The following is a 51370-nucleotide window of genomic DNA, read 5'->3' as shown; positions in this document are numbered from 1 at the left end:
AGACTTCTCCTTCCCAAGGAACTGAGGAGCGATACTCCTGCACTCCAGGTGAAGACCTAAACTATCTCTTCTGCAGAGACAATGGTGATATGTAAACTTTTCCTTCTCTCTTTCTTTATTACTATAAACAGATCCACTGAGACTAACTCTTTTCTAATGTGGGCCCAACAATATGCCACTAGGTTACAGAAAGACAATTGCTGGATATGTGGACTATTACCCCTTTCCAGCACTTCTGGACTGCCTTTCAAGGGAATGATTGGATAAATTTACAATCCTTAGTGTTAGAACAAAAGAAAGAAAGACCCTCTTTACAAAATGCCTCTTGTGCTGATGTTAATTTATGGCCTATAAATGAAACTTTATCACAACGTGGTCATGGAAGAATTTTCACTTTAGAACAGACCAACCTTCAGACTTCTACCACTGTCAGATCCCATATAGGCCCATCTAATTCTCGCCTTCCACCATCCACACCATCAACATGTCACAGATATCAAGATGGTTACTATTAAATTTGCAATGGAGATTTATGGCTCACTCCCACTATTGGGCATTTAAACCAAGAAGCCCCCATCGTTGGGAACAACGAAACCATACCTATGACAAGTGGCCTAATGCTACTCGAGAATTAGGATGGACCCAGAGTCACTATGCCAACAAATTATAATTTTACAAGCCATTGATTGGTTTGGAACAGATTGGCTCTCTAGATCTAAAATTATTTGGCCAGCACCCAATGGGACTCAATGGATATGTGGAACTAACTTATGGCCCTGGCTTCCCCCAGGCTGGATAGGGAGATGTACTATTGGGTACCCCTGGATGCAGGGGAAATGGACCCCAAATATAAAACAGCCAGCAAACCTCCTCAATCTCAAACATAGATGGGGACGGTCTGTGTTTCCTTGGTATGATCATCTAGCTTCATTCTTTATTCCACGACTTGGTTTAGAGGATGTAATGCGGCATGTAGAGACTTTAAACAATTATATTCAAACTTCCCTCCATGAGGTTGAGGAAAGTATCTCCTTAACACTGAAGTAACACTTATGAGGAAGGCCATCTTACAAAACCAGATGGCTTGGGTTGGGGCTGTGGCTCAGAGGTAGAGTGCTTCCCTTCCATGCATGAGGCACTGGGTTCATTCCCAGCACCACATACCAATAAAATAAAGATATTGTGTCCACCTATAACTAAAAAATAAATATTAAAAAAAAACGGATGGCTTTAGACATCCTCACTCCAGCTCAAGGCGGTACTTGTGCCATTATTAAAACTGAATGTTGTGTTTACATCCCTGACAATTCTGGCAATGTGACTAATATCCTTCAAGATTTACATGCTCGGATAGAAGCCATGTCCTCGCTAACCTTGTCCTGGGAACAATTTCTTAGCTCCTGGTTCTCTGGTACTTCCTGGTGGAAAACATTGTTAGTCTCTGTCATTGTCTTTATACTCATTGGCATATTCCTATGCTGTGGCATTTATTGTTGCATTAATCTCATTCCAGTACTAATAACTTCTTGTTTCTCTTATAGAACACCCATCACTCAAATGGCCCTCCAGCCTGTTACTTCTCAATCGGACTTCTATCATGGACCACTTGATAGATCTGATTTTTAAAAAAGGGGAATCCAAAACCGCTTGTTCAACACCGCCCCCTTTCAGCTCAAAAAAGCCAGAATGGTCATCGCCCTCTTTCCTTACAGCAGTAAGGAGTTCCCAAAATTAGAGGGGGGGAATGAAGCCATCTTTAAAGATAGGCAGTTAGTGTAGTTAGGTAAATCGGGTCTAATATCGAGTAAGATAAATAAAATGGAGGCCATTGCTGAGAATGGAGTCCAGGAAACCAGAGCAACACTTGGGGAAATTGAAATGTTACTGTTCCCAAGGCCCAGAGCCCATCCTAAGGAAATGGTAATGAAACAGCTCTCAGCAAACAGGGAAGTGTTAAACTGCCCAGACCCTTCCTGCCCATATTACTCCTTCAGCACACCTATCCCCCACCTTTTGGGCCTTCCACCTGCATTCTATCACTGCAAGAGAATGGGAAACAAAGGACAGGAGGATGGGAAAGCTAAAAGAAGACCTTAGCTATAAAAGAGCGAAGACCTCGCCCTTCCATGGATTCCACATTTTGGATTCCCTTCTTCCTCCAGGGAGAAGTCTTTTCTGCTGTCCTTTAATAAAGCTTCTACTTTCCACTCTAAACTTGCCTCAGCATGCTTCTCTGGTGTTATACTTAAGCATTCAGGGAAGCAAGGGATCCTCACCAGTAAACAGCAGTAACAGCCTCTTGGCCCTGTGGGCTCCCTTTGGGAAAACAAAGCCCTGCCCCTTGCCTGGGTCTTTTGGCCCCCCTCAGCCTGGGCCCTGCTCCCAAACTCTGACACCCTGCAGTAGACCTGGGCCTTGAGCCTTCCTCCCCGTGTGCCACTCAAGCCCCTTTCTCCCCTCCTGCCCCACCCCACCCATGTTTCTTTTCATTCACCCAGGCACAGGTGCTAGCACTTAGCTCTCCATTACTAGGCCCTGCTCCTTGTTTGAGCCCCTAGCTGCACTTCTCAAGGAACCTGTCCCTGTCCCTTGGTTTAAGGCTCCGTTTGCCAGCCCGCTCCTGTGCCTCCCCTCTGTTCCCCCATGATGTGGTATCCTGGCGCTGCCAGACCTTCTGCTCCCCCTGCTTCTCCCTAGCCTAGACTCCTTGAATGGGTCCTGGCAGCCCACTGATCTCCCCCACCTCCGCACACCAGGTATCCTCTCACAGTACCCTCTTTGCCCATCCTTTGCTCCAGGTCCCTCTCTGAGGATCTACTCACCTGGAGAAGAGGAGCGAAACTGACTGTCCTCTGGGCCATAAATGATCCCTATTGGAAACACAGCCCTGCAATTCGCCTGAGTCCCCCCCTTCAGAGCCTGAACCTTGAGGCCTGGCAGTTACCACAAAACTTGCTCCAACCCAGCCCTGAGCGATCCCCTCCCTTCCCTCCCCTACCCGAACCCAGCCCTCCCAAACCCTGACCCTTTGCGCTCGAGTTCCCAGGCCTGGGCGCTCACCTGAGCCCCTGACCACGTCCTCATGTCCCTTGGCATAGCATGGAGTCTCTTCGTGTTGGGTCTGACCTGGGGGCCCCTTGCTTGAGCCCGCCAGTGAGCTCCCCTAGGTGCCCCTTTTGTTTCCCTCTGTTATCTGGTCCTCGTGCATCCCTTCCTCCCCTTCCCCTCGCGCTTTCCCCTGGTGCTCCTAGTTCTCTTGCTCCTTGGGTCTCATCACTATTGGACAGGTGAATCTCTTGCCTGGACGCCTGGCGTGGGTCCTGGTTCTTGCCCATCCGTGCAGCCACCCTGACCCCGCACCATGCCCTCCCGTTGCCCTCCTCCTGGCCGCCTTACCTTGCCAGGCCTCCTTTGACAGGTCCCTGGCCTTGGATTCTCTTCTGAGCCAGAGTGCCTTATGGGAAACAGAGCCCTGCCCTTCACCTGGCCCATTGCTCTCCCTGGATGCTTGGTGTGCACCAGGAACCCTGAAACCTAGAGGTGGCCCCTCACTGGGGCTTCTTGCCTGCTCCCTCTGGCTTCCCTGTACTGCAGTACCCTAGTATAGCCCCACCTGACTGCCCCCTGCTGGATCCCCAGCCTTCCTTCCCAAGTCTTGTCCCCTGTCTTGAGCCCCCCTGCCCAGGCTCTGGCACTTGGCTCTCCGTTCCCTGCCTGGCTCCTTTTTTGAGCCTCTGGTGGCCCTTCTTGCTTCATGATATTCTTGGCCTTGTCTTTGGGCTCCTCGCTGGGGCTGCTTGCCTGCTCCCCTTGGCTTCCCTGAACTGCAGTGCCAGAGTGCAGCCCCACCTTCCCGGCCCTGCCCTTCCCTGCTCTCCCCTGGCCTGGGCCCTCCTCTAGGTCCACTGCCTGGGCTCTTTGCTGGGGTCCTGGGCTCCACCGTACCCATACCTATCCTGAGGCCCTTCAGGCTGTGCCCTCCTTCAGCCCTCCTGTCATTTCTGTCTCTGCCAGGCCCCCTTTTCTGATCCCCTTCCCAGGATGCTCACCAGGCCAGGGGACTTGACCTGGCCTCTTGGCCCTGCGGGCTCCATTGAGAAAACATAGCCCTGCCCCCTGCCTGGGCCCTTTGGCCTCCCTCAGCCCGGCCCTGCTCCTGAACCCTGACACCCTACAGTGGACCTGGGCCTTGAGCCTTTCTCCCCCTGTGCCACCTGCTCCCCTTCTCTCCCCCACCCCTCCCCACCCATGTTTCTTTTCATTCACCCAGGCCCAGGTGCTAGCACTTGGCTCTCCATTACTGGGCCTGGCTCCTTGCTTGAGCTCCTGACTGCCCTTCTCAAGGACCCTGTCCCTGTCCCTTGGATTCAGGCTACTTTTACCAGCCTCCTCCTGTGCCTTCCTTCTGTTCCCCTCATGCTGTGGTATCCTGGCACTGCCCAGACCCTCCGTTCCCCCTGCTTCTCCCTAGACTAGGTTCCTTGATTGGGTCCTGGCAACCCACCAATCACCCACCCCCACCTCCGCACTCCAGGTATCCCCTTACAGTACCCTATTTGCCCCTCTTTTGGTCCAGGTCCCTCTCTGAGGATCTACTCACCTGGGGCACAGGAGTGGAATTGAATGGCCTCTGCGCCCTGAATGCTCACTATGGAAAACACACCTGCCACTCACCTGAGTCCCCTTTGCCTCCTGAACCTTGAGGCCTGGCAGTTAACGTGAGATGTGCTCCAACCCAGCCCTGAGCAATCTTCTCCCTTCCCTTCCCTGCCCTCTCGCCTTGCATGCTGCCCCTGGACCTTGAGCCTTCCTCCCCCTGTGCCACCTGCTGCCCTCTCCTCCCTTCTCCTCCCCTCCCTTCTCCTCCCCTTTCCTCCCCTCCCACTCCTCCCCTTTCCCCCCTCCCCTCTCCTCCCCTCCCTTCTCCTCCCCTTTCCTCCCCTCCCTTCTCCTCCCCTTTCCTCCCCTCCCTCCTCTCCCCACTCCTCCCCTCCCCATCCATGTTTCTTTTCATTCACTCAGGCCCAGGTGCTAGCACTCGGCTCTCTATTACTGGGCCTGGCTCCTTGCTTGAGCCCCTGGCCACCCTTCTCCAGGACCCTGTCCCTGTCCCTTGGTTTCAGGCCGCCGTTTCCGGGCCCCCTCCTGTGCCTCCCCTCTGTTCCCCTCATACTGTGGTATCCTGGCACTGCCCAGATCCTCTGCTCCCCCTGCTTCTCCCTAGCCTAGGCTCCTCGATTGGGTCCTGGCAGCCCACCAACCACCCTCCACCTCCACACTCCAGGGTGCCTTATGGGAAACAGAACCTCTCAGTACCCTCTTTTGCCCCTCCTTTGGTTCAGGTTCCCAGGATCTACTCACCTGGGGCACAGGAGTGGAAATGGCTGGCCTCTGCGCCCTGAATGCTCCCTATGGAAAACATAGCCCTGCCACTTGTCTGAGTCCCCTTCACAGCCTGAACCTTGAGGCCTGGCACTTAACGTGGGACTTGCTCCAACCCAGCCTGAGTGGTCCCCTCCCTTCCCTCCCCTGCCCTCTCGCCTTGCATGCTGCTCTTACCCCAACCCAGCTCTCCCTAACCCTAACCCTTTGCACTCCATTCCCTGGGCCTGGGCACTCGCCTAAGCCCCTGACCTGGTTCTTTCTGTCCCTTGGCATAGCATGGAGTCTCTCTGTGTTGGGTCTGACCTGAGAGCCCCTTGCTTGGGACCGCCAGCAGGCTCCCCTAGGTTCCCCTTGCGTTTCCCTCTGTCTCCTGGTCCTCGTGTATCCCTTCCTCCCCTTCCCCTCGCGCTTTCCCCTGGCACTCTGGGGTTTCTTGATCCTTGGGTCCTGGTTATCGCCTTTACGCGCAGCCACCCCGACCCCCTGCTATGCCCTCCTGTCGCCCTCCTCCTGGCCGCCTTCCCTTGCCAGTCCTCCTTTGACAGGACCCTGGCCCTGGATTCTCATCTGAGCCGGGGAGCCTTATGGGAAACAGAGCCCTACCCCTCTCCTGGGCCCATTGCTCTCCCTGGTGCTTGGTCCTGCACCAGGATCCCTGAAACCTGGAGGTGTCCCTGGACCTGGAGCCTGATTGCCCTCTGCTGGATCCTCAGCCTTCCCTCCCAAGTCTTGTCCACTGTCCTGAGCCCCCTGCCCAAGCTCTGGCCCTAGGCTCTCCGTTCCCTGGCCTGGCTCCTTTCTTAAGCCTCTGGTGGCCCTTCTTGCTCCTTGATTTTCTGGGCTTGGTCTGAGGGCCCCTCGCTGGGGCTGCTTGCCTGCTCCCTTTGGCTTCCCTGCACTGCAGTACCCTAGTGCAGCCCCACCCCCGCCCTTCTCAGCTCTTCCCTGGCCTGGGCCCTCCTCTAGGTCCCTTGCCAGGGCTCTTTGCTGGGGTCCTGGGCTCCACCCCTCCCACACCCATTCTGTGGCCCTTCAGGCTGTGCCCTTCTTCGGCCCTCCTGCTGTTTCTGTCTCTGCAAGACCTGCTTTCCTGATCCCCTTCCCAGGATGCTCACCAGGGCCAGGGTACTTGACCTGGCGTCTTGGCCCTGCAGGCTCCCTTGGGAAAAGGTCACTGGTTCCCATGCCTGGGCCCCTTGCTCTCCCTGGGCCCTTGGTCCTGCACCCCGATCCCAGATACCTGGCAATAGACCTGGGCCTCAATCCTGCCTCCCTCTGTTGGTACCAGCCCTCCCTTGTCTCCCCCACCCGGTCTACTGTCCTGAGCCCCCTGCCCTGGCCCTTAGCCCCTGGCTCTGCCTTCCCTGGCCTGGCTCCCGGCTTGAGCCTCTGCTGGCCCTCGTGGCTCAGTGCACCCATGGGCTTTAAGAGCGGGTCCCTTGTTCCCCTGGGCTTGCCTGCACTGCCCTGTACTAGTGCCGCCCACCTGCCTGGCCCGGCCCTTCCCTGCTTTCCTCTTGCAGGTCTCTCCTCTAGGTGCCTAGCCTGGGATCCTTGCTTGGGTCCTCGCCCCACGCACCATGGTCCCCCTTCACCGTCCACCGGGTCCCTGCACTGTTCCCTCCCTTGGCCCTTGTTTGGTCCCTGTCCCTGCCAGGACCCTTGGCCTGATCCCTTTCCCAGGATGCTCCCTTGGGCCAGGGCAGTGGGATTGGCCTCCCGTCCCTGCGGGCTCCCTAGGGGACAAGGTAGCCCTGCCCCTTGCCTGGGCCCTTTACCCTCCCTCAGCTCGAGCCCCATTCCCCAAGCCTGGCCCTCAGCAGTGGACCTGAGCCTTGAGCCTACCTCCCCCTGTGCCATGCCCTTCCCTCCTGTCCCTCCCCAGCCCTGTTCCCTTCCCATGAGCCCTGGTCCGAGTCTCCCTTCCCCCCACCCCCCACATATCTCTTCATTCCAGGGCCCAGCTCCTTGCTTGAGCCCCGGCTGCCCTTCTGGAGGACTCTGTCCCTGTCCCTGTCCCATGATCTCAGTCCCTATTCTTGGGCCCACTCCTGTACCTCCCCTCTGTTCCCCTCGTGCTGCATAGTCTTGCACTGTGCGGACCCTCCCCTCCCCTGCTTGCCCCTAGCCTGGGCTTCTGGATTGGGTCCTAGCTCTCCCCGCACCCCTACTTGTAACCCATTGTATCCCCACACAGTGCCCTCCTTTGGCCCTTGTTTGTTCCCGGTCCCTTTCTGAGGACCTACTCCCTCAGGGCAGCGGAGTGGAATTGGATGGCCTGTGCACCCTACAGGCTCCCTTCAGGAAACAGAGCCCTGCCCCTGGACTGGGCCCTCCTCGGTGCCCGAACCCTGACACCTGGCAGTGGACGTGGACCATTTGCCTACCTTCCCCTGCTCGATGCCCTCCCTACCCTCCCCTGCCCCTTGGCCTTGCATGCTGCCCCTACCGCAACCCAGCCTTCCCTAAGCCCAACCCTTCCCGCTCCAGGCCCCTAGTCCCTGACCTCGTCCCTTGTATCGCATGGCGTGGCGTGGTGTGGTGTCAGAGGCGGGGGGCCCCTTGCTTTTGCCCCCTACCGCGCTCCCCTCAGTGCCCCTTGCGCCGCCCTTCCTCACCCTCCCTGCTCTCCCCTCGTGCAGGCCACCTACTCCTTTGGTCCAACCACTGCTCTCTCGTCGCCCTCCTCCTGGTCCCCATCCCTTCCAGGCCCCCTTTGCCCAGTCCCTGTCCCAAGATTCTCATCTGGGCCGGTACAACTTTCAGGAAACAGAGGCCTGCCCCTCGCATGGGCCCCCTGCTCTCCCTGGGCCCTTGGTCCCGCACCCCTGAACCCCAACACCTGGCAATAGACCTGGGCCTCAATCCTGCCTCCCCCTGCTGGCCCCAGCTCCCCCTTGTCTCCCCCTCCCTGTCTACAGTCCTGAGCCCCCTGCCCCAGCCCTTAGCCCCTGGCTCTGCCTTCCCTGGCCTGGCTCCTGGCTTGAGCCTTTGCTGGCCCTCGTGGCTCAGTGCGCCCATGGGCTTTGACAGCGGGCCCCTTGCCTGGGCTGCCTCCCTGCTCCCCTGGGCTTGCCTGCACTGCCCTGTACTAGTGCCACCTGCCTGCCCGCCCCGGCCCTTCCCTGCTTTCCTCTTGTATGGTCCCTCCTCTAGGTGCCTAGCCTGGGCTCCTTGCTTGGGTCCTGGCCCCACGCCCCACAGCCCCCCTCAATGCCCACTGCATCCCCGCACTGTTCCCTCCCTTGGCCCTTGTTTGGTCCCTATCCCCAACAGGCCCCTTGGCTTGAACCTTTTCCCAGGATGCTCCCTTGAGCCAGGGCAGTGAAATTGGCCTCCCGTCACTGTGGGCTCCCTATGGCACAAGGTAGCCCCGTCCCTTGCCTGGGTCCTTTGCCCTCCCTCAGCGCGAGCCCCATTCACCAATCCTGGCCCCAGCAGTGGACATGGGCCTTGACCCTACCTCCCCTGGTGCCATGCCCTTCCCTCCTGTCCTTCTCCAACCCTGTTTTGTTCCCTTGAGCCCTGGTCTGGGCCCTCCCACCCCCCACATTTCTCTCCATTCCAGGGCCTGGCTCCTTGCTTGAGCCCCTGCTGCCCTTCTAGATCAAAAACCCAAACCATGGCCCTTCCTCAGAGCTTTGCCCCTTTGCTGAGATAGCAGGTACTGAAGGTATCCCTCCATGCACTCACTCCTCTCTTCTCCTGTCAGTGCCATACCTGGTCCAACCAGGCCCTCTTACCAGCTAACCCAAAGCTCAGACGACTAAGGAGAGCCCTTGGACCCCTATCCAAGATCTGGTGAAAATGGCTTTAAAGTATAAAGTTGCTTTGTCATCACTGAAAACAGGTTACTGAGAATTTAAGTCCCTTATAGGCTTTTTGGGATATTGGCTCCTGTCTTCCCCTCTGCTCTACCCGTTCTACTGCTCAAGTTTTCCTTGCTAGGGAAAATCCCAAACCCCTTTCCCATTATTCTATAACATCTACTGCCTCATTCTCAGATCCACCCGAGCTGCTCTCAGCCCCACCTTCCCGTCTTCCCCCTCCCTACCCAGGCCCACAGAAGAGTCTTAACTGACCTTCTCCAGAAGTCTTCACCATGGCTGACTTTAGGATTGTCAGCAAAAGAGTCTCTACAGAAAGTTTAATGTAGATAAAATTCCTCTTTTCATGTTGCCCTGTTTTACTTGGCCACTTTCCAGCGGATAGAAAAAATCAGCACTCCAAATGCTAGGCACTCCTTTACTAGTTTTTCACAAAAATATGTAAACAAGGCCTCTGACCTTGAGCTGGGGCTTCTCAGAGATGGCTACATTTCAAAAATAAGGGAAGTTACCAACTGGGCTCCATGGTAACAGTTGGCAGGGAGAGGAAAAAAAGGGAAAAAGAAGCTCTTCCCTTCTCGGGTGTCCTTGAAGGGTTAACTTGCCCAGAACAGAGAAAAAAAAAAAAAAAAAAAAACCTGCTTTTATGTGAACTTCTGCAGACTGTGAACTTCTGAGCCCCTCCCCTTACATGCTGGATATAAAATTCCAAAACTACCTGAACTCAGGGTTCAGGGGATTAACTGATTGCAGTAAAATCTGTGCCCTTTGAATCTGGCTACAGCCAAATAAAACTATTTCCTGCTATCTTACGTGTCTTGCCTTGACCATCCCTACAATAGTATAATTCTATATACTTAAACATTGTTTATGTTTTCATAAAATGGTAAACAGATGTGATTAGCTGTATATTGTAAATAACAAAATTTTTCTTATCAAAATGGAATAATTTGCCTAAATTTGGAAATTTACAAGGATTGTTTCAAAATGTGAATAAAGAAGTGGTTAATAGATGGGAAAGAGAAATTAGAAGGTTCTAGGTATGGATTTAATAGAAGGGGAAAAAAGGTGATTCTGGAATAAAAAAATCTATATGATTAAGCAAATAAGAGGGTTTAAGTAAGTGATAAAGAAGGTCTGTGTAAGTTGGTTATATATGTGAGTTTTTTGAGCAAGTAATCTTGAAGGAATTAAGGATTATACAACTATGGGTAAACAACAACTGTTATTTTGCAATATTATAATATGTTATTTCTTTAAAAGCTAAATTTGATTAATATAAAAACATCAATGTAATGGTGGTACTATTACTCTTCTTTATATATTAAATGTGTTCATATTTTCCAGGTATATAAGTCTTTTTTTTAAATTAATTTTTATTGTTGGTTGTTCAAAACATTACATAGTTCTTGATATATCATATTTCACACTTTGATTCAAGTGGGATATGAACTCCCATTTTTACCCCGTATACATATTGCAGAATCACATCAGTTGCACAACCATTGATTTACATATTGCCATTCTGGTGTCTGTTGTATTCTGCTGCCTTTCCTATCCTCTACTATCCCCCCTTCCCCCTCCCCTCCCCTCTTCTCTCTCTACCCCCTCTACTGTAATTCATTTCTCCCCCTTATATTTTTCTCCCTTTCCCCTCACTTCCTCTTGTATGTAATTTTGTATACCCCTGAGGTATATAAGTCTTTAAAGTAGAAGCTTTAAAAGAGAATTATATCAAGCTGATGTTCTCCAAAACTTTGCATGGCAATTTTAGGTTTATAAAAATAACATTGGAGATTTATTTATATCATTTAATGTTCTATAACTGGACCTGTTATCAATAATATTAATAAAAGTTCTATACACTGGGGTACAATTTAAACATAATATCATACTGTGTTAGCTAGTATTCATGTGACCTCAAGCAACAATATATGTAAGCTTTATAAAATGATATTTAAGAAGCAAAGATCAGCTTCAATTCTAGAACACTTTACCTAAGATTTATAAAGAGCCCCGCCTTACCTGAGATAAGGGTCTACTTCCTATCTTACTATATGTCAGTATGACTCCAAAGTAGGCCAGACTTTAGGTAAAGCCCAGTATTCTTATTTTAAAACTGATGAGACTTACTTGCTAGATGTTTAAGATCAAGACTTAAAATTAAAGTTAAATTAAAATGGCCAAGAAAACCAATATTTGGCTCTTATCCTCTGAGTCAGTCTGAATCCAGGAAACATGGAAATTCTCTAAAGAGCTTTGCAACTCTGGGCCACATAACCTCCTGCTCAGGGAAATTAATGAGAACACTGGAGAATGAAAAGCCAATCAGTGCACTTGCTGTAAATAGCAGGATCATTAGAAAAAGGAGACATCCCTGATGCTTCCAAGGGAAGCCACATGGTCAAGCAAGACCTGGACCCATCCTAGCACAAATGGCACTAGCAGAACTAAGAAGCTACTCTCAAGTTTCCCCACAAGTGACCTCTATGAGAACTCAGCTGACTCTTAACAATAGATAGAAACAAAGTCAATTTTTACCAGCTTGGTCTTAAACACCTAACAAAAGCAGTTAAATCAAAACACAGTCATTCCTGGGAGAAATGAAGGACAAGATCAAACAATTATAAGAACAGCTAGAAAAGAGGAAACAGCAACTAGGCCAACAATCTCCATGGGAAATGTTCAGTAAAATATGACCTTGGCTCCTCCTCCTCATAGGACCCCTATTAATCCTCTTTATATTTCTCCTAATAGGACCATGTTTATTAAATTGCCTACAAAAGTTCCTACAAGATCAGATACACAAATTCACCAATCAATTAGTCAATCAACTACTTCTTCAAGACTACCAGCCCCTGATACCCAAGACGGAGACCTACGACTCATGACTAACTCCTCCAGCTCCGGACACTCTGCCCCCATCTAAAGCCCTCCCTGACCCCTTTTCCAGTTTTTACAACCCCTCTTTTACTTCCTAGGAATGAGAACTACTCTCCAGCAGGTCCAATCTGCTTGTTCTGTCTGCTCTACAGTATCCCCACAAAGAAGCAACAACGTAAAATTCTCATGCATTAGATGAGGAGCCACCAGCTGCCGGGGTCCTGCCCTAGCGGGGTCCAGGGAGTCCTGAAGGATGAGTGGCGTCGGCGAAAAGATGAGACAGGAGTCATTCCATTCGAGCAATCTCCAGAGAGAGAGCTAATGCAGCTTTCTCTGAGTCATCTTTTATTACAATTTTTCTCATCATTATAGATTCAGAATACGTCATTGATTATATAATTTAAAACTTTGCCAAGACATGACATTTCCTTAACCATGATTGGGGGTACAAAAAATGTAACATTAATTTACATTTTTCCAGGATATGTCCTTCAGTTATATAATTATTAAAAGTACAAAATCATTAATAAAATACGTCACTAATTTACATTTTTCAGATTTTCCCAAGATTTACTATTTTTCCCAAGATATGTTATTTTCTTATTAGCTAATGCCAAACTACGTAACCAGACTCTAAGTCTCCTAACCAATCATTAACCTAAAGTATACTTGTACTTTATTTCTAATCTAAAATTCCCATCTAAAAAAGTCCCTTTAAATCTTATATTTAAAATATCCTAAAGTTTATAAATCATTCTTAAAACATATCAGAAACCTATACAACTAAAAACTTAAGAATTTCTAAACTTCAGGATCTAAATAAAATAATATTTCTAACATTATTCTAAAACTGTGTCTTATAAAGCTATTTTAATTAATTACTAAATTTATTCTCATAAAACTGGTTGAGCTGCTTTCTCAAAGAGTTTCTTTGTTTCTCAGTCAAGGTACACTAGTTCTCATATCTTTATAATCTTTCTCAATAGAAAGTAAGTTCTAAACATCAATCCACTTTCCACCAATATTAACTATGCTCATCATATATCCCTATGTAAAGTAAGAAAGAGTTTATAAAAAGAGAAAAATACATCTTTATATGTTTTAACTTTCCTAAATGTAAAAATGAGACTACATGTGGTGAACTTTGTAAAATAAGCATACTGATTAGGTTTTCTAAGAGGGCGGAAATATGGGCTTGGGTTCTAGTTGATTTAATCAATGTGGTGCCTAAAATTCTCATGACCTTTCAAAGGATGATTGTTGTCCATTATCAGGCTTGTCCACAATGTACTGAGATAGAAGAACAGCCTTCTACTTTGTCCTTGATATGCTGAGGGGTGGGTAGAACGGCCTCCAAGGCATGAACTACCTGTTCTGTTCTAGCCATCTGAAATTTAATTTGTTTGGCATTTGACATACCTATGCCTCCTGTCAGAAACATAAGCATGAAAATGAAAAGTCCCAATTACATAAAAAAGGGTCTCATGGTTTCGGTTACCCACCAACCAGCGTGGCTTTGCCAGCATCCATCCTCACTGTGACCCTGTCAAGACAGTGGGAGAGCGGCTTTGCCAACACTTTTTCTCACTGTGACCCTGTCAGGACAGTGAGTGGGGGATCGCCTTCACCAACCAGCCAGGTGAAGACTGGAAGATCAACTTCACTCACATACCTAGGCACAAAAAGCTTCACTATCTACTTACTTTGGTTGATACTTTTTCAGGTTGGATAGATGATTGCTGACGTCGTCACCTCCATCCTCATCGAGCAGATCATTCCCAGGTTTGGACTTCCCGCCTCCATCTAGTCAGGCAACGGTCCAGCCTTCACTTCTCAGGTCGTTCAACTAGTCTCCAAAAGCCTCAACATCACTTGGAAACTCCACATCCCCTACTGACCCCAATCCTCGGTTAAGGTTGAGAGGGCTAACAGCATTCTTAAGAATCATCTCACTAAACTTGGTACTGAACTCAGGCTCTCCTGGCCCAATCTCCTGCCATTGTCCCTCACCCCAATTCAGGCAGACCTTAGAGCTCCCTCAGGCCTTAGCCCCTTTGAGGAACTCTATGGGTGCCCTTTCTTAACTAACCAAAGCTTTCCAGTTACTCCTCCTCCCCTTGTGTCCTTCCTGCCCAATCTATCACTTCTACACAAACTCCTAAGGGAACATACAGACCAGTGCCTTCCTGCGCCATTCATTGCCTTAATCCCAGCGCAATCACAAACCGAATCAGACCCTCTTCAACTGGGTGACTCAGTATTACTTCAGGAACTGCATCCTCAATCGTTGGAACCTCACTGGACAGGACCTCATACAGTCATACTTACTACCCCAACGGTGGCCAAGCTGTTGGACTACTCCCCCTGGTACCAAGTCTCCTGCCTTAAAAAGCATCTGTTCCAAATGTCCAATACTGAACTTCCACCATGCCCACCAAATTCAAGATTTTTCACCAACCCTCTTCTTCTTTTACTAATCATTAATATCTCTCAAATTTCTATCTCAAACCACAGATGGCACTTCTACATCCAAGCAACATGGCACCAGGATGACACCACCCACTCTCAGTTTATGGGTCAAGACTATTGCCCTTCCACTGGCTACAATCAGGCAGTCACCCTTAACATTACTGGATTAAACCAAGCCACCTCTGATATTTCCTAGAGTCCCTACAACAGGACCAATGACTGATACCCAGGATCTCCACTGCTCAGGAATGATTTGATGCCATATACAACCTATGGCTTCAAGGAACCTTTATGGACTTTTTCCCTTCTGAGATAATTGTCTATAGCCACGGGACGTTATCTCTAGCCACCCTAGTATTCACAAGCCCATTCCCAAACATACCCCAGCTCTCCCAGGTAGGCGCCACACCGCCCCCTCTCAGCAGAAAGTAGCCAAACAAATTTTCACCACCCTCACATCACTTAGAAAAACAAAAAGGGAGAAACATTAGGTGCAGGGCAGGCTTAATGAACGTTAGCTACAGGATAACCCAGGCACTAAACCCCGCCCCCTGTCTGGTCCTTTATTACTTGTTTGCATCAAGTCTGAACACTCAATGCCACTCAAGGCTGAACACTGGACCCCCACCAGTCTGATGCAATGGAAACCCACATCTGACCCTTGCCGCATCTGCCTGAAGGCAGAAGATGACACCTTTAGCAACTACTGTATGATCCAATCACTGCATGCCAGCCAACAAGGCAGCTTGCAGACCCAAAGACCCCATTAGATTTTGGCTATAAAAATTCCCTCCTGATGAGCCCCTCTCTCTTGCTCTTCCTCTCTTTCTTCTCTTGTGCGCAATCGCTGTATCTCTCTCTCTCTCTCTCGCTCTCGCTCTCGCTCTCTCTCCTTTCTCTGTTCTTTTTCTCTCTTTCTCTCTCTCTTATCTCCTCTTTTAAACTGTTGCAATAAACAAATCTTGATGGCTAAAAATGTTGTGGTCACTTTCCTTTCACCCTTGTTTGCCCCTAGCCTGGGCTCCTGGACTGGGACCTGCCCCTAAAAGCACCCTGATTGGGACCCACTGTATCACCACACAGTGCCCTCCTTTGGCCCTTGTTTGTTCCTGGTCCCATTCTAAGGACCTACTTCCTCAGGACAGCAGAGTGGAATTGGCTGGCCTGTGCGCCCTGCAGGCTCCTTACAGGAAATAGAGCCCTGCTCCTGGCCTAGGCCCTCTTTGCTGCCCAACCCTGACACCTGGCAGTGGACACGGGCCTTGTACCGACCCTCCCCTGCCCGCTGGCCTTGCGTGCTGTTCCCCATCCCAACCCAGCCGTCCCTAAGCCCGACCCTTCACACTCCGGTCCCCTGAGCCCCTGACTTCATTCCTCGTGTTGTGGCGTGGTGTGGTGTTGTGTCTTAGCTGGGGGGCCCCTTGCTTGGGCCCCTTACCATGCTCTCCTCGGTGCCCCTTGCACTACCCCCTGTCCCCTCATCCTCATGCCACCCCTTCCTCACCCTCCCTGCTCTCCCCTTGCGTGCGCCTCCTACTCTTTCGGTCCCTGGGTCGGTCGGTGCGTGGCTTCCGTTCCTCATCATTGGTCGGGTCTGTCCCCTGCCTGGGCTCCTTGCTTGGGTCTGGCTCTCATCCTTCTCCTCCCCCACCGTGACGCCAAGATGAGCCGCCCTCCCATCGCCCTCCTCCTGGCCCCCATCCCTTGCCAGGCCTCCTTTGCCCGGTCCCTGTCCCACGATTCTCATCTGGGCCGGCGCGCATTTCGGGAAACGGAGGCCTGCCCCTCGCCTGGGTCCCTTGCTCTCTCTGAGCAATTCATCCTGCACCCAGAACCCTAACACCTGGCAGTGGCTCTAAGCCTCGATCCTGCCTCCACCCCCACCCCCACCCCACCCCCCTGCTGGATGCCCTGCCTTCCTTCCCCAGCCCTGTCCACTGTCCTGAAACTCCTGCCCCAGCCCCAGCCCTTGGCTCTCCATTCCCTGACCTGGCTCCTCTCTTGAACCTCTGGTGGCCCTTGTTGCCCAGCGCGTCCCTGGGCATTGTCAGGGGACCCCTTGCCTGGGCTGCTTCCCAGCTCCCCTTGGTTTCCCTGCACTGCAGTCCACTAGTGCCACCTGCCTGCCCAGCCCTGCCCTTCCCTGCTCTCCCCTGGCCTGGGCCCTCCTCTAGGTCCCCCGCCTGGGCTCCTTGCTGGGGTCCTGGCCCCCACCCCACCAGCACCTGTCCTCTGGCCCTTCATGCTGTGCCCTCCTTTGGACCTCCTTTCATCCCACTTGGCTCTCCATTCCTGGGCCTGGCTCCTTACTTGAGCCCCCGCCACCCTTCTCGAGGACCCTGTCTCTGTCCCTGTCCTGTCCCTGTCCCTGTCCCTTGATTTCAGGCCCTTTGCTCGCGCCCCCTCCTGTGCCTCCCCTCTGTTCCCCTTGTTCTGTGGTATCCTGACACTGCCCGTACCCTCGGCTTCTCCTGAGCTGGGCTCCTGCAGTGGGTCCTGGCTCCCCACCCACCCGGCCAGCCCCGTCCCCAATTCCAGACCAAAGATATACACACACAGTGCCCTCCTTTGCCCCTCCCCTGATCCCGGTCCCTCTCTGAGGATCTACTCACCTGGAGCAGACAAGCCGAATTGGCTGGCTCTGCGCCCCGACGGCTCCCTGTGGGAAACACAGCCCTGCCCCTCACCTGGGTCCCCTTCACCGCCGGAACCTTGATGCCTGGCATCAATTACGTTTTTCTTTTCCCCTTATCTGTTTTCACCTTGGTTGTTCTTTTAAGCACTATTGAATGAATACCTTCTGAATTTTTACTCTCCTTGATTTCTAGGCACCATGCAGCAGTAGATGATCTATGAAGGCTTTTTTTGACACACTCATGAAGACATTTTCAAATACTAAAACTAAAACAGTGTGTTTTTGTGAACTGAATTCATGTGACCTGTATGGCATGTCCACCACAGTTTTCATCAAATTTGTCCTGGGCACTCAATTAGAACTAGACCAGCTGATGAAGATGATGGTTCTTTTTTCAGCTTCTTCTCACCACAAAACCTGATGGTCACTAATGGGGGTTTCTGCCAGGACTAAGCCAATGATAATATGAAAATTTTGGTTAGATGCAGGGTTGAAGGACTGTCTGGATAGATGGACCAACTATCTGAAGACAAGGCTGAGAGTATTCCAATTTGCCTGTTGACACCTTGATGGCTACTGGAAGATTTAATTCCCCTACCTGAAGGAATACAGCAGAGCTAAAATTACTCCTTACGAGGATGAAAGTAGCCAAATCAATCAAGGGTAATACCAGCCCCACAACATCCCCATTATACTCAACACCATGGATCTCTCTGTGATACCTCAAGGAAGGATTTTATGGGTGGCAGTCATGAAAAATTATGAGGTCTAGGACCAGCTGGGCTCCATCCCTCTGAGCCCTCAGGTTCCTATCATCCTAATAATTATGGGGAATATCCCATGGACTTTATGGTGAACCGTGGGGTTCACCATTCCATCACCTCATCTGTGGGCCCACTTTCAAATAAGTAGACCACAATTGTGGTAGCCACTGGCTACAAGGCTCATCACCATTTGCCAGTACCCTGGAACTGCAACCTAGCAGGTCACAAAGTGTTCCGTGAGTTTCTGTACATGCCAGATTGCCTGGTGTCATTGATGGGTTAAGACCTGATAGGAAAGCTCTAAGACCAAATACCTTTGATGCTAAAGTTCAGGTAATCCTGTCACTGGGAAAACCTGATATAAAGGTTCTAACCCTTACAATTCTCGGGGAAGATAATTAGCGACTCCTTGGCTTGTTGTATTGGCACTACAACAGGGTCCAAAGCTCCCTTTCCTAGTACAGGAGTATTGACTGGGGACAATCCACCTGGACTAGCCCAGAACATCCCCTGATGTGGTGGAATTTAAACAAGGAACAATACCCGTCTGCCTAAGAGTATTAATACTATAGTCCTCATAAGGCACAACTGGGAATTCAGTAACATTTCAATAGGCTTTTACAATATGGAATTCTTAAGCCTTGGCAATTACCATAGAATGCACATCTTTTGCCTGTCAAGAAACCAGGAACTGATGATTACTGGCCAGTTCACTATTTACAAGTAGTAAATCAGGCCAAAATCACCTCACATCCTATGATCTCCAATCCATACACTCTCCTAAGTCTGCTCCCTGCTGAGTCAACCTGTTTCACATGCCTGGATCTCAAAGATGCCTTCTTCTACACTCATTTGGCACCTCAGAGTCAGCCATTCTTCACCTTGCAGTGGGAAGACTCTCATGAGAACAACGACCAATTGACCTGTACCAGGCTGCCACAGGGCTTCAAAACCTCACCAACCATCTTTGGGATGGTTCAGGCCTCTAATTTGAGGGCCTTTCTTAAACAACAGTGTGGATGCACATTGGTCCAATCTGTAGATGATATATTACTGGTCAGAGACATCTGAGAATACTGCATGAAGGAGACATGACTCCTCATTCTCCTATGCAAAGCTGGTTACAAAGTGTCAAATAAGAAAGTCCAAATATGTCAAGAAAAAGTCAAGTACCTTGGTTTCTATCTAACTAAGAGACAACAGCATCTGGACCCCAAGAGGAAACAAGCAGTCTTCTCAATCCCAGTTCCTTCAAATTGCTGCCAGATCTGAAAGTTCCTGGGTGCTGCCAGATTCTGCTGGAGATGGATCCCTAACTTTTTTTAGGTATGGCCAAACTCCTCTATGAGGCTACAAAGTAGGGAGAACTGGAGCCTCTGATGTGGGGAACAGCACAACAAAAAGCATTTGATGATATTAAAGAAGCACTCACCAGTCCATGTGGACCAGGTCTCTCTGACCCCACAAAGCCTTTCTTTATGTAAGTCCATGAACAGTCTGGAATAGCCATAGGAGTCCTAACTGTACATGCTGGGGACATGGCACCATCTAGTGGCCTATCTTTCTCAACAGCTGAACTCTGGTTCAAGGCTGGCCACTTTGTCTACTGGCCCTTGCAGCCATGGCTTTACGGGTGTTAGAGGCCAACACTGACTATGGGACAGTTCAGGTGCCCTACTCCATCCTGACATTGTTAGAGTACAAACGACAATATGGCTACTCATGAGAGGATGATCAGATACCAGGGCATGTTATGTGAAAATCCACATGTCCACATTGAAGTTGTCAGGACTCCTCTAAACCCAGCAACTCTGCTGCCCACTGGGACTGGACAGCCTTATCACAACGGCATTGAGCAGCCCATGAAATACCTTAATATGCAGTACTTCACAGATGGAAGCAGCTTTAATAGAAGGCAGAATATGTTTTGCCAGATATGCATTGGTCACTCTGGACTCCACTGTTGAGGCAGAGCCTCTGCTTCAGGGAACTTCAACACAAAGGGCAGAACTAATCTCTCTTACCTAAGTACTCTACAGGAATCTGTGGGAATATCTGTGGACTCAAAATATGCCTTCACCACTCCTCAAGTTTACAGGGCCTTACATAAGGGAAAAAGGGCCAATTAATTCAGGAGGAAAAGCCATAAAATATGGCCAGAAAATTCTTTATCTTTTAGGTGTAGTAGGTGCACCAAAAAAATTATGGTTATAAATTGCCATGGCCACCAAAAAGGTAAACACTATGGTTGCTCAGGGAAAACAGAGTAGACCAAAAAGCAAGATTTGCAGCTTGTAAAAGGCATTCAGAACACTCAGCTCCTAGTCTTCAACATTGCTCTTCTCCCTAATCCTCTAACAGAATGGGAAACAAAATAATCTGTTAGAGGACGACCATGGATTATGGGGGATTTTGTGCCCTTATAAGGCAGGGGGGTTACTTTTTTTGGAACTCCCATTGAGAATCCACTGGTTCAAGACTGCTCAGATCAAGTTGACACCCTACCTTAGCTGGCTAGCTCTAGGTTAAAATACAGCTGCCCAGAAGTTGAGACACTGGGCCTAATGTGCTAATCTCCAACTGAGTTGTTTCTATCATCTTCTTTGCTTCCTCAGGAAATTCTTTTCATGGAATCCCATTGGTGTTCCCATTTGGGGGAGTTAGACCCAGTCTCCATCAGAGCTAGTTCCCATAGGATCCCGCTGTTTTACTTATTTTCCTGTCTTGTCTTTATTTCTTAAATTTCTCATACCTTTAATATTTCTAACCTGACTCATTGTCCTAGCTTAGGGAAAATGAGTAAACATCATGTGGGCCTTGACAATATTACCAGCAGGAAAATAATTGGTTTAAGACTACAAAGGGAAGCTATCTCACAGGTGAATGATGGAGACTTTTCTGATGCTGAATAGCCATCCCTGAGAGTCTAGTTCCTGCCTTCATCAGATAGTTCCACAGGGGAACACACATTGGCCAAAAAGCACTTGAGACTGTTCTAAGTCAGCTTTTTTATGCCCCCAACCCACCCATAAGCATCTCTTGGGTGATTTGTGAACAATGGGAAATTTTTGCCCGCAGGGACTACTCAACCAGGGGCCAAGGCATCAAAGAGAAATCCAAACTGTAGGAGGAGCACCTTTTGAGGACCTAGAAGTAAACTTTACTGATATATCATGTTCACGAGGCTATAAATATCTTTTAGATTTCATGTGCTCTTATTCTGGCTGGGTGGAAGCCTTTCCAACTAGCAATGAAAAGGCTGCTCCTCTGGGAAATTATACCTAGATTCGGCATCACAATAACCATTGACTCAGACAACAGACCAGATTTTGTATCAGAGGTGATACAATTATGGGCAAAAGTTTAAATATTAGATGGAAATTACATACTGCCTATAGGCCACAAAGTTCTGGTAAATAGAATCAACGAATAGCACTTTAAAGGTTCAATTGTGTAAACTGTGTCAGGAAACTCACCTCCATTGGGATGAAATCGTCCCTATTGCACTGTTGAGAATTACATTCTCTCCCATTAAAATGCTAAATTCTCTCCCTATGAGATAATGTATAGGAGACCTCACCTACTTATCAGGGGATTGCAGGAAATAGGAGAATTAATATTAAGACAACAGCTTTAAGCTTTATAAAAAAAAACTTACAGACTCTCAACCAATGGGTCAGGGAAGGTTGCCAGTAAGTTTGAACAGAGATGCACATTCCTTCAGGCCTAGAGATTCAATCTAGGTCAAAGAATAGAATATTCCACCTTTAAAACCTCTTTGGAGCTGGGTGCAGTGTCACACACCTGTAATCCCAGTGGGTTGGGAGGCTTAGACAGGAGGATCACAAGTTCAAAGCCACCCTCAGCAAAAATGAGGCACTAAGCAACTCAATGAGACCATGTCTCTAAATAAAATACTGGGGATGTGGATCAGTGATTGAGTGCCCCTGAGTTAAATCCTTGATATCCAAAAAAAAAAAAAAAAAAAAAAAACAGTATTTGAAAGAGTCCTTTCACTGTTTCACTCTTATTTTATCCACCCCAACTACAGTAAAAATTGCATCTTCAGGCCCTTGGATCCATTATACCAGGCTCCAGTCTGCAGCCATGGGCTGAAAGTGTGCAATCCAGTCCCCACTGCACCCCTTCAGCTGACCATCTGGAGGTCGGAAACACTAGACAAGCTTGAGGATCAGAAGGACAACAGCCCTGCTCTAGTCACTCCGGAAACTGACTAGTCTGCTCACGGCTGAAGCTTGAGGAAACAACAGCCCTGCTTCAGCCTCGTAGAGGGTAGTTCATCAATGTACGGTGGAAGAACAACCAACCAACAGGACAAATTAACTGTTTCATCCTCCAAGACAGTTCTTATACTGTGATGCATTGCCACCCCTTACTTCTACCATATATGTAGCCCTTTCCTTGGTCTTCGCTATAGGACTGATAAAAGCAACTCCTATGCTTTTTGGACACTTGGAAACAAAAATTTCATTCGTACTGTTTTACTTTGATTACATAGGTTTCCTAGGATTTATTTGGTGTTGTTAGTTTGACTTTATTGACTTACACAATTTAACCTTAGCTAGCCAAAATGTTAATAAGTGATAACTTAGTGTGGTTTCTTTTCATAATCTTAGAGGGCCCTTCCCCACCATGGCACATATTTTGCCATCATGTGATCCATGTGTCCAACTAATTTATTATAATCAAGGGACATTTTGAAATATATATTCAGGACCTGCCCCACCAGAGAGATGCTATAGTTCAGAAGTCACTTGACTCTAAAAAGGAAAAAGTCAACATAGTTAGTATCAAATCCCAATATGTGGGAGACATAACTTACCCAGGAATTTTCCCTCCTACTGAGGGAACTTGGTATTGCTGGACACTGGACATTTATGCTCTAACATGGAATAAGAATTTTGATCCAAAATCAACCACCCTGAGCTTTACGCAAGCTGCTAAACTATAGAGGGTTTGAGCCCAAATCTTAACCTTCCCTTTTTGGGAAAGAATTCCTTTCTGGACCTAGCCAAAAGTCTTGGGATTAAAGATTGTTGGGTCTGTGGAGGAGCCCTCATGAGCAAAGAATGGTCCTGGACAGGAATAAGTTAGATGCTTATTCCCTAATTAGATCTGCATTGAACAAGAGGGTGAAAGACCCCTCTTCAAAAGTACCTGGAAAGGAATATATTGGCAGATTTGGAGCCCACCACACCCAGTGTGTCCTGAAACACCATGTAACAGAATATTATTCTGGAATACCAATTTGTGGCCAAAGAAAATTACTTGGTTTTGAACAGATAACATATGGGCTGAGAAATAATGGTCTCAAAGGCAAAAATCCCCAAAAGAACTAGCTCTTTTTAACTGTTCAGACATTATCCAGTTCAGTTCTTTTCAGGGCATCACTGAGATCTATAAATTATGGAGTAATCCAGCCCATTCTGAACAGAAAGCACCATATGAGCTGTTTGGGGTCTGTGGGATAACAACAAATTGGCGGAGTACCTGTACTATTGGTGTTATTACATCTGTATTTTTCCTACTGCCAAATAGAACTGGAAAAGACTTAGGGATCCCCTTGTATGAAGACCTAGGGTCAAAAAAAAAAAAAAAAAAAAAGGAGCTCCATTGGAGATGGTTAGATTTGAGTTAGATCTCAGAGGTTAACAATCTTGGGGTAAACTGGCCACCCCAGAGAATAATTGCCACTTATCGTCCTGCTGCCAGGCACAGTACAGCAGTGGGGGCTATAGAACTCTTGTCTGAGTGCTAATCTTGATTATTCACTTACAAGCTGTACTGGAAATTATAATTAATCAAACTGCTACAGCATTTGACTCCTAGCCACACAACAAACCCAGATGCAGGCATCTTTCAAAACTAATTGGCATTAGATTATCTGCTGGCTGAAGAGAGAGGAATATGTGTCAAGTTCCACAGTTCAAATTCTCCATTATCATCTATTTGGAGATAACAAACAGTCAAAGACATAGCTAGCAATATCAGAAAACTAGCACATGTAGTCAGTTAAAAGCTGGATGCTTATTAGGCTTGGGATCTAAGCTCACATTTTGGAGGATGGTTTTCTACTCCTGGTGGATTCAGAAGTTTAACTGGCATAGTAGGTATTGTGCAGTTAACTTGTTTATTGCTTCCCTATTTGGATCTCTTTGCATTAGAACTATTAGGTCTCCCTAGAAGCAACTGTGGATAGAAAGACGTTATATAAAGCTTTAAGATGAACCGATGGGTCCTGCCGGGGGCTGGAAGCGCCCGCCGTGGGAGCCGCCTTGGCTCCTGCGCCCGCTGAGGACACAGAGCTTGGGCGACGGCTGCTGCCGCATCGGCTCCTTGGCCCTGTCCCCTCAGCGGCATGGCGTGCGGCGCGACGTTGAAGCGGCCCACGGAGTTCCAGGCGGCACTGCTGAGCCCCGGTTCCCCGAAGCGGCGGCTCTGCGCCCCTCTGCCCGGCCACACTCCCGCCTCAGGCCCGGGGGCGAGGAGCCTAGGCCACCGCTTCAGGCGCAGACCCCGCCGCAGACTTTCCAGCAGTCCTCCCTGCCTGGCACCAAGCAGCTCCTTCTCACTCCGGAGCAACTTTTTCAGAACATAAAGCAAGAATATGATTGTCACCGGGGTGGAAACATTTAGAATTTGTTCTCAATCAGAGTGAAGCTTGTACTTTGGAAAGAGCCTCATTCCTCCGCACTCACAGCACCTAATTCTCCAGGTTCCCCCCCGGATGAAGAAGGACTGGCCCACCTTTACCCTTCGACAAGTTGGAGTAATATGTGAGAGGCTCTTAAAAGACTTTGAAGATAAAATTCGGGAGAAATATGAGCAAATCCTCAATACCAAACTAGCAGAACAGTATCTTTTGTGAAATTCACATATGATCAGGTTATGCATCAATATGGGACAAGACCAACAAGCTATGTATCCTGAAGGTTTCTTGCTTTATCTGGGTACCAGGTTTGACCTCAAGAGATAGCTGCTGCACACTTTTTGCAACTGGTTTGATATCATATTTCAGCTCCAGACTATGCATACTGAGAACACATAGACGTTTCTGCAGGTCCATTGTATAAACTTCAAAGACCTTAAAGCTTTCTGGTTGCCACAAGCATATCTTTCTTTTCTGCTCACCCCATGAACAACTGTGTCCTACTGTGATCGATTTTCCAAACAAAAATACCTGGAGCAGCAGTTTAGCAATATAGGACTTCAGTGACACTAAACAAATGGAGTTTCCCCAAACATGGTTCTACAAGAAGTATGTGTGACAGTGTGTATATGCGTGTATGTATATTTTAAGTTATTATTTCTATTGTGCAATTTTTTTTATGATTTGGGGGATTTGGGCTCTGAATTTGATGCATGACAATTATCCTTAAAAACATTTGATTGGTCTACAGAAGACCATTAATGTCTTGTGACCATAAAAGTTTTAACAGTTCATTGTTTTATGTATAGGTATTATTATTATTATTATTATTTTAATATTTATTTTTTAGTTATCGGCAGACACAACATCTTTGTATGTGGTGCTGAGGATCGAACCCGGGCTGCACGCATGCCAGGCGAGCACGCTACCGCTTGAACTACATTCCCAGGCCCTAGGTATTACTATTATTAAATACAGAGACTATTTCCAGCACAGAATATGAATCATGCATTAGAATTGACATTAGATGTGATTATGATGATACAGCAAAGGTCTCTGGTCCTAGATCTATAAATGTGGGCAAAAAATTAGAACAAATTGAAGACAGGACATTGACCTGTGGACTCCACCTAGTTGTGTTGGAAAAAAAAAAAAAATCTGTGATTCCAAGCCTTAAAATACACCATGGAGTTGGTGCTTGCCTCATTCATACAAAGAGCTCTCTGGACACTGAAAGGGAAACAATCCCTCCTGGAACAGAAGCATTAGGGTTTGCTCAGGAGCATAGAATAGTCCAGCAAGGAACTATGCCAGGCCCCAGGAGCACTACTATTTGGGAGGGATGACGCCACCTTTGTATCAGTTATTAAAAACAAAAATCAGTTTCTTTGGACATATTCTTCTGAACTATCCATTGTTCAACTGCTTGAGCTTTGTTTTGGCAACCCCCTACCCTAAGTTGCTTATAGGCTGTTCTTCACTTTGTTTCCAAGGCTGCAGAGCAGAAGGTAGTCTCTCTTTTGAGGAGGAGGAGTTAAGTATACATGTATTTTTTACTCTGACTTATTCAGAACCACATTTTACAAAATGCCTTGTTTCCTTTATTATTTTTTTGGAAAGGAACGTTTTATTAAAATTGTTTAATTTGGATATAAAATCATTTTTAAATTATGACCTATTTTGAAAATGTTTGAGTTTAATTCAAATGTATGCTAAAACATTCCAAAGTAAGGTAATATTCATACAGATTCAGTATATTTGTTCTTATCAGATGGCTTAGAGAAATTTCTGGAATATTCTCATTAGAAGATTCCTTATTAATGAATGTCTTTGACTCAAATATAACCAAAAACTGCAATACTATTCTTTGTACATTTTCATTATATAGTGTTAACAAGCTTAGTTGTAAAAAAAAAAAAAAGCTACTTGTTTAAAAAACAAAAGATGAAACAATGGTATTCTTTGATTTAAAGGATTAAATAGTGAGCATCAAATGGGGGAATGATGTAGCCCCACCAAAACTTTTGCCATAATTAAGCTTCTCCAAGGACTCCCACCATAAATGCAACATATAATTTTCTCATGTAGTCAATAAGATTTCCACAAAGAATGTCAGCAGGATTTTTGTAGAGAGTCCATTATGGTTTGAAGCTTCCTCTTCTAAATGCCAAGTTAGCAGACAAATGTTGTAATGGATTCTGTCTCAAAAAGAGTTTGCTTTGCAAAAGTTACAATTTGTTTTCCTTGGTAAAAAATCATAAAACTTCTGTCTAACCTAAAAATATGAGACCATGAGTAACTGCTATGTAACTTCCCACTGGATGTAGACCCCCACTGAATATAAATCTAAAAGAATTTTCAGACATAGAGTCCAGAGATTTTCAGGCATTAGCCCCCCTGGACCACTGCAACTTAAATAAACCTGCTTCCTGAAAATTCCTTGGGTATCCAGCATCATCTATCCTATATCAGCCTCTTCCCCTCTCTCTGTTTCTTGTACAAAAACGGTGGCGCAGCACTCCTCCATCACGTGCGTCTACCATGATATTCTGCCTCATTTCAGGCCCAGATCAATGAGTCAGTCCACCATGGACTAGACTTCTGAAACTGTGAGCCAAAATAAAGTTTTAGTTCTCTAAGTTGTTATTGTCATGTATTTTAGTATCAGCAAGAAAATCCTGACTAACACAGGTCTCGGGCCTTGCCTAGGGGAAGAGAAGGATACAGGAATGCATGGATTGGAAAGTGCCTCCATAAAGGGCCAACCAGTAAATAATTCAGCCTTGAAAGTCATCCACTCTGCACCATTACTCAACTCTGCTCCTGTGCCAAGAAAGTAGCCCTGACTGTGTTCCAATAAAACCTTACTTAGAAAAACATATGGCAGGCCAAATTTGACCCACAGGTAGTCATTTCTTAAATGAAATAAAGTTCAAAGTACAGAGGAAAATGCCATGATTGGGAGGTTGGATGGATCTGTCAGAAAAAAAAAATAATAACAATAGTAGAGGTTTTAAAAATAATAGTGATCAAAAAAAAAAAACAAAAAACAAAAAACAAACAAACAAACAAAAAAAAAAAACCTGAAAATAATGCCCTAGGCTGGGAGTGGTGGCTCATACCTGTAATCCAGCAGCTCAGGAGGCTGAGGCAGGAGGATCGTGAGTCCAAAGCCAGTCTCAGCAACTTAGTGAGACCCTATCTCTAATTAAAATATAAAAAAGTGTCGAGTATGTGAATCATTAGTTATGGGCCCTAGGTTCAATCCCTGGTGCCAAAAGGAAAAAAAAAAAGGAATGCCCCCCCCCACCAAATTTCAACATACCTCACCTATTTTCCAGGCACATTTAAAGAGGTCACAATGACCAACTAGAGACAAGGCCACAAGTGTAAACATTAGGAACCTGCATCTAGTCACTAGAATTACAGGCATCGGCCCCCAGGCCCCAGTTTCTTCTTCTAAGAACTCATTCTCTCCACCTACTTTAAAAAATATATATTTATTATATTTTTAGGTGTAGATGGGCACAACACAATGCCTTTATTTTTAGGTGGTGCTGAGGATCGAACCTGGGTCCCACCTGTGCTAGGCGAGTGCTCTACCACTAAGCCACAATCCCAGACCAACACCTACTTTTTTTTTTTTTTTTTAACAGCTCCTGGGTAGCCTTTGCAGAATCCAGAATGTACAAAGGGTTGGGACATTGGCACTTTATGTCCAACTGTTCATATGTTGAGCCTGAAACCAGGGCAGAGGGTGGCTTGGTTTTGGTGCTGGGCCGTGTGTTATGTAACTATGAAGTGATTCTAAATACTTCTATAGTTTGATGTTTTGGAGAGTGTGCCCTCTTCCCTAGAGTATGATGTGTTGCCAGACCTCATATGTCCCATCAGTCTTATCAGATTCCCTACATGTCAGCTACTGACCTAAACTATTGAGCTTCATAAATGATCCCAACTCAAGAGTTTGACAGATACCTTGAGAGCTTAGGTTAAGGTAGGGCACACTCTGTCATGTGAAAGCCCCCAACACTTCTCTGAAAGCCTAGAACCAAGCAGTGACAAGGCCTCATCAGCCGCAAATTAATCTTAGAAGCCTCACCCACCAATACCACCTGCTACCAACTAGCAATTAGAGACCTTACCTGTTATGGTGACTGTCGGCTGAGGTGGCCAAGCCAGCTTCTCTGAGAACTGCTCCTATACAGGAAAACCTCAGCTTCAATGAGACTTTCTTTTTCACAAGGCCTGTTTCCACCTCAGTTGAACAAGTGGGCCTTAATAATTGTGGAAATCATTACTATGTGGTTAAAGAACTTAGTCTCCCTGGTGTATTCTGTGAGATTTTTCCACATTATTCTCTCCCCTCTGAGCATTGTAAACTTACATAAAAATTCTCATTGTATTCCAATAAACTTTGTGATTCACAAAATTATGGAATCATCTCTTCTTTTCTGCCATATACAAAACTTGGCAGTCAGCAGGATTTTGCAATGCAGATGGGAATGGTTGAATAAATTTCAAGTTCAAATTTTAATTTGAATGAAAATATAGAGAAGAATAGAAATTGTATAGTATTCTTCTGCATTCTCAATATTCTCCTGCATTTTCAACTTTGATGACCTGTGAAGAACTTCTGAAAGTGACACAAACTATAAGAATTCTGTACCATGCCCACAAATACTTCTTTCAAATTAGTTAGGTAGCGTAAACACATTCTCACTCTAAATTATGATATATGTGCTATTCAGTACCTTAGGAGACCTTGATCAGATGACATAATTCTGTTTTCTTGACCAATAAATATATAAGGGTAAAAGAATACATTATTATTCTTATTCCTTATATTTTGGGATTTGGATACTATTCTCTATATAACAAACTACCAAATTTTATATATTGATATACATAAAACTATAGGTTGGAGGCCAGGCATGTTGGCACATGTGTGTAATCCCAGTGACTTTGGAGTCTGAAGCAGGAGGCAAGTTTGAGGCCAGCCTGGGAAACTTGGTGAGACCCTATCTCAAAATCAAATTTAAAATAACTGGGGTTAGGGGCTGGGGTTGTGGCTCAGCGGTAGATTGCTCACCTAGCATGTGCAAGGTGCTAGGTTTGATCCTCAGCACCACATAAAAATAAATAAATAAAATAAAAGTATTATGTCCAACTACAACAAAAAATTAATATTTTTAATAAATAAATAAAATTAGCAGCAGAATTCACAATAGATAAATTGTGGAACCAACCCAGATGCCCTTCAGTAGATGAATGGATGGGGAAACTTCAGTATATATATACACAATGGAACATTACAGCATTAAAATAGAATAAAATCATGGCATTTGCAGGTAAATGAATAGAGTTGGAGAACATAATTCTAAGTGAAGTAAGCCAATCCCAAAAAACCGAAGGCTGTATGTTTTCTTTGATATGAGGATGCTGACTCATAATGACGAGGGGGGGGGCATGACGGACATGAATGGAGGAACTTTAGATAGGACAAAGGGGAGGGAGTGGAAGGGAGGGGATAGGGGGTAGGAATGATGGGGGAATGAATTAGACATCATTACCCTAAGTACATGTATAAAGACACAAATGGTGTGAAAATACTTTGTATACAATCAGTGACTTGAAAAAATATGCTCTATATGTGTAATGTGAAATAAATTGCATTCTGCCATCGTGTATAACAAATCAGAATAAATAAATAATTTAATTAATAAATAAATAAAGTTTAAAAAGTAACTGAGGCTATAGTTCAGTGGTAGAGAACCCCTATATACCCAGTTTGGCAAATTGAAGCATGAAGACCTCTACTAACTAGTAAATTAAAGACTAACAGACAATTTCAGATCATACAGATAGATTAACTAGAACCTGTCTATATCTCAAAAAAGGTTTGTGTATGTACCTTAGAAAATTATTTTCAGGTTTTGAATTGTCATATGCTGCCATGAATCTACCATTTAGACATCAAGACAAATCAATCTACCATTAAGAAATCAACACATTAAGACATCTACCATAAAAACAACAAGAGTACACACTACATTTTATGAAAACCCAATAACAATTGAGTATTGTGAAGGCATTTATTTTACAGGAAAAATTTACACAATCATGAAATAAAAATGGAATTTCCACCTTGTTTTATATACTACTACTTTAATGCTTTGCTTAAACAAAAGCTTAGGTTGCTTACTAAAACCCCTAAAATAAAGGCAAGGGCCAAAGTTCTATAGCAGGCTATAAAATCATTAAAAAATATACAACCACGTATGTTGGTGCACACTTGTAATCCCAGCAGCTCAGGAAGCTGAGGCAGAAAGATTGCAAGTTCAAAGCCAGCCTCAGCAACTTAGCAAGGCCCTAAGTAACTTAGCAAGACCCTGTCTCAAAATAAAATATAGTAAACCAGCTGGGGATATGGCTCAGTGGTTAAGTGTCTCTGGGGTCTATCCCAAGTACCAAAACAACAACAACAACAACAACAACAACAAAAAACCACTTACATACAAAAGTGACACTCCTGTAGCATTACTACCAACACCAATCATATCTTGCTATACATAAGATTACGACTGATTATCATAAACAGTTGAAAGAAAAAGCCTTAATTAAAAAACAGGGTCAGGCACATCCTGGGCAACTTAGACATTCTCCCAAAATAAGCAATAAGAACTGCTGGGTTCAATCCTTACTATCAAAAAGAAACACACACACGCACGACAGAATGAATGTCCAGCTGGTTAAAGAGGTATACACCTTTAATTCCAGCAACTCTGCAAACTGAGGAAGGAGGTTCCAAAATTTGAGGCCAGCCTCAGTAACTGAAGGAGAATCTGTATTAAAATAAAAAGTTAAAAGGGTTTGGGATTTAGCTCTGTTTTAGAGAATCTGATTTTAACCCCAAAATTCCTGCTACAGAAAGAAAATGTTATTTCATGAGTGCAGCTCTGAATTAAATTCACAGTACTGCCAAAGATAGAGCATGTATATTATCATTTATTAAATTGTTTAAGTCATAAGAATGCTAGAAAACAAATCTTCATAAGCAATAATAACCAGTTAGAACACAATGGGAAAAACTCAATAGGAATAGATATGGGGCTGGGAGTTGGTACTATGCTGCATGTGCATGCTAGAGATTAAACCAAGGGCCTCCACACATGCTCAGCTTTCACTCTATACTCTCAGCACAGATAACAGCAATTGTTAAAAATATGTAACACCTATGAATAAACCCACATGTAAACTCTTCAGTTATAAAACTACAAAACTTTCCTGATAATTTTTTTAAATGATGAAAAACCTCACCCAACTGGAGTCAAACTTCTATTTGGATAATCATAAAGAAAATAATTAAGGGCTGGGGATGTGGCTCTAGCGGTAGCGCGCTCGTCTGGCATGCGTGCGGCCCGGGTTCGATCCTCAGCACCACATACACATACAAAGATGTTGTGTCCGCCGAAAACTAGAAAATAAATATTGAAAAATTCTCTCTCTCTCTCTCTCTCTCTCTCTCTCTCTCTCTCTCTCAATCTCTCTCTCTCTCTCTGTCCCACTCTCTATAAAAAAAAAAAAAAGAAAATAATTAAAAGACAAATGCCTTAACCTGGATGCAGATAGTACCAGCCTGTAGTCCCAGCTTCTAAGAAAGCTGAGACAGGAGCCTGGACAACATAGGGAGACCCTCTTCTGCAGGGAGCAGTGACTTGGCTCAGGATCTCTAAGGGTCTCAAAGCAGGAGCCTGTGCCAGAAACTTCCTGTGCAAGGTGCAGGTCAAGATTGCCCAGTTGCTATAGTGATGCCCTGCTTAAAGAGGTTTTGTGCAAGGCACAAGACTATCAGTCTTGACCCTAAGTTCAGACATTAGCTGCCAGGCATAAAGTTCAAACCTTTAAGACTTATTGGTTTGAAAAAACTTTCTCACAGAAAACTCTTTTGAGAAAGATGCTGATATAATAAACATGCTGAGCTAGCTCCGGGTCATTGTTCCTTTATCATAGGATGGTGTTCCACCTGGTCCCAGATTTCTCATTCTCTGACCTTTCTAATCCCCCATTGCCCCTTGCTGGTTTCTGAATTAAGCCATGCAGGTTGCAGCATTCTTCCAGAAACAGAAAGAAAACAAACAACAAAAAAATAAAATAACACATCTCTACTCAGGAGGTGAGGCAGGAGGATGAGAAGTTCCAGGCTAGCCTGCCTCTGTGGTAGGGTATCTCCTAGAACAAAGAAAAGGCAACATGTCACACTTAGGGTGCATACCAACTCTGTGATAAATCTGTCCTGACTCTGTTTTAACTCAATGATGTGTGATACTGTCACATCTTTGTTGCAACTCTAGAGCATAAGAATACCCAGACAGAATGTGCATTACCTTTTACAGGAGACAAAGAGCTTACAGGAGGTATATAAGGAGGTGCCTCCCAGTATTCAAGGCTCAGCATAGGGATGTAATTCTGCCAAGTCTGTGCTGGCCCAAAGTAAACAATGCTTCCTGTTGAACAATCCAATGCCCTGTCTCTCTGTACAAATCCTGCTGCACCTCTAAATAAAAAATTAAAAGGACCAGGGATAAAGCTCAGTGGCAGAATGCCCTGGGTCCAATCTCTAGTACCAGGAAAAAGAAAAAAAAGCCATAAAGCAGTTAATAAACAACAGGACAGGCTGGGCACAGAATCCCAGCAGCTGGGGAGACTGAAGCAGGAGGATTGGAAATTCAAAGCAAGTCTCAGCAACTTAGTGAAGCCCTATGCAACTTAGTGAGACCCTATCTCTAAATAAAATATAAAAAATGGGCTGGGCATGTGGCTCAGTGTTTGAGCACCCTGGGATTTAATCCCCAGTATCCAAAAAAAGAAGAAAAAAAAAAAGTCAAAGTGTCCACCACCTAGGTACTGAAAGAATTGCAAAGGAAGTCTACCTACTGAACTGGCAGAAATGTGAGTACTGACATTTGGTCTGGACCTTGGGCATGACCCAGTAACTTTATTTTCATGAACTCATTTTGAAGGGTTAAGGCCAATTCAACAAATATATTCCATGAACTTGCTTCAATAATGGCAAATAAGGCTGAGCAAACTGGTGCACGCCTTTAATCCCAGGGACTCAGGAGGCTGAGGTTGGAGGATATCAAATTCTAGGCCAGTCTCAAGCAAGTTAGCGAGACCCTGTTGGCTCAGAATAAAAAGTTGTAAAGGTGGGGTGGGGGTGGGGATGTAGCTCAGGTGGGGATGTAAAATAATCCTGGGTTTAATCCCATTAGCAAAAATAGTTTAAACAAACAATGGCAGAACACTATAAGGAAATATCTGCACATTGGCTCATTCAGGCTTCTAAAACAAAACCCCAGTGCCTCTGCATCTTATGAACAACAGGTTATTTCTTACCATTTTGCAGGGATGGAAGTTGGAGATTGAAGACTGCTTCTAAATTGCTTAAGACACCTCCCTACAGGCTCCTCACAAGAGGGAAGATCACTGGGTTTATAAGGACTGTAGCCAAACCTGGGGTGGGGACTGAACCCTCATGGTCAAGACTGAGCCTTGTTCTTCCAACTTTTATTCCATTCAAGCCACCATCCTATTGGACGGTGCTGCCCACACTTAGAGAGGGTATCTACTTCAGTGCACTATCCCACATGCCAATTGTTCCAAGACACACCCTCACCAACACACTCAGAAGCCTCTTAATCATCAGCATCTCTTAATCCAATCATGTTGACAAGGGGGCAAGGTGGCAACAGCAGAATCTTTCAACTTTTTTGAACACCTAAAATGTTCCGTAAATGTTTTTTTAAGTTATTCGTGTTTCCTATTTACTGACATGAAAAACCTTAAGACAAACTGTCATGTAAAATAGCAGGGAGGGGCTGGGGATGTGGCTCAGAGGTGGAGTACTCGTCTCGCATGCGTGAGGCACTGGGTTCGATCCTCAGCACCACATAAATGTAAAATAAAAAATATTGTGTTCACCTATAGCTAAAAAATAAATATTTAAAAAAATAAAATAAAATAGCAGGGGATGATCCAGGTACAGTGGCACATGCATATAAGCCCAGCGGCTCAGGAGGCTGAGTCAGGAGGACAGACATTCAAAGACAACCTAAGAAACATATTGAGGACCTAAGCAACTTAGAAAGATCCTGTCTCAAAATAAAAGATAAATGGGCTGGGGATATGGCTCAGTTGTTAATCATCCCTGGTTTCAATTCCTGGTACCAAAATATATAAATATAATTTAAAAAGTAAAAATAAAAAATAGCAGGGAATGGAATGTGAGTTCATTCAGGTACATTATGTATTATATATGCATATTTAAACACAAATCTAGTAGGGTATCCTCAAACGAATTATGAAAACATTAACAGTAGAGTCAAATTAGAATATGATTTATTTTTCTTTTGAGGGGGAGGGCAGGTACAGGGAATTGAACTCAGGGGCACCCAACCACTGAGCCACATCCCCAGCCCCATTTTGCATTTTATTTAGAGACAGGGTCTCACTGAGTTGCTTAATGCCTCATTTTTGCTGAGGCTGGCTTTGAACTTGTGAGCCTCCTGCCTCAGCCCCCTGAGTGTCGTGTCTTACAGGTGTGCGCCACCACACCAGGCTAGACTATGATTTCATGACGACTTTCTAATAATCCTTTCTGTCATGAGCCATCCATGGATTGTGTGTGGGTCACCACACATTGAAGCCTGGAAGATAGAAACATCTGGTGTCTGGGAATGACCAGTGGACTTTTTCTCTGGTCAATTCCCAGGGACAGTGTGAATTTCTATCCCACTGTGCCATGTCCCACCCAGCCACCTGAGATGATAACCTGCCAACATGCCAATCAACCTGCTGACTGCAAGACATTATAAAGCAAGACTCCAACATTGAAACTTTATTCCTGCCTCTGTTGTAACCCCTTAAATAAACCACATTTACCATCTTTCCTTTGTCTACTTCCAGCACCCATGTGGGCTAGATCTATCAGGGGCTCTACTTTATGTAAATATATTTCTGACTATTTGTGTTTTGTTCTTCACTAATTATTTGAGACTTTAAGTTTTCAGGTCTCTTATACCCTCCTCAGCAGGAAGAAGAACCCTGCAATGAGATGCTGGCTGTCGTCCCCGTCATCTTCCTACATCACTTGAATTTTAATACAAACCCTTTATTTTCACAATTAAATAAACCAATAAAATGATTTCATTTTCTAAATGTTACAAGATCTAGGGTGCTGGGGCACAGCTCAATGGTAGAGTGTTTGACTTGGGGTGTCGAGGCATTTCTGATCCCCAACACTGAAAAGCAAAAAATAAATAAATAAATAAAGGACAAACAAGGAGGAGGTTAAAGCTGCAGACCTAAGGTCAAGACCCAAGTCTCATCCACAGAAAAGAAGCCAAGAGACAGCCAAGAGCAACAGAAGCAGGTGTCCTTATACAGACAGTGGGCAGAGCAGCACAGTTCAGAGAACCCCAGACCAGTCAGAGCCAGCGGGAGGAATGGGGGAGGGGCAGGCAGACTTCTGCTTCTCCTTCACATGACAAAAATAACTAAGAAAAGAAACAAAAGGCTCCACCCACGTTTGGCAACAAAATATCCAGGACCTAAAGAGAAAAACCTAAGGGGTGAAGCATACTACAAAAGCAATGTAAACTTCAAAAGCCATGTGGTGCTGGGCCCAAAGTGACAACAGTCAGGGTCCCTCAGAGAGGCTTCCAGCAGGCTATATTTTTAGTGTGTAGTTGAGGTCATAAACACTCTGGTTCAGCCTGTGTACTCAAGGTCATGTGTGGGCATGCACCCACGGAGGTAACCTGTTAGCAGTGCGCCTTCTTTGTCAAGCCTGCATGAAAAAACAAAAAAACAAAAAACTTATGAAAATGGCACTAAGGCCTGGCTAGGGACTATTCTCACCTCTGAATAAATAGTGACTACTATCCCAACTGCATCTTGCATTCTTTCAACCGCATCTTCTTTCAATCATCTTCTTTTCAATTGCTGGAGCCCCAAACCCTGCTTCCTGGGCCTGAGCCTCAGCATGACCCTCCAGTAAAGGGGTTGAGCACTGGTCTCATTCTAGGGGAAGGGTGAAGTTCTTCTGGATGTTTCCAGAACAGTGCAGGATACCCACAGCATTTCTCGTAAGGTAGGCAGCTGAGACCCTGAGGGCTAAGGGTAGTTTTCATCCTATTGCACCCACCAAGAAGGACACAACAAAGGTTAATCTGATGCCAAACAATTTACACTATAGTCCCTCCACTCTGCTGCAGAAGTGCATGCTTCAGGCACCACTGCCCTTGTGTTCATAAGGAAATGTAAGGTCAGGAGTTTGTGCTGGAATCAGCATCTATCCTTCCACTAGACTTAAAGCCCTTCTTACAAAGTCACCCACAGGCCATGCACAGTGGCACAAGTTTGTAAGTCAGCCATTAAGGAGGGTGAGGCAGGAGGATTGAAAGTTCCAGGATAGCCTGGGCAACAATAGTGAGACCTTGCCTCTAAATAAAAAACAAAAAGGGCCCAGGATATAGCTCCATGATAAAGCACCCTTGGGTTCAATCCCTAGTACTGGGGGTAAAGGAGGAGTCACCCACAGAGCCTGGGACTTCTGCTCTAATTTCAATTACAAGCCACTGTTCTGTTTTATTTTGTTTTGGATACTGGAGATTGAACCCATGGGCACTTTACCACTGAGAAATATCACTAGCCCTATTTTAAATTTCAAGCAGGTCTCACTAAGTTGATTAATTGGTGAGGCTGGCCTTGATCTTGCAATGCTCCTGCCTCAGGCTCTGGAGTGGCTGGGATTACAGGAGAGCATCACCATGCCCAGCATCATGATCATTTTCACACCTGCTTTTCTGCCAGAAAAAATCGAATGGTGCAGTACTCTACAATAGGCACATTTCAAAAGAAAGTTTTATATATTTACTTATGTCCCATGTCCTGGGGGAAGATCTGCATCCCAAGTGGCACCACCTTCTCTCAAGCTGCTGAATGGTGGAGGGGCAGGAAAAGAATAAAGCCAAGGCAGGAACAAGGGCACATGGGAGGGCACATGGGATTTCATTTACCACTATGTTGTGCACCATAGGACAGGATTTCACGTTCTTTATAAAGGTAGGCTAGCCCAGAACAGGATGGGCCATGCCACAGTATACTTCTTCTCCATTTTTTTTTAAGCAGAATTACTGGTGTATTTAATTGCTGTGTTTGTTGGCCCAAAGAAAGAATGTTCAAAAATCACAAATTAGATTCTGGTAACATGGCATAGCTGTAATGCAGCTATTCAGAAGCCTGAGGTAGGAGGATCACAAGCTCAAGGCAAGCCAGGCCACATAGGCAGACCCTACCACATGAAAACAAAAAGAAAAAAACACTAAGTATCATAATAAGTAACACCCAAATGATGGCTGATAATGGGGGTAGGAACAGAATCATGGCCCTACCACATCCAACACCGAAGATGAATGAAGACAGACTAGTATCATTGATCATGTCAAAGAAATCACCTCTACACTAATGATTACTTATCCCTTTCCATCACTCCCCAAAATGAGTTGGTATTGCAGCTCCAAAGGGAGTCACTTTTCCATTTGTTAAAGTTAAAACCATCTGAAGAAATCATTACATGATGCTCCCCTCCAGGAGGTCTGGAAGAGCTCTGCTAACCAAGTCTACAAACCAGGAGCTCAAAGCTCTCTGGAAGTACAAAACCCCAGAGATTGACTAACATTCCAGCCCCACCCTTCTCAAACTGCAGGTGTGCTGGGGAAGGGGAAGAGGGTACATTCAGGTATCCCAATCCCAGGTAAAAAAAAAATGATACTTAGTACATAGCCATCTCATTTCTTAGGCTACTTCTAAGAATACAAAGGCACACTTTTTTTTTTTTTTTTTTTTTTTTTTTTTTTTTTTTTTTTTTTTTAGTACTGGGGATTGAACCTGGGGATGCTTTGCCATTGAGCTACATCCCCTTCTCTTTTTTAAATTTTGAGGCAGGGTCTCACTAAGTTGTTTAGGGCCTCACTATGTTTCTGAGGCTGGCCTTAAACTTGTCATCCTCCTACCTCAGCCTCCCAGGTTGCTGAGATTACAGTTATGTGGCACTGCACCTTGTTCTTTCAAACAAGGTGTCTGAATATTGAAAGGGCAAATATTCAAAAGAAGTGATAAAGTAATAATAAACACTCAAAAAAACTGGATTAATAAGTACTTAGATCCATCTAAAAATACACCAGACCAAAGATAGCTATGATGGTATAACTAGTCTCCAAAGTGGTACTCAAATTTAGATGTTGAGCTCATCCCCTTAATACTTCCCTCTGTGGGAAGCCACCTGTGAATTACATGAATATCTTCACTCAGTATGGTAGCCAGGGAGATTCAGGTTTGGCATTGAGAACTATTTGTGGCTCCCCCCCCCCCCAATAGATTGCCCAATGCGTGTGACCTTTATCTCCGCTCTACTAGGAAGATCCCATATGGTAGCTCTGGAGATGGGTGTAACCCGTTGGGAACTGGACAGCCCACCTTTAACCTTTTTTGCTGAAGCACATTCTATGGAAGGCCTTTGATGTTTCCCAATATAACTAAAGCAGGCGCAGGTTCCATTTTGTCATAGTATAGAAGCTTGATTGGTATGATCGGCTTGCCCATCCTGCCCCTGCTTTTGAAATTATTTTCTGTGTCCTGTGATTATTTTTCATTGTCTAGTTTTCCAGGCAGCCCATTCCACTAAAGGGAACCCCATTTCCACTGCCTGTGCAGGCAATGGGCAAGATCCTTCTTCATGCTTCTTCCCTACAAAATATGGTGGGGTTCTATCAAAAGAGGTAGCATAAGACATTTTAATTGAAATCCTGATTTGTCCTAAAGGGCAAAGAAACAGCAGAGTCTGAAAATAAGACCCATCTAAAGTACTTTAGTGATTAGTACTTAAGGGGAAGACAAATTGTAACACAATTCCTAAAAATATGTGACAGGCTATCCCTTAGGCAAAACTGCAATCATTTACCTCAGAAGTGCCAAAAATATACCAATTCTTGTTTTGGACTTATGTCTTAGAGAATCTAGATGTTCACACCAAATTTAGATAAACAACTAGTTGACCAAGTGGGGGAAAACCCACTTGGGTTATCCATACTTAACATTAATATTCAGAGTATATTTTTTAGCTTCCTATTAAAGTGAGTTCATATTTCCAACTCTTGATAAATAACAGATGGAAACATGATATTAATATTTTTCTGTCCATGATGGACAAAATTTAATCCACTGAGTTTATAAGGAGTGGGTGAAAATTAACAGAAAGAAGAGAAACACCTGAAAGGAGAAATGAGCAGAAGATAGGTAAGACAATTCAAAAGAGGTGTCATGCTTTAAAAAATATATTCATTTCCAACTCAAGAAAATTTCAACTTAAATAGGATGCAATTAAAAATTTCACCTATCCAGCTCACCAAGATTTATGGGCTTTCAAGTTGTTATCAAATCAGAAGTTGAAGGGGGAACTTTAAAACAGGTGCTTTTCTATAATCCAATATTAAAATATAACTTAGCACAATCATTTGGAAAACAATATGGCATTATTTGTCACTGACATGCTGCATGTTTGAGCATACATATGTACATATGTACAAAGGTATTTATATGCCCAGTTACACCTTCAAGAATTAATCCCATGGATTTCATGTATTTATTCCAATTTGAGTGAATTAACTGGGAAACCATGGGAAATCCTCATCATCGGGGCACAGGGTATCTAGTTAAGAAACATCCACGCCCTGGAGGACAGGTGCTCTCCTAATTCCAGTACCTGATTTACCAATCCACAGACATTCTCCACTCTCTTATAAGACACTAGTGGTTGAAAGGACTCTTGAACAATCTTCATGTGTATACCTCTGTAAAGTCAGCAGGATGTCAGTCTAGACGCAGCTACATTCATCTTAAACACCTGTTTATGCCAATGGTATTTATTATTTAAAAATGTAGAGAAACATGAAAACAATCTAGGAGGACACATTAAGGATCTTTAAAAGCTTTTACAGTTTCCACTTTTCTAGCCAAATTGAAACTGCGTAGTATTGGTATGATCTTTGAAAAAACTACAGTAAGTGGTCCCATTCTCCAAGCAAAAGCTTTCAGTTTTTTTAATGTTCATTTATAAAATATATATTTTTTAAAAGTTTTCAGTTCCATGGCAACACCTTTGAATTTAGAAATTAATGTTGAGCTGAGCATGGTAGCACACACCTGCAATTCCAGCAACTAGGGAGATTGATACGGGCGGATTGCAAGTTCCAAGCCAGCCTTAGTAATTTAGTGAGACTTCATCTCAAAAATAATAATAAAAAAAAAGGACTTGAGATGTAGTTCACTGTTAAAGCACTTTTGTATTTAATCCCCAGCAGCAACAATAAAAAATCGAAGTACCATTTTTTATTTTATACATTAACTCCCTGTTCAGTAATCAGTGACAATTTTCCAACACATCAAATAAATGTGCAACTCCTATGAACATGGTAGGGAAACAAGTGACTGACATGAAGAAATAGCAACAAAACACAGAAGGGCAAAGGAAAATTAGAAGTAGGATGTACATAACATTCAGGTTTATAAATTTCTCTTTATTACCTATGATTAAATATTCAATGTGAATAGCCCACAAAATACTAACAATTGCTCTCAGATATGAGTCAAAATATGACTGAATTTTCTTCTTTTGCTTTCCAAGAATTTTCCAAATAGTCTACAAATAAAATTAATTTTATAATCAAAAGATCCATTGTTCGGGTTTTAGTACTTTAAAAAGTTCTGTTGTGGAAATTCTACTAACTCTCTAATCAAGCAGAAATGGAGAGAGAAGAGTCAATTTGTGTCACCAGGACATCACAGGGAAGATATTTAAAAAGAAAAGTACTCACTGGCCAAGCATAGTAGCTCATTGTAATCCCAATGACTCCAGATACTATGGCAGGAGGATCTGAAGTTCAGGTGCAGCCTGGGCAACTTAGCAAGATCCTGGCCCAAAGTAAAAAACAAAAATGTCTAGGAATGTAGCTCAGTGAAGGGCACCCCTGGGTTCAATCCCTAATTATGGAGAGTGGAGAGGCAGGAAGAACTCTGAGTTTCAGCTAAAATAAACTGATTTCAGAACAAATGGATCTGGGAATGAGTAAATTTCCTCTGCAGGATGAGTCAAGAAGAACCCACGGGACATCTGTCACCTGGGCAGGTGAATACCCTGAAGAAACAGCACAGCAACAGATGCGGTCGCCAGCAGGGTAGAGGTAGAGATAGTTCTGGAAACTTCCTTCCTGGGGTTTCCTTGGTCAATTTCTGATTAGTTTCTTGTTTATTCACCCTTTCAGAGCTGCCTACACTGTCTCTAGAAATCTCTGTACTCAGGGGGAAAGTCTCAAGCCCACTAAGTAACAAGTTGAAAAGGTTGAGAGAGAAATTTGCATATTCTAGTTGGCCCAAAGGTCAGGAGGATAAACAGGGTGGCAGATTATGAAAGTGGGACTTGGGGCTGGGGATGTGGCTCAAGTGTTAGCACGCTTGCCTAGCATGCGCGAGGCACTGGGTTTGATTCTCAGCACCATGTAAAAATAAATAAAGATATTGTGTCCACCTAAAACTAAAAACTATTAAAAAAAAGAAAAAAGAAAAAAGAAAGTGGGGCCTGGTGCTTTTTGATGGTAGCAGAACAAATAGGAGACTCACAAGGGTCAGTAATGTAGAGGGGCTGCTGAGACCCCAGAATTTAAGGACAGTTCAGTGGACCCCCTGACAATATTGTTAAGCACTGGGGCAGCTGAGTCTTGCCAGGATGGCTGCTGGCCAGGCAGTTTCCCTATTTGACTGCCAGTAACAACATCAACACCTAAAGTTAAAGCAGAATCTGGCTGGGCCAGTTGTCCACGTCTATAATCCCAGTTACTCTGGAGGCTGACAGTAGGATCAGGAACTTCAAGGCCCTCCTGGGCAACTTGACAAGAACCTGGCTGGAAATAGGAAAAAGGGGGCTGGGTAAGTGCAGCTTGGTGGTAGAGCATTTGCCTAGCATGCACAAGGCCTGGGTGGAATCCCTGGGACTACAAAACAAAAGGCCAGAATCTGGCTCACTTCGGACTTTAGTGTGAATTGAATTCTTGCTTGTTTTGGAGAAGGGAAGGCAATAACCAAAATTTGGAAGTACAACATGCACCCTCTTTCCCGATTTTTTTTTTTTTTTAACTAGTGTGCTCCCTCACCCCGACTCCACTGGACCCAGACCAGACCCATCAGTCGTTTCCCCCACTTTGGTTTCATGGTATTTTATGGTATTGTGTGCATTGGGTACTGAAGTGAGCAGACAGTGATGGTTGCAAGTCCTGCTAGCCATTTGGTGGGGGTAGATGATGAAGGAATGACATCCTCATGGACCCCAGGGAGAGCAGTTATCACTGTCCCCTAGTACAGTCAGTGAATGATTTTTCTTGAAGGAAAGCAGAACAACTGCAGGTGATGGCTCAGTTCCCAAGAAATTCCTGGGCCCAGAACCAATAATGCAATAAGCACAGAGGTGCTTTCTCTGATCCATCCACCCAGGTCTTCCTGAGTGATGTGTTTCTTTCTCTCTCTCTCTCTCTCTCTCTCTCTCTCTCTCTCTCTCTCTCTCTCTCTTCCCTCCCACCACTCTCCATATTAGTGGCACAGACCTGAGAATGTTTTATCACTGAGCTACACCCCCTATTCTTTCTGTTTTTTATTTTGAGACAGGATTTTACTAAATTGCTGAGGGTCTCACTAAATTGCTGAGGCTGGCCTCCAATTTGCTATCCTCCTGCTTAGGCCTCCTGAGCCGCTGGGATTAAAGGTTTGAACCACAGCTTCCAGCTACTCTTTTCCTTCTCTTTCTTCATCTTCTTCTTCGTGGTACTGGGAATTGAACCCATGGACATTCTCCTAGGGAGCTATATACCCAGTCCTTTTATTATTTTTTTTTAACATTCTGAGATGGAATCTTGCTAATTTGCCTGGGCTGGCCTTAAATTTGTGATCCACCTGCCTTAGTCCCAAGTAGCTGAAATTAATTACAGGCATACACCACCATGCTCTGTCTACTTGAGCAATTTTTTCTGGCTTCCAGCCCAGTGAAAATTCAGCTTCCTCCTTTCCTCGTTCTTGTATATCCCATTGGTCATAGGAAAAATGCTTCCCCCCACTTCCTAGACTTCCCTAGAATTCTTTCTCCTCTTCAAATCTAGTCTTTTTTCCTTCATGATAGAGTGAACTATATTAAACTCAGAACCAATTCCTTCCCGTCTTTGAGAATAGGGAGAAATTGACTATCAGACGCTTCCAAGATAGGGGGAAATCATTCTGTATTAATTGTTATACTTATCATGGTTATAATGATATAATATAAAATTATTTTATTGCATTTTATATTATTTTTTAAATATTTATTTTTTAGTTTTGTATGGACACAATATCTTTATTTTATTTTTATGTGGTGCTGAGAATCAAACAGAGTGCCTCATGCGTGCTAGACGAGCACTCTACCACTGAGCCACAACCCCAGCCCTGCATTTTATATTATTATATCTGGATATTGTTAAATTACAAATGCTATAATATTGTTATTTTTCATAACAATATTGTTATATATTTATATAATAATTTATAATATGGATTGTCATATTTTAATGTGTAATATTCTTATGCTATTTTAATGTTGTAAATTTTAAAACATAAGTTTAACATAAATATAAATATTACTTTTATGTATCGTTCCATCATTATTATATGAATCTAGCCTAAACATTCCTATCTTTTTTTACAACCTACTGTGAACATAACTGCCCAGATGTGGGATAATGGTGGGGAAGGTTTTGAGAGGTTATTTCTCTAATGAGAGGATGTTCTGTCATAGTTGTCTGCTTTGATCCTGTCAAAGAGAATTTGAATTGCCTCTTTTTACAACTTATCATTTAGTTAGTAGGATCAAAGAATCTGATGCCATGATTCCCTTACTCTGTTTTGTCTACTTATCACCAGCACCCTCGTCCTTCAAATATAACTCCCATTGCATTTTTAGACAGTGCTCCTCTGGAATAATGTGCATTCAATAAATGATGGGATTCTAATGCTGATAATCTCATTTGACTGTTGTGTTTTTATTCCTGTGATCTCTAATGAATGTCTACTTTACTAGACTGTAAATGATGAGAGACTGAACCTATTTTCAACTCACAGTTATGGTGAAATTAGCCTAGCACTATGTCTGGGACATAGCATTTCCTTAATATTTGTTCAACAGATAAATGTTGCTCTATTCTGCCTTTAAAGGAGTTCTTAAAAATTTACCTACATTTTAGCAATAAAGATGAATATCAGCTGACCCAGGTTAAATCTTATCTCCCCACTTCCCCAGTTCTCTGATTTTTTTTTTTTTTTTTTTTTTTTTTTTGGTACTGGGCATCTAACTGAGAGGCACTTTACCATTAAGCTACATCCCAAGCCCTCTCTCTCACATGGTGATCCTCCTGTCTTAGACTCCTCAGTCACTGGGATTACAAGTGTGCACTATGCAGTTTCTCATATTTTTTTTCAGCTCATAATCTCTGAGAGTCTAATACCACTCAAGCTATTATTATATAAATAATTGCTTTTCTCTTGCACTTAATGATTTTTCAATTCAATTCAGCAGCATGTACTGAACACTTACTATCTTGGGAACACGCTGGTTGTGCTCAGTACACAGATGTTTTGTTCACCACTCACTTTTTTTCCCTTTGATGCTGGGATTAAACCGAGAGCCTCTCACATGACAGGCAAGCACTGTGCTACAACCCAGCAGCCACTACTCACTTTTTTATTTTTTGGAGAAGTTTTAGGATAACAAAAAATTTACTGCTCATTTTTAAAAGTCTGAATCAAACAGTTATTTACAAGTGTAACAAACTGCAGTTTTCAAAGGAACCCTATAGTATACACATGTATGAGCTTGAATGTGTGTGCCCACACACACACACACATACACACAGTCAGACCCCTCTTTGTGTGTGTGTATGGTACTGGGGATTGAACCCAGGGATGCTCTACCATGAAGCCACACCCACAGCCACTTTTATTTCTATTTATTTATTTATTTAGAGATGGAATCTCACTAATCTGTTAAGAATAACTTTAAACTTGCCATCTCAGCATCCTTTTTTAGCATTGTTGCAACATCTTTTGGACATCACTTCTTGGATTAAAGGGGAAGGAGAAAAGCCAAAAACTTCAAAACACAGCAGGAGTATTTTTATGTTACACTATTATGAAACATTAAATGAAATTTATTGGCCAAATTCCTAGTAAGTTTTAAGCTATTAATTGCCAAAGACTCGTCAATTAATATTTTGCTTTTGGAGAAAATGTTGGGGGAATAAAACTTACTCTAAGCCAATTGAAATGTTTCTTAACTGGAAGGTTTCTGAATCATTCATATAGATGAAGACCAAAGACAGACAAGAAGAGCCCTGCATATTCTAAACACCTCCAGTGCTAATCAAAATAGCACCAGGAAGTCAAAAAAAGTTCTCTCTTTGTCCTTTCTCTCTCTCTCTCTCTCTCACTGTGTGTGTGTGTGTGTGTGTGTGTGTGTGTGTGTTTCATTGGAGATTTAACCCAGTTAATCTCTGTTAGTCTCTACCACTTACTAGTTTTTGTTGACTTGAAAACAAATGATAACCCAAGAGTTTCTAGGAAAAGAGTAAAACTTTTTCCAGGTGAATCAGTGGCTAACTTGACTGACAACCTCTTAAGAAACAGATTCAGAAGCCAATAATGGAGCCAGTCAAGGCTTGAAACCTTGTCCAATATATCAATGAGTCATGTGCCTACATTTCACTTAACTTCTGAAACGTCAAGGCTCTGCAATCAAGATTTGAGAGTCACTGTGGCTTCTGGAAGGTCTCTGCTATCACAGGCCTTCGGCTTCAACCATCTGTTAACCAGGATAAATAGGCATCCTCCGGTCTGTCCTCCCACAAAAGCCAAACCAGCAGTGCTTTGATATTTTCTCAAGTGAGGATAATTTTATTGATAGCAAAAAAACATATAAAACTCCAGAAGGTACAACCTCTGGCATAGCACTTCAACAAAGAGAGCACTTGGATGACAACGTATGTCCCCCAAGGATCATCCAATGAAGCATCTGGATGGGAGAAATCTCATTGCTCCCGGAAACTAAAAGCAGCCAGTGGAGGAAGCGGGGTCCATTGCCTACCCGCCAGCAAGACTTTGGACGTTGAGAGGTGGTTGTCCATTGGAGGAAGGAGGCTTCTGGTCTTGGGTGTCTGCAACATAGGATTTCTCAAGTTCCAGTCATCTTCCCAGGTCAGGCAGAAGGATTAAGCTGTGGCGTGGACCTCTGCTGGTGTCCCCCTCTCCTGGAGCACCTGTGGTTCCTTCTTGGTGGCAGACATGAGTTACCAGCCAGGTTGCTTTGCATTTCTCCTCAGGGCGCTGTGTACTCTGGGCTAGTGTTGCCAGTGGGCCCAACTCAGAAGACCACAGGGACGAGAGTTTCCTGTCCAAGTCCCAGCAGCCCCAAGAGAAGCAGCCCAATTTTGGATACAAATGAAGAGGGCAGGACCCTCTACCACGCGGCCAGCGCAATGGTTTCATTAATGAGGTTCTTGGCATAAAAGTTAGCTAGCGAGATCGAAATAAACACACAGACTCAGTTACCTTTTTCTATGACCAGGTCCGAGACGGCTCCCCTCTCTGGTTCCCTCCTCTAACCGCCCGGCAGGGCAGCAAGGATTACTCAGGGCTAGCAGGAGAGAGAGAGAGAGAGCACGCCAGGGAGTAGCCTTTTATTGGGGAGCAAGAAATTCAGGGGATAATTCCATCCAATGAAGGTTGAAGGGGGAGCCGCACTCCAAGGTCAGGGTCAGTGATTGGGCCTCCGGGGTCAGTGGTCAGTTACACCCCCACACGGACAGGTTCTCTCATCAGGAGAGGGCCGGGAAAGCTCCGACACAGCCAGAGCGCCTCAGACCCTAACCGGGAGTCACCCAGTCACGTGTGAGAATGGCTTCCGACATATTCCCCCTTTCTTTTCGCAAAAATGAGGCGGCGGTTCACTCTCTGGAGTTTTTGCATTCTTGTTCTGAAGACTCGCCATCCTACAATTACAACGCAATAAAGAATTAGCAGCAAAGAGAATAATCCAATAATGTACCAGGCCGAGTGTTTGAGAATATTTCCAGGGTTGAATCCATTTAACTCCTTCAATATTTGGTTAGCCAAAGAAGAAGGATCTGAAAAATCAGCTCTATTATTTTGAATGTCTTGGATATGGTGATGAAGTTCCAGAATATCCAAGCTATTATTACTATTTTGCCAAATACCTAACAAATGGTTTTTAACCTTCTCCCAATCCCAGAGAGAAGCATTGTACTTGGCAGCTGTAACACACACATACTTATAATTAGCATGGCATTTAAGCCTTTCTTTAAATTTTAAGGCTGAAAGTTCATTACCTATGTCAATAACAGTTGCCTCTAAGGCGTTTAATTTAGTTTCAATCTTTTCATCAATATTTACTTGATTACGCAGAGCCTTGGAAGTATTTTGAGCTAAATTATTAAGAAATTTTGCATGCTGAATATTCTGAGACAATGTCAGAGACGCAGAGACAGTTGATGCAATAAAAGAGACTAGCGCCAAAACACCAACAATTATAACTCCAATAGCACGTTTAGGTCTTGCCAGCTGGGCATGAATTTGCTGTAAGACTTGTAAACCAGCATCAGCATACCATGGCTCTGAAATATTAGCAGGTAATAAAACAAAAGAGGGCTGATGAAGTATCAGCACTCCTTTTTCTCCATTATACCTAGTAATGCAATTGGTTAGGTTACATTTTTTACAAGTAACAATATATCTGTCATCTATCCATTTAACTTTTACATTTCCAATAATTAAAACATAAGGAGATTGGACACAAGCTCGTAAGCCATAGCAAGATCCCTCTTTACAGTTCTTGCCAATAAATCTTGGTAAGGGTTTGTCTGTAAAATGTAAGAATTCTGAGGCAGCAATTAAACGCCAAATATCTTTTTGAACACCACCTTTACTATAAGTCAAAATATTACTAACAAATCCTGCAGGTGTCATAGCAGAATTTCTTCGTAATTGTCTCTTATCAATTTTTGGAGACCAGTCTAAAATATACCCACTATCTTTAGACACCTTATGTTGTACAGGAAAGGGATTTATACAATCCATCCATTTAGGAAAGGTGCCAATCTCAATTGTAGAACTATTTGGACAGTGGTGTATCTGTGGAGGTTTTGCAGAAATGACTGGCTTATTATGGGAAAGTCCCATCTTAATTACTGATCTAGTATTAGGCTTTAAATCTCCATAAATAGAATTATTTGTCAGTCTAGGTCTACCAATCGCTGTCTTTTCTTCGAATGATACTTTCAGACAGCCAGCATGTTTATCGTGGGACCAACACAAGGGTAATTGGGCACTATAGCCAGAATAATTAAATCTAGTCACATGATTGGGAGTAATATGAGTATCTGTAAATCCTCCCATCATGAATGAGTCATTAGTAAATACTGGAATAGATTTTCCAGTCCACACAGCTGGGTGTACCAGGGGTGGATCTGGGAAATATGTCCAGTAAGTGTCTACTTGATCCCCCTTTACCTGACAGCCCAGTAGGGCAATTACTGTTGTTACCATCATCATTGGGGTCCTGTTTTTTCCTAGGTCTCGAAGTATTCGGGAAGCCTGGGTTGTTAGCTTCTTCACGTCTTCCCATGAAATCAGCTTTTTGGCTGGGTCAATCTGGTCTTTCTTCATCCTTTTCCGATATCTCCTCCTTCTGGATGGGGGCTCCTCTGGGTCGATCCTCAGTCGCTTCAATCTGGGTTCTATCTCTTCCATGTCTGATAGCACGTTCAGGCACCCAAATAGGACGAGAAGAATTTTCTGGGAAAATACAAGCATGCCCTCTGCCCCATATAATCACCGGGTCTGGGCCCTTCCACTGACCGGTTTGTAAATCTTTCCACAAAACTCTGCCTAAAGGGCCTGTTACTGAGGGAGACATTTGTCTCTCAGCAGCAGTGTGACCTTCTGCGTCACAGTTTAAAAAATTTAGAACAAAAATAGCATGATTAAGGCTATTTTGGGGAGTCATAAGCCTATCCCCCCTTTTTAATTTTTGTAATTGAAGTTTAATAGATAAATGAGCTCGTTCTACAATGGCTTGACTTTGGGGGTTATAAGGAATTTCTGTTTTATGATTAATTTTAAACTCTTGACAAAATTGTTGAAAAGAAGAGCTCACATAAGCTGGAGCATTATCTGTTTTAATCTGCATAGGGCATCCTAAAACAGAAAAAGCTGCTAGGCAATGAGAAATTACATTTTGAGAATTTTCCTTAGTACGTGCTGTGGCAAAAATAAATCTAGAATAAGTGTCCACTATGACATGCACATAACACTGCTTACCAAATTGAGGAATATGAGTCACGTCTATTTGTCAGATTTGATTTGGCTTTAATCCACGGGGATTTACCCCTGATGGCAGAGATGGAGTGTGAATAACACACTTAGGGCATTGGCTTACAATCTGACGAGCTTGTTTTCTAGTAATATTAAATTTTTTACATAAGCTAAAAGTATTTTGATGATGCAAGGAATGGGAAGCTAGTGCACAGTCATATGAAGACATCTGTTGACAAAAAGCTACGAGTCTGTCAATTTTGTTATTACCTGAAGCTAAAGGTCCTGGAAGATTAGTATGAGCTCGTATATGTCCTATGAAACATGGATATTTCCGCATTAGCACTGCCTTTTGTAAATTATGAAATAATTCAAATAACTCTTGTGATGAAGTATACCCAATAACTTAAGTTTCAATATTTTTAGTAACTCCGGCTGCATATAAGCTGTAAATATTAATATAAATATTAATAGGCTCATTTGCAAAGTAAGTTAAGGCACAAATCAGAGCTTGAAGCTCTGCTCTTTGGGCAGAAGTGTAAGAAGTTTGTATTACCTCTGTGTGAACACGACTATAAAATCCTGCTTTACCTGAACTTGATCCATCAGTGAACACTGATAAGGCTTCATCTATAGGATGGGCACGTACAATCTTTGGAAAAATAAGTGACGTTAATGATGCAAATTGTATAATCTTATCACGAGGATAGTGACTGTCTATCTGGCCAGGAAAATCAGCAAAAGCTATTTGCCATGGGCTAGAAGTTTGAAAAAGCCAATTAATCTGTTGAACAGAAAATGGAATAATTATGATATCAGGTTCAGATCCAATTAATTGTAAAATCCTAGTTCTACCCTTAATTACTAATTGAGCTATAGAATCATGAAAAGGAATTAATGTTTTTTGAGGGGAGTGGGATAAATAAATCCACTCAATAACTCCTAATTTTTGCCATATGGCTCCTGTTGGTGTATGTTCAGTTGGAAATATTAATAAATACACCATTTCCTTAGGATCAACTCTAGTAAGCTGTGCATTTTTAATTGCATTTTCAACTTTCCTTAAAGCTGTTTTAGCCTCTAAAGTTAGCTGACGTGGAGAGGTTGGAGAGGGATTTCCTTGTAATATCTGAAATAAAGGACTTAACTCAGAAGTAGTTAGTTTTAAGGATGGCCTCAGCCAATTAATATCTCCTAATAGCTTTTGAAAATCATTAAG

The 51370-nt window shown here is 44.2% G+C and overlaps 1 pseudogene; it reads left to right on the top strand.

The window, feature by feature from the left end:
• The first annotated feature begins 24342 nt into the window (after positions 1 to 24342).
• On the top strand, positions 24343 to 24914 carry LOC143399456 (akirin-1 pseudogene; annotated as a pseudogene).
• The last annotated feature ends 26456 nt before the right edge of the window (positions 24915 to 51370 follow it).

Source organism: Callospermophilus lateralis, chromosome 5 (assembly GCF_048772815.1).
Source record: "Callospermophilus lateralis isolate mCalLat2 chromosome 5, mCalLat2.hap1, whole genome shotgun sequence".
NCBI lineage: Eukaryota > Metazoa > Chordata > Mammalia > Rodentia > Sciuridae > Callospermophilus > Callospermophilus lateralis.
The sequence above is the reverse complement of the archived record's forward strand: the minus strand, read 5'-3'. Positions and strand labels throughout refer to the sequence as shown.